Here is a 60,948-nt window from a genome sequence, read left to right as displayed (position 1 = left end):
CAGGGCAGGATAGGTCAGTGTAGAGAAAAGATCGCCGGTGCAACACAGATGTCCTTTTAGTTTTCTTTATTTAATAAGGTGCATAACAGTGACTAACGTTTCGATGTATTTTAGGGTGAGTTTGCGAATGACCAATCTTTTAAGATATAACACATATTTCCAACATTCATTTACTGTAGTAAATATGAAAAGGCATATGAGTCTGAAGAAAAGACAGAAAGAAAAGACACACGATTCAATGGTACAACTGGCAAGAAAAGAATAAGAGCACTTTTATTTTTCTTCATCACAAATTGCACACAACATTTGCATAGCAAAACCATCCATTACAAAAGACTCACTTCTACTCTATCTTACTGAGGTATTGTCCATTAGCTTACTTGTCTGCATTCCCCTCACTCTGTTTCCTTCTCACTACTTTCTCAAGTTCGAGAAGCTTTGAATAAAGGATCTCAGACATCTGTTCATCGATGTCCATCTGAAACGAGAACAAAAACACGCAGAAAATCTGAATTCATTACATGTAAATAAGGCAGACTGCATTAATCACATCTTCCAGTTTAAAACTTTTCAAGGTTTCCTGCTTGATATTCTATAAAAAGCATCTCAACTCACCCAGTCTCTCATTAATATTTGAATTACTATAATACTAAGATTCAGGTTACCTGAGGTTCACATAGAGCAGACTTGAGCAGTATAATGTCTGTGGAAGTAGTGGTCTCTGGTTACTCACCTGTCGAGGCTGAGTGTAGTTTTTTCCAAGTCCTGATGTTAAACTGTGATACTTTGCTCTTGGATCCAGAGACTCAGGGTTTTGAACAAATAACCAGTGCTGTGAAAAGCCAGAGCAGGACTTTGTGTTCACAGTGCATTCATTGTAGAGAGAGATTTTTATATAGACAGCAAAAGGACATGTCGACAACATACCAGCGCCTCTGCTCCGTTGTATGGTGTGAGTGTAAATGTGTTGGTAAAGATCCTAATCTGTTCACCACAGAAAAAAAATATATCATAATAACTCCAATCATGTTTAATAGAGATGAGTAGAATAAAAAGATCACTCACCAGCCACATGATGGGCATGATGAGGGTCCAGAAGAAGGAGGGGAGGATGCCATAGGTCAGATTAGTCATCACCAGTCCTGGACATATTACAGAGGAAAACAGCCCCTGTCACAAAGAGAAGAAGATGTTTATTTCACATAACAGATGATTGTTTAGGTTTCTTCTGATGTACAGTATCTGTTACTTTCTGAAGTTGAGAATGCTGTGGGAGTGGATTGTTCAGGCCTGCAAAAAACATTGTTAACTTATCTTATCTTTTAGATGTTGCCTTTCTTTAAATAACAATGTTCATTTGTTATACTGAAGTTGCATTGATGACACTGTATGGCATTCTATAACTGCCCTTTAATGTTTAATTTCTTATACTGCACTGTCAATTTTATTCTTGTCTTTTATGTTTTAATCTGCTTTTTTTTTTGTTTTTTTTAATCGTTTTCTAACTGCTCTTAAATGTTTTATGTAAAGCACTTTGAGTTGCCCTGTTGCTGAAATGTGCTATACAAATAAAGCTGCCTTGCCTTGCCTTATTTCAAGAAAACAGGGAGCTAAAGGGATTGTCAGAGATGTCTGTGTTCATTAAAAGTAAGTAAGTAAGTAAGTAAGTAAGTCTTGTTTACTTTCCCCTCATTACAGTCTTTCGGGCCTGGAAACCAGATGAATCTAATGCTCATGTTCCATTGCTCTGGCAGATATGTCTGGCCCTCCTCCCATTCAAACAGATTTACAGCCGTCTAGAACCTAAACGGGCCAATCAAGACCGTTTAACTCACATGGGGCGGGTGTAAGACAATGACTGACAACGTAATGTAGTAACGTAGTTACTTGACATAACTGGCACTGACAAACATCCAGACTAATATACATTTGTGAATTAGTCTAGCTATGCCAGGCTACAGTCTTCCATGACCAATGACTACTTTAAAAACATCAACTGCATACTGACTAAATACATGAAGCCACAGTTGTGGAGGACTCTCAACATTAAGAGGATTAAAGAAACCATGGGCATGCTCTGTAAAATCAAAAACGAAAAACTTGACCATAATCAAGTTTTTCGTATTTTTTTTGGTGCTTTTTCCAACGTTTTAAATTGTTAAATTTTTCTTCTACACATTTTCAGCGCTTGTTTCTACGTCCCATATTTTCTGATATAAAACAAAAATTGAAAATGGCTCAATGTGACCCGAAGTCAACACAACACTGGTGACTGCTCTTCCACCTAAACTTCCATGACCTTGTGAGATTTTGCAAAGGACTTGAATTTTGGAAAGTGGGTGGATGCTAATAGTCACTACTGTACCAGTAATCTGCGGACTGTGTGATAGACAAACCTGGCTGTTCTTGTGTCTGTTGAGTGCCAGGCTGAGCATGTCTGATGCGTACTTGGAGGAGCTGTAGGGTTCCGTCCCATTTCTGTGCTGAATGTCCTCGATGCTGAAGGCAGAGCGGCGGGCGTTACTCGAGGATGTCCACACTATCCTGGATGTTTGACCTCCCGGACACAGCAGGGGCTCCAGCTCCCTGATCTGGACCACAGAGACTAGGGCATCATTACTCTTGCATTATTTTCATTTGTCAGGTAATCAATTCACTGCCATAGCCAAAAACAGACATCTAGGTTTGCTTATTTCATCAAAGTTTCAAACAGGCCTATAGTACTATACCAAAACATGTATTTCTTTCACAATACATTACACAATACAACAGTTTTATTTTTTAACAAATGTATCTACATGCAGAAGCATATGCACAAACTAAATCCATCTGCAATACCATACTATATGCATAATACTACTTCACTATGTTGCAGCATATAATAAATAGCAACATATAATACTGAGGACTACTGTATATACACTATGTCAAATTAAGGTAATGGTTATCATATTTTAGATTTCATGTATGTGTACAGTCTGTGGTGTACCAGGAGAAAATGACCGAAGAGGTTGGTGGCAAAAACTTCCTGCAGGCCGTCTGAGTTGAGGCGGTCCTGTTGAGTCAAGAGACCCTCTGCTGTCGCAAACATGTTGATGACATTCCTGTAGTGAGAGGGTACACTATTACATGGATAATGGACAGGTTGCACTAGTATGCAGTTATGAAGCTTTAAACCATAATGAAATAAAAAAAATAGAAAGACCCAAATCAAAGCAAGGCTTTAGGATTTTACCTGGAGAACAGACCCTTGAACAAAGCTTTGACATCCACTTGTGGGTTGGGCATAATTCCTGCATTTAAATACAGAAAGTCAATTCTGTTGTACCTGTGGGAAAGCACAAATATGCATCAAAGATCAATCTCAATTCCATATTCATTGTTGAGGACGGGTATATCAACAGCATCATGACGTCAATGTATCTTAGAAACAGTACCTGGCCTTGAGCTCCTGAGCAGCAGTGAGCACTGACTGCACAGAGCCCACATCAAGGTGCAGTAAGTCAATATGTGCGTTGATGTGAGAGGTGAGGAGGGCAGAGCGGGCATCCTCGGCCCGCTTCATGTTTCTGCAGGCTAGACACAGAAGAAGCTGGCTATCCTCAGTCAGCAGCCTTTCACACAGGGCCAGGCCAATGCCGCTGAATAAAGTGACAGATGGCAGACAAACACAATGTAGACAAACTTCCCTTAAGGAACTGTGTGATCACAGATTTATATATAATAAATCAAATAGTAAACAAAGAAGACTTGGACTAATTGGAGAAGAAATAATAAAGGCAGACTATAAACATCTCTTCCTCCCACCATCATTCCCCCCACTATTGAGATCTTCAAGAGTCATCTTACAAGACACCTCATTAGCTTTTACCTGCCTAACTTAACCATTGTTACTATGGTTTATGTGAAACCTGTGCCTTTACTACTATTAGTATTATAATCGTTACTATTTATTTAAAGCATTACGGTCAGTTTATCATGGAGTTTGAAGCAATGAATCTCTCAACAGGAGGGATTCTTTCCCTCAGTGGCGATACAATGTTTCTGTCGCCTAGTTAACATATAGCCTACTCATTTACATTTCAGTGTTTATTAGCTCGTGAGAGATGTCACTTTCTAACATGACAAACAGTGTCTAACCATGGTTATAACGCAGTTTCAATTGACCCACCTGTTCGCGCCGGTTACAAGGACAACTTTCTCCATGTCTGACCAGAGCTAGCAGCGTCTGTAGGTAAAAACGGGATCGGGACAGTTATGAAGACTCTCTACCGGGGCAGCCCATCGCCCGATTCGGCAGAAAAAAAATTAGCCTATGTGCACGAGCAGCTACGTGGTGTGATTGGATGTCAACATACAACTGGCCAATCAGTTCCCACTACGGGGGCCGAAGAGGCCCACACGGTGAAAGAGCGCAACGGTTGAAAGTGTCGCATAGGAAAGTAACAGGAAAGATAAGTTGGCTTAGCTCAGCAATAAGAGCTGGCGTTTTCAGAGGCTCCTAATGTTATTACCAAAGTGAGACGTCTTTTGAGCGTATTTAACAAATATGTTATAGGGTCATTCTATTGTGTCTTGTATTTACTAAAAAGAAAGAATTAAAAAAATAAATCGACTCGTTTGCGAACATCACTATACATGTCAACTGTATAAGTGTCTAATAACCAGTGCTGGAAGAAGTACTCTAACCTTTTACTTAAGTAAAAATAGAATACTGCAGTGTAAAAAATACTGTGTTGCAAGTAAAAGCCCTGTATTTAAAATCTTACTTAAGTACAAAAGTATAATTTATTATCAAAAGTAAAAGGCTACTTATTATGCATTATTGGATAAACATGCATTCATGTTGACATCATTTTAATGTTGCAGCTGGTACAGGGGAGCTAATTTGAAGTACTTTATGTGCTGGGCATCTTAACCTGTGGTAATATAAAAAATGTGACAAACCTGACAAACAGTAGTAAATATTAATTGTCTTTATTTCCAGGGATCTTTGGTTTGACTTGGTTTGTTCTTTACTAGGCTACTATTCAACAATATACACATAGCCTACATATTTCTGCAAAAGGACGTAAATAAGTTTATAAAACATGTCAGTGAACTGCTGCAGCATAAAAACACCTGTCTCATCTAGACAACGGTCAGTATCATGCCATTTGTTCCCCCTTAAAAAGCAAAAATATAAACATTCATAAAAAGTCACACATTTGTATAGACATCCTCTAATAAATGTGCAATAAAATTAGATGTTTAGAAAATAAATTGAAAGAAAAATCACAATTGTGTTTTTAAATCTAGGATTACTATAGAGTACTCTATAAATAGACATAGCATAGGAAATAAAAAGAAATTAATAAATACACAAAGGAGTGAATTCACTGGGTGAACAGTGCTAATTTGTATATCTAAAACACAAGGCACTTTTCAAGTGTATACCTTCTCCTCATATCTTATTATATTATTTACAGCACCATTGTGGCACGCCAGCTAAAAACAAATGGTTACATTTGATGGGTTGTTTCTGATTTCAAATTAATCCCAAATAAATCCAGACTGAAGGGAGCAAATGTGACATGTACAGTGACAGTGCATGGCAAAGAGAAATGATCTGTTCCATTTGCTACGCCAGGCTCTCCATCAGCTGAGTGTGTATCTCTTGAAAGCTCGGCCTCTGCTTGGCGTTCCTCCTCCAGCAGCTCAGCATGAGATCATTGTAGACTCTGTCAGGACAACAGGGAGGCTTTGGCAGGTACACCTGGGAGCATGAGACAAGATATGAATGTAGGATTAATGGTTAAAAGGGCTGTGAGTAATATTTTTGCTAGATATTTCCAGCAAATTTGGCAGTGTGAGATACAGATGCATAGACAATATTGGTTACTTATGATTGCCACAAACAAAACAATGAGACCATAAACAGATTGTACTCCGGTAGATGGGTAGCCTAAACCTGCGTGATGCTCACCTGCTTGCCCTGGTCCCTGAAGTACTCGCCTGTGTTTTCAATGACCTGCTCGTCAGAGAGCTGGGAGTAGGGCTGCTTCTTACACAGAGTCAGAATCTCCCACAGAGTCACACCAAATGCCCACACGTCACTGGCCATGGTGAATTTACCCTGAGAGATCAAGACAACTTAAATCCAAATACAATCTAGCATAGACTTAATGTGGATGCTGGTTTGTACACTTGTAATAATTATTTGAATTATTATTAAATAGTACACTTGTTCCTTGTGTTTTCTTCCACATGTCCCCAGCTCTCCACAACACTCACCAGTAGGATGCTCTCCCAGGACATCCAGCGAATGGGCAGGACGGCCCGGCCCTGGATCCTGTAGTAGTCCCCTCTATACAGGTTCCGACTCATGCCGAAATCAGCTATCTTTATGGTGTAGTTCTTACCCACCAGGCAGTTGCGTGTCGCCAGATCACGGTGGACAAAGTTGAGAGAGGACAAGTACTTCATTCCAGATGCAATCTGCACAGCCATGCCAATGAGTTTACTATAACTAAAGAGCAGAGAAGACCACAGTGAAAGATAATACAAGTCATAAGTACAGTGTACTTATAGATGTAATGTCTAGTTGGCTCTATACATTCATCCAAGATAATCATTACAATTTAATGTCAAGATATGAACCTACCTGACCATACTCTCCCCCTCTTTTTCCTCTTGTTCTGTCTTGTCTTCATCAGCAGCCTCTTTCAGTCTGAGATTGCAGAGGAACTGGTTCAGGTCTCCATTTTCCATGTACTCAGTGATCATACACAGTGGGTCTGTGTCCACACACACCGCCAGCAGACGAACAATGTTGGGGTCCCTCAGCCGAGACATGATTCGGATCTCCTTCAGGAAGTCATTCCTGCAGCACAGCAGGGACAAACAACTGTAATTTATCGCTTGATTGACGACTGACTGAATAATAGCAAACAGCTTGGGACTAATACACCGTTGTCTTTTTTTTTAATTAACCCTCTGAGGTCTAAGGGCATTTTCACATATCTTCTTAAATTTTCCTTTTTAATGTATTTGCATATAATTGATCCCCATGTGTTTCATATCAAAATGTTCAGAACAAACTCAGCTTTCTGTATAGTAATGCCCAAATTTTTTCTAGAGCAATGTGTAAGGAGATAATTTGGCGCTAAAGCTGCAAGGTTGATGTTGGCTTTTTTAAAGTCCTCAAATCTTTTTTGAAAACAAACCTTAACTTATGATGTGTTGTACAAATTGTTTCAGTGCTTGAAATTAGTTTACCAAAGTCTTATAGTCTATATATGATTAAAACAGTAAATAAATGTCTGAAATAAAATTTTGTAATATCACTTTTTGAGTAGGAGTTTTGTCAAACATTGTTTGAAACACGCCGGTGCGTCTTTCGTCCTCAGAGGGTTAAACAAAAAAAGTTACCACCTGCTTTTACCTTGCATTCTTGTTGGCATCTTCCCGCAGTGTTTTCACAGCAACCAGCAGGGGTGACTCAATGTTTCCCTCTATAGACAAATCCTCATCCAAAAAGTCCTGCATGCCCTCTGCCTCACACAAGTGCACCTGTTTTACAAAAGTGCCTTGTTAGTCCATCATCCACTTGGCACCACTTGAAACCATCTGTTTAACTCTGTTTAATACCACTAAGTGTTGCCTATTTGTCAGCGTGTACTGTATAGTCATTGCATTTCACACTCATGCTTTTACCACATAGCAATAACTCTCATTCAGTCTTTAAATGAGAGCTATAAAGATACATCAACATCATTTTCGTAAAGAGGGAGAGGGCAGCCAGATGAATATAATACCAAATTAATGCCAACAAAGATTAGAGCTACAAAAGTGAATATATACTTCTCCAAACTGGCCCTCTCCCAGTTTCTCCTTGAACGTGAGCTTGTGTCTGGGGAACTCTCTCATGGATGAATCTGTGCCAGCAAAAAGATTCATGTCGACAGCTGTGATGGAGTAGGTGCTACTGTCTGAAGACTCCTGGAGGCTGATGATGTCTGCCTCCGCATAGTGGGGGGCACCGTCTGCACCACTGGCTGCGAGGGCTCTACAGGAGGTGCTCGGTCCTGATGTGGTGCACACACAAATACACACACTACAGCAGCTATAGCTATAGCCGACCTCTGCAGCATTTATTGCATTGTGCTTTTACCAACTTACCGAGGTGTTCAGCGGACTGAGCAAACTCGGGTAGTTTCCGGATAAGGCGGGAAGGCTCCTGGTAGTCGGAGCAGAGGGGGAAGATTCTCTCATAGGTGGAGTTGGAGGTGGAGCCACTCTCGCTGGACAGAGAGGAGTGGTGGGAGGAGAAGGCCTGGGTCTGGACCGCAAGACGAGCTGTGAGCTCATCATCCAGCAGGCGGCGGGATGCCTGTGGAAGAAAGTGTGTGAGAGTTGAAGTCAGTTATTTGTTGTTTATGTCAAATATTCTGTGAGAGAATTTTCCTCTTACATGGTTGCTAGAGGACATCAGTGTTGGCTGTCAGATTTTCCAAATAGAAAGGGGACATACTTGGATATAAGCAGTATTTGTGACTGAGGAAAAGGAGAAGTTGTCCGCACACTAAAATGTGCAAACTCCCCAAAATGTTTTATTCATGGGACTTTTGGACCTACAAGGTTATGAGTCATAGGAGTGCCATCCTTAATTTCCTTCGGGATTAAATAAAGTATCTCTATCTATCTCTATCTCTAAAAAGAATAAATCTGTAAAACAATAAGACAATAAATATATAAAGAGATATAAAAGAAATATAAAGACAGAAAGCAAAAGCAAAAGGGAAATAAATAAATGACATATTAAAATAATAATGAAAAATGAAAAATATACAGAAGAAATAGAGTAATTTACATGCAAAAATGTATAACAACTATAAATATATATTTTAAAAAAAATGCATGAACATGAAACTGAAATAAAAACAAGCACATTAGAAATTAGATTAAAATGCTTTATATTTTGTCATTTGTCTTTATATTTCCACCTTTTTTATTTACTATTTAATCTTTCAGTTAATTTCTCTTTATATTTCCACATTTATTTTCTTATTCTTTTACAGATGTATTCTTTTTTATGGCACTCCTATGACTCCATACATACAAGGTCTTCATCAGGCAAACTCCCAGGTGAACATAAAGCAGGCTATATACACAGACAAAAAAATAACAGCTGCACCTATCACACAAAACAAAATAATAACAACAATTCACTGTGCACATAAAAAAGCACATATGCTTATGTCCTACAGAATGATATGTCCAATCCCTCATTTAAACCCTGGAGTGACACAGTGTTTAATGCATGAACCAAAAATGTTTCATGTTTTTTCTCCAGATCATAACCTATTTTTTTTTTTGCAGTTCATTTCAGCTCATGAAGCTGTTTTATAAAAACTATAATAAACAACTGATTTGTTTTGTCTCATACAAATTAATTGAAAAAAATACTCTCTTCTCACCTTCTCAAGCATCTTTTGCCAGACCTGCCTCCACAGGGTGATGACTATGATAGCCAATAGGATGGCGATGATAGCCACCAAGCAGCCAATCAGGATCCTGGTATTGCTGTCATCCAATTTATGAGTAGGATCATCTCCTAGCCAGATGAGAGTTGTGAGTTAAGGTGGATTTGATTTAATCCCATATTTATATTCTCACTGCATAATCCCCTTCATATCCCATTACAACTACAGTAACAAGTGACATTTATTTCAGTGATTAGTCATTTATGATGCTATCAGCAGGGGGCACTGTTTAAGCAGGAAACATTTTAGTTAAACCATCTTTGAAACAGAGCAATTACATACACCTTTAGACTGTAATAAATCCATGACACCAATACAAGCTTTATTAGGAAAATTCAAAAATGAATGATCTCCTAAATAAAAATAGTTCTTGACTATATTTGTGGTTGGCTGAAGATCAGAATCAGAATCAGAAAAAATTCTGATTATGCTAAGATTATAAGATTATGCTCAGCCTGTTTTTTGTTTAGCACCACTTCCCAGCAGCCATATATCAAACCAGCCTGCACTCCCTCCTGCCAGCATTTTTCTCCACTGCCCGACGGTCACTTCACTAAAATAACAACCACTACTTAAAGAAAAAAAGAACCATAAAGGGTTTATCTGACCTGGCAGTGTGTTTGTGGGGTGTCCGTGTTTGCGAGCAGTCAGAGATGTGTTGTACACGGCTGAGCCTTTGAGAGAAAGAAAAAGACAAAGCTGAAGGATATAAGGTCAAACAGGACGCAGCTTTGGTGCAGTAAACACGCCGGCAGTTAAAGAGTCAATATACTGCATTTCGGTTTCAAGACATTTTTTTCTTGTTTTGTTTTTTTTGGGTTGTTTCCTTGTTATTCTGTTTTATACGTAGATATGTTTATGTTTATTTTATTTTCCTGTATGTGTCATGAAATGTTTTAATATTGTCTGATTAAATGTTGTTTTGGAACCCAGGAAGACTAGCTGGTCTAGACGTCAGCTGATGAACTAAACTAAACATTTACATTGTAGTCGACAAAAGCCCCTTTAAATGGGACACCTATTCAACACTGACACTGACTTACCTGACTGGAAGGCCACCTCACTAAACAGCATCCAAACGTCACTGAAGTGAAAACGGCATTTGATGGCGCTGGCTGTGCGGTCCCCGAGGGACACAGTGACAAAACGGGCGCTTTGGCTCATGCGGTCGACAGTGGGCCTGAATGTCACCGGGTCAGCCTCCCAGTCTGATCCTGACCGGAAGTAACAGGTGGCCTGTCTGAACATCCTCACCCCTCGGCTAAACATGTTATTACAGTGAACCTGTGGAGGTGGGATATGTAACTAAAAGCAAGCATAATCAAAGTATTAAAAACTGTATCTCGCAAATAGTCAATTATCCTGTTAATATCCACAAAAAATATGCATATTTTTCTCTACCTATGACCATGATGACTAAATGGGTGCAGATGCTCCAAACAGTAATAATCAAAGGGGAAGACGATGCAGGAGCAAGTGAACTGATGACTAATCTGTCTTGCTGTGCTGTAGCTGAAGAACATTATCTCTGATCTCTGGCCACTGCATGTACCCATGACAAAAGGGGCTAATTATACAGAGAATGTCATTTTCACACTACAAAGCTATTTTGCATCCTTTTGTATATTTTATGTCTCAATAAAATTTGCAGCTTTTACAGAAGATGGGTGCTTGCCCGGCAGTATAGTGTTGGCTCAGCAACATAAAAAATATATTCCACTTTTCCACGATTAAGCTGTTCAGTGAAGTTCTCCCCTGCATCCTGACTCCTTACCTTCATGGATGTGAAGTTTCGGACATGGTCAAACTCAAAAATCATCTCCACGTAACCTTTAGGGAGGCTCTTGTTGTTCCAGCCCACGTAGTCGTACCCTGGCCACATGGCGTATATGTGGCTGTGGAGAAAATCATCCAGACCCCAGGTTCCATCCGTCAGCTGGCCGAGGCCCTTTGTCAGTCTAGTGGAGGGATGGATGGATGGAAGAAATGAAGAAAGAAAACAGCATTTAAATTTCTATTCACTGAGGAGTGCAGAGATTTTTTAAATTCATAACAGCTAACAAATCACATCTTAAATCAGTTTTATTAACTGCACTCACACGGGGTGAGCAAAATAATAATAATGATCAAAATAAGCCGTAATTGTGGCAGTAAAATCCAGACCTATCAGCTGATGCTCCATCATACACAGAGTCATTAAAGTAGACATCCAGGCCTCTGTAGATCATTTGGTGCCCATCTGGAATGCTATAAGACGTCAGGCCATCTACAGGAGGCAGGTCAAAGGTCAGAGATTTACTCACCACATGCTTATAAGATATTATGACAATACTGAAACTGGTAAATTATGGATATGGATAAGGAAATATGGACTTTTGGTTATTAAAAAAAAGATAAACTAAGTGTTGCTAATGCAACCAGGTAACGATGTTGCACTCTGTATAATGGAAAGCAATGACTAACCCAGCCATTCACAGCCGTAGAGCTCCACTCTCATACAAACGATCATGGAGTGGTCTGTCACAGGCATAAAGCGGACAAAACGAGCAATGATAGGAGGCTCCAGATCCTTCAGCACCACATCATATGCATTCCTGTTCCCCTCAATGACCTGGCAGAGGAGACGCGGATGACATGAATAAGACTGACTGAGTGAAACCTGTCAGCACATATGTGTGATTGTCAAAACAAATGTAAAACCTAGACAAATCTGTAAATAAATTGGTTCCCTTTATCTCATGCCAGCGCTGTTGCTAGTTCAGCTGTTTCTTAATTTCCCATAAACTCTGCTTCTGTCTGCTGCAAAGAAGATGTTATCTTCTTGTCATCTCTTGCCAGTGGTGGAGGACGTTTTCAGATCAGATCCTTTACATTAGTAAAAGTAGCAATACAGTGATATAAAGATTACAGGTAAAATTCCTGCACTGAAAAAGTTACTAGAAAAAGTAGCTAATTTTAACTATTTCATATATTGTTGTCATCTATTACATTGCAACACATTTGATAAGCTCAGCATATGTCTTATATGTCAAACTAGTAAGAAACACTGTTAAATAAATCTAGAGGTGTAAAAAGTATAATATTTCCCTCTGAAATGTAATAAAAATAAACTACAGTAGTAAAAAGTCCTTATTAAAGTACAAGTACCTAAAAAATATTATATTATTATTGATAGTATTAAGTCAAATACAGTACTTGAGCAAATATACTTAGTTACATTTGACCACCTTGTTACAATTATTATGAATTAGTGTCATAATGTTAGGTTAAACCGCTATAACTTATTAACACTACTGTCTGTGTTTTTGTCCCCTCATCTAATTTAATTCACATATATAAATAAGCTACCTGTTTGAAAACTGTAAATACTGTGATGTGCAAAGTCAACCCAGTCTCTAGAGGCCCTCCTGTCATGGCAATTTTTGCTCCAGCCTTCAACTGCACCTGATGCAACATGTCCACATGTTATGACATGTGATAACATGTCCACCTACATTGAATAATACATGCACGTCTGGAATTTGAAACAATGACAGACAGTAATATCTAGACATGCTCACCTGCCTTCCCTTCCTATCATGCCAGCCCACCCAGTTGCTGCCATCGCGGCTGTACTTGATCCTGTATCGTTGGGCAAACTCATTACCCATGCCGTCGGCGTGGCGACCTTGGGTGCCCACCAGTGTGATGAAGTGCAGTGAACGCAGGTCCACCTGGAGATACTCTTTGAGGCCATCCGGCTCTGACATGATGTCAGGACACCAGGCCCCGTCACCGTCTCCGTTGTCTAAGTCAAGTCTGAAAAGGAGGAAGAAATAAGAGAGGAGACGGGAGGAGAAGGGAAGGGAAAAGAGTTCAGGTAGGTACGAGAGGAGCATGATAATTAAAAGATAGAGATAGATAAAAGGGGAAAGATGTTGAATCATGAGGAAGAAGTTATACATAATTCACATTTGCATGAGAACATCTTTCACTACTCTGTATTGCTGTTGGACAACAGCTGGTAAAGCAGCACTATAATTATTCAACATGGAGCCAGCTCATGAAACTTTCACATATGCTGAGCTTCAAATTTAATTCCTGACCTTGGAAAAAGCAGTTGACCAAACAATCTCACCTTAAGGTCCATTTAGTAGCTGTTCTGGCAATATGATCTCATGGGAAGGCGTATAAATACCAAGCCCCTTATAGGGTCTATGCATTTTAAGCTTTTTGTGTGTCATTTAACACCCCGTTTTCAATTTAATTCAAACAAAACTTCTTGGTAAAGTTTAGGAAAAGATCTTGGTTTGGGTTAAAAGAAGTAAATGTAAATGTTTGTTAAATATATGTACAGTATGTAAGTTAAATAGTCAACATAAATAAATCAAATTTGACTTTTGGTATCACACCTCTGTTTGTTTGACCCATCCCTACACGGAGTTTCTCGCTCTTTATACTACGTCACAATAAAGTATATGTCAGCAGAGACTAAATGTTGTGAAATGACATGCGAAAAGCAACGAATGCGTAGTGATAACACACAAAATGACTTTAAATGAACTTGCTTATATTCATATGCCATTTGGTGATACCAAGCTGGAGCACAATCCATCTGCTGATGAAAATCACACGATTTGATCAAAAGCTCCAGAACAACAACTCAATGGACCTTGAGATAACATTGTTTCATCAACTTTCACATAATGCTGTTTGCAACACTAATTCAAAAGGCAGTCTTTTGAAACCAAAGAAGTGGTACATTTGGGTTGAATAGAAGAAGAATTTTCACTTAAAAAGAAACAAAACTTTACAGATGATCACTAAAGAAGACTAGAAAAGACTATAAAATATTGCTTACATTGGAATTACATTTGAGTAAACACCCTGCAGGCTCTCTAACTTACTAATGACAGGTTTAAAATATGCAAATGAAACTGAATAAAGATATGAGAAAAGAAATGTATCATCAAACATGCCTGCCAAATCTTGCAGCAGTTGACTCAGACCACTGACTAGAGGCAGAGATGTCCTCGTCCTGAATCTGCCCACCGGTCATTCCGAGAGGATATCGACAGATTTCTATAAACACATGAAGCATAACAGATACACATGCTGCTCACATTAAGAATTGTGTGAGACTTGTATTCTTTCACATGCCATGAGTTTTTATCCTTTTTGTGTTTTTTTTTGTTGCAGGATGTGAGAAATGAGGGTAAACTAAGTGGTCAGGTCTCATCCCTCCCTCCCAGTCCCCTTCCTGCAGCCCTGCAAGGCCTCTGAAGCCAAACAGAGGCATCACTGTGTAGGTGCTAGTCTGAGCAAAATGAGATGGGAGTGACCTCTGAGCTGCCTGCTCTCCATTTTTCACAATATTTCATAATCTATACCAGAGCCACGTGAGAGACATTTTTTACTTTTAAAGCCCTGGCTTCTGCTGGGCATTAACTCTTATGTAATAAAATGAATTTGGCAGCAACAGATGCTCCATTATAGTGTTAATATGATTCAGTGACCACACTGTACATCTGCTCACTGCATCTACCAGAGTGTCACTGTTTATTCTTACCATCTCTACCTGGCAATTAAGGGACGTCTGTGTTTTATTCACCTTCCCACACCGAAAGCCTGACATGTACTTTCTGAGAGCAGCATAACAAATAAGCCTTTTACTATGAAAATATTCTAAGTGGGAAAGTCAAATGAGAGCATTTGTGTGTGTGTGTGTGTTACCTACAACTACGCCTACAAATTTTCAATTTTTTTTTCCAAGAATGCCCCCTGCTTGTGAAAGGTCTGCCTGTTCTGGGGATATTTGCTGTCTGACCATTAGGTAAACCACATACACACATGGACGCACGCACGCACGCATGCACGCATGCACCCACACCCACACACAAACACACACACACACACACACACACACACACACACACACACACACACACACACACACACACACACACAACATTACATTCTTGCATTAAGCCCACCCACCTAAAACTGCTTTCCTTCTCCATCTTGTCAACATGCGTATCCCTCAGGAATATGAGGAGGTTATTTTGAGCTTATATATGACATATCCATTCCTTTAAGAACTCATCCTTTTCTTTTTTGATGGAATAGGATTGATTTGTGTGTGTTTTCATCTGATTTTTTCATCTTTAACAGTATGTTGATTGTTTGAGACCAATTAAAAAAAACAAAATAACAAAAAACACATTGACTGGCTCATACTTCAATCACACATTAAAAACTTAACCTACGTCAAATAACAGTAAACTTATATTATTGATTCTCTGACTGGCACATGCATTTCCATTTACAGTAAAACGTTGAGGTGTGATCCCTGCAACAACCAACACGTCTTACCAGTGTTCTTGAGAGAGATATTGAACCCCTATCTGTTTTGAGAAAGAACGACATGGATGTAAAATACCAATGTCTACTGTACCTGGGTTTACTTGAGATTGTACAGAAGCAGCCAGCAGGATAACGACAACATGGTGTGAGATCTGTTGAACCTTCATGACCTTCTCTTTTCAAGGAGCCGCACACCTAAAAGGTTGTAGATCAGGGCTTGAGATTAGGAGTACAACTTACTGTAACTATTATTTAGGTTTTCATATATCATGTCAGCAAAGTCTTCACAGCAAATCCTGTTCTTTATATTTAAATTTCAGATGATTTAAAGGAATCAAAGGTTTTATTTGCCACATACACAAACAATATGTGTGCAGGAATGCAGGGTGGCATACTCTTAAAGCTGCGCTAAAAGACTAGTGTGCGGTAAATAATAAGAATTACATTATAAGAGTTAAGAAATAATTAAATATAGAAATATAAAAGATAAAGCATTTCAATAATATAAGTGTTACATTTCAAGTGCTACATTTTTCAGATGTTACAAATAGTTATATAGAGCTGGACAGCCCTAAAACCTACAGTGGTAAATGTACACACAGTCCTCCTTGTAGACCAGAGTCTTGCTCTCTCCCACCACAGTACCTGCATTTTATTTACCTTGTAAAAGCCCTGTGGAGGTCTCAGTGACTTATGGCTCTAACACACTATGGTATACTCTACTACAAGTTAGACCACTGTTCACAAACTGCACTTACAGTCTTTCACGTGGTGAGTTCACCAAAGATTTGGTGGGGACAATGTCGTCTGTGTCAGTGTGATTTGTATAGAATGTAGTTTTACTGTAGTATATTGCATTATGAGGGAAAACCCATGTCTGTAATGCATTTTTCAGCAGAGTTTCCATTTCTGGAGAGCTGACATGATGATCGCTGACTAACGTTCTAGTGGAATAATTTTTTTCAGTCTATTTTTGAGGTACCATTTAAAACAATACAAATAAAATCCAAATAAAGCACAAATACTGCACCTTACTTCACCTTCATATTTTTCTTAAACCTGTAAAATGAATTTTCCTGTATGATGTCACTCTCTATACTGAGCTGAACTGACGTAAACTTCCTTCAAAGTCAATGTGGACACTGGGGTTACAGTAATAGCAACATATGAGAAAAAATATGGATTTGACTTACTTTTGCAAGTTCTTCTCTCGTTATTATGAAACCATCTGTCTGTGGGGATATTCCACATCGACTGTGACTTGATGCATTCAGCACTGAGTCGCTGACCCCTTCTTCCTCTGAAGGACTGGGAATGGAAAAGAGAGAGAGAGAGAGAGAGAGAGAGAGAGAGAGAGAGAGAGAGAGAGAGAGGGAGAGAGGAAACGAAGGCTGATGTAACAGTCTTTCTGGCCGGAGGAAAGACACAGAGAAAATAACAAGCTTTGGGATTTTGAGGTGAGGCCAAAATCCCAGAATTCCACCTGATCCACAAATGGTTTCAATTATGGCCCGCAGATGCAGCTGAGAGCAGCAGTATCTGGCAGATTCTACATAGAGCTACTGACAAAAACAAACTGAAGTTCATTTTTCTGCAGAGGAGAACCTGCTAATTAGAGAGGGAGACATGTTTCAGAAAAAAAATATCACTGCATATAAACAAGATGAATCACAGCTGGGATTAAAAGTAAAACTGACACAGCCGCTAAAGCGGAAAGGAGGCAGATGCTTGTTTTTAATCAGAATCAGAATGGTGTGGTAGCATAGAAAAGCACACAGTAGCTATGTAAATTATGTGCAGATGTCTCCTAACTTTTTCTATGTCATATAACATTTACAATTCAAAACTTACAATAGGAACAGTTCATAATTAATTCATTTTCCATTATTTAAGTACCCTAAACTGGCGTAAATTTAACAGAATTAAACACTGAAAAAGTTTTATTTTCTACTCACAGTCATTTAAAACTGCTGCTGCAGCAACAAGTGACAATATTTCTTCAGGATGTTATGTGTGAAAACCTATGGCAAAACAAAGAGCGATGTAAATTTAATGGCAACAGAAAAAAGAGACTTTCATTACTATTCTAGGCTATAGTCAAAGTCACATTCTTTTTGTTTTAACACACTTACTTATCTTGAAACAATAACACTTTAAAGGGTTTTCAGTAGGCCACATCTGATGATCCCTGACTGCTAACTGCTAATCAATAAATATCTTTAATGATTATACAGATGTAATTACATGGCATCTTGTAAAATAGCTCATACCCATGTTTCTAGTCGTTGTGCTAAGCTGAGCTAACCTGCTACAGCAGGCAGCTTCATATTTAATGTACAAGAGTGGTATTACAGTAGTATGCAGATTGTGTTACCTTCAGACAGAGCTAGTCCTGCGGTTTTACTGTTTTCAGTCGTTATGCTAAGCTAAGCTAACTGGCTAATTACTACTTTAATTATAATAATAATTACAGACTTAAGACATTAAGTCATGAGAGTGGTACTGATATTCTCATCTGACTCTGCAACAAAGCAAATTAAGTGTTATTTACAAAAATGTTAGGAAAGATGGGGATCACCATTCATTAGGATTCATCATCTGGGAACCATGAATGTCCTTACAACTTGTATGCCAATTTATTTTATATATTTTGATATTTTACTATATTAGTGAACATTTTATGACAATCCATCCTACAGTAGTTAAGAAATTTCAGTCTGGACTGGAGTGGTGGACCGACTGACTGATGGTGCCATCCCTAGAACCACAGTGCTAGCCTAGCTAAAATAGTCTCACATTGCCAGACCTTCCTCCACAGCGCTGCGGAGGAGGGTCTGGCTAGTCCACACAGCGTTCCGGGATGGGAGAAAGACGTGCTCTGGTTTATTGGCATTTCTTTAAACCAATCACAATCTTCTTGGGCGGCTCTAAGCTCCGCACAGAACAACGGCACCTTTGCAAAATAGCCTCGAGAAGGAACTTGATGGGTGGAACGTGTACGTTTAAAGATTGTTTTAGTCGTGCAACAGAAAACTCAGATTGGACAGCTAGTCTAGCTAGCTGTCTGGATTTACCCTGCAGAGATCTGAGGAGCAGTTAACCATGGTCCTCATAAATCGACCGGGGCTTAAAATGCCAACATAAAGAAAGCGGATTGTTCCGGCAGCACCTGAACAATCCTGGAAGTGGAACGTTGTGGATATAGACTAGGCTAAAAAGACCAAACCTAGGGATACATTTTACACTGCATGTACTGTGAAACAATGTTTTATTGAATTCATTTTACCTGCAGAATGCAAGAGGGGGCGAGCAGAATGACACTACAGACCATTTTTCATTATAATCAAGCAAACCAAACTAGAGGCCGCGTCCTGGAAGCCGCCCACTTTCTGTGTGAGCTGCAGCTGCACTAGTAGAGTTTGCAGGGTGTTGTGGCTGGATGTGGGCAGGTAATGGCTGATATTTTTCATATTTTCCAGCTTATCTGCAGTGGTACATCAAGCTGTGGCTGTCCGTACACACAGTGAGCCTAATGGGAGATGACCCTGTTTAATGACCACAGCTGGTGTATCTCTAATAATAAGAGAGAGACATCTTCCTCACAAAAGACCTCCCGCATCCCATTTTCTCAACCAGTTATAAATACTAATGAGGAAAACATTTTGAAAAGGTCAGCCCAGGAACTGGTGCTGCTTATCATTACGTCAGAGACACATTTCTGGTTATTTCACCCATTGATGTATTTCAGCAATTAGTAACTTACACTGAACATTTACCATGACACCAGATGGCATTTGAGAAAGGGCATGTAATTCCACAAGTGCATTTTGTTTAGTATATAATGTTTAGTACACTTCACTACACCAAGGAGAGAAATGACAGAGATCTACAGAGAAATAATGGATACAGCAGATAGATTGTGAGTGCTGGATAGTGGGGAAGAGGTGACAAGCTTCAAGGAAAAGAGGGGAGGAAGGTGGGTGAGGGAGAGAGACAGGGCCAGGAAGAGATTAATCGATTTTGGAAAGAGCTCACACTTCCTCAATTCAGTGATTCAGAGATCTGGCTCACAGTCAGCGAGGTGGAGTCAGTGTGACAGTTAGCCAGAAGAATAGGAACGTGTCCAGGAGTCTTATATGCCTCCATCCATATCTGAATTGGTAGTACAGGACTTTGGTCTTTGGTTTTCAGGTTTTTGTAATTGCATGCACACGCTGAGGAAGGGTGCTGCCCGAAATGTCCGTTGTGTGGCAATAAAAATATTAAATTGGAGTGCTGTGCTAGTAACTTTATTTATGATAGTTCCAGACTTTCCAAGGAATTCATCTGAATGGTGGAACAACAGTGACGCAGCAGTTTATGGTTACTGCAGTACGGCATTAACAAATAATACTCACAGTACTTTGTGGTTGCATTTTTAAGCAGCAGAGACAAGGTTGTAGCAGTGCAATGTTTTCCTCTGAGACACAGCATCACCTAATCAGAAAGTGTTCTTCAATAATATAAAACAGGATGAAGATTAGTATGAATAGAAAACTGTGAAATAAATCAGACCATGAGAGATACATGCTCATTTTTTAAACCCATGTGTAATTACAGATTCGTGTCATAGCAAGCACAGTAAGGTTTTAATTTTCACACTCCAAAAAAATGTGTTAGCATATTCAGACAGACTTGGCAAAGGGGTCTTTTCTCCACAGATCTTCACTGGGAAACAGCAAAGAAAATGACCACATCCACGCCGGATGTGTCACAACTCCATAAACACAGACACAACCACAGTGTAACAAGTCCAGAGAGTCAGGGAACCAAAAGGATGTAAGGTACAGCAACCATCAAACTGACACGCACACAGACAGCAGAGATGGAGCCTGAAACACAACAGTGTTTATACTATATGACAGTCCAAGGTTTGAATAAGTCTGCACTACGCCAAATTCCAAACTATAAACACACCTGTTGTACCTTGTTTTGGAGCTGCAATGGAGTTGAATTAAACATTGAGAACAAATCCATCAATTGATTATACTTTCTGCATCTCTGTTTCTATTAATAAATCTTGCACCACTCATACAATTGGGACATTTTCTCAGTGCACAGGAAGTAGCAAACCAAAACAGAACAGTGGAGCGTGAACGCTCTGTCGACAATGCAGTTTACTGATGTATTATATTGTTATGAAGTCCTTCAGATTCTGAATTTCAGCTGTTTCTCATTGGGGTGGTGTATACGTGCAATGTTGCCTTGAGCAGCTTTAAGAGCACAACTACACAGCCATCTCATCCCCTAAGCAGTCCGACAGACTCTCTGCATTCAGCACGTTAAAGAGTTGAGCGGCACCGTCAGCCCCCACTCCCTCCCCCTGCCCCCAGCTGTCCCGGTCATCGCTCTCATCTGTGTTTGATTCATACTCCGACCCGATCCCCGACTCCCTAAATCGCAGCAGCTCCAGGGCTCCAAGGACCTGCTCCCCCAGCAGCGAGCTTTCATCCGGGGCTCCGTCACTGGGAGTCTCCCCTGTGTCCTGGCCCTGCTCCTGGCTGTCCGGCCCACGGGAGGTGAAGCGAAAGCACTCGAGACGAACTCCACTGCCGCTGAGCCCAAGATGGCTGGTGTCGGTGCCTGGAGAGCAGGGCCCGGGGACGGCGGAGACCCAGGCACCGTCACTAATCTGGACCTGGGATTGAGCTGCAAAAGGACCCATAGATGAAGAAGAGCTGGGGGGCTTGGCGCGGAAAGTGATTTCTAGAAGACTGTCCTGGGATCCCACTAAGGAATGAAAAAAAATATCAAAAGAATGATGTGTAAAATGAAACAAAGCATGGAGAAAATTGGTGGTTATTACATGTAAACAGAGATAGAAGACATGAGAAGAGAGGTTTGAGCAAAACCAATGAGATTATATGGAGAGGGATGATGTCTGTGCTGACAGGATTTGATCATTCATTACTATACGGTAGCATATTGCCACTGGCTAAAGGCAGGGAGGGGAGTGCGGAGAGCAGTACTGAATCCTCTGAGAGGGCTGCCATGGCATAATTAATTGCATGCCAGAAGTGTATGAGAAAAGGAGCCATAACGACAGGAAAGCGACACTCAAAGAAAGTGATGAAGGGAAAAGAGAGGAAGGTAGAAAAGGATGACTTTATGACATAAATTCGTAGAGAAGAAAACATTGGAATGGAAGAATAGGAAGATTTGAGGCAACCAAACAAAATAAAATATATAATGTAAATGAGAGGAAAAAAAGCTAAAACTGCAGACTTCCACTTACTAGATGTTAAGTGGCCAGCAGATTTGAGCTCCAGTTCCTGGATCTGTTTGACCAGCAGGGAAATGTGTTGCAGCAGGTCAGTGTTCTGCTGCAGCAGCCTCTGCACTCTGTCCTGGGTTTCAGTCCGCGCACACACCTCCACCGACAGCTGCTCCTGAAGTACATGGACCTGGACAGGCCGACACACACACACACACACACACACACACACACACACACACACACACACACACACACACACACACACACACACACACACACACACACACACACACACACAATTTTGGTATTGATAGGCAATTCCACAGTGGCTCCTAAGTTTAGAGTGTGCTGGGTCAAAAGTTTCACTTTTAGACATTAATAACTTTAAGGAAATATTTTTGTTACTCCAGAGACCACATTAGAAGAGACAGGCTGAAACCAGCACACATCAGCACTATGAATTAACTTTATGAATCAAATCCCTGTTAATGAGATCGGCTAATGCCAGCTGCAAACTCTAAAGCTTCAAGTCTTTAAAGGCCTTAAAACCCACGGCTCATGCATATTTAATTTGATGTGAAACTTTTCAAAAGTGTATGTAGTGGTTTAAAGGAATTAAAGAGGTGAGAATTTAATAACCCAAAATGCCTCGCCACGTCGTATTTAACACACCACTGATTGAAAATGGAAATAGTGCATCGCTCCATTATGTGCTTGAACATTTTGTGTCAAGCATCACAACGTTTTCCAATAATATTAATGAGGGTATTTTGATGTGCATTTTACGGTAATACCTCAAACCAACATGCTCTAAAAATTCAGTCAATTTCAAATTTAGTCTTGTCTACAAGTATTATGTTTTTAGTCAGGGCAATAAACAACATTGCCAGGCGGCAGCTGCTGAAAGCTCGTCTGAAAGCCCCTTTAGTCTTGTTGATCTAGCTTATGTGTACATAAGATCGATTTTTTGGGCATTTTTAGGCCTTTATCAACAGGACAGCTGAAGAAATGAAAGGGGAGACAGAGGGGGAACAACATGCAGCAAAGGGCCGCAGGTTGGGGTCAAACCCAAGTAAACCCCTACATATGGGCGTCTGCTCTACCAACTGAGCCATCCAGGCACCCATGTGTACATTACGTTCTATACAGATATATTTAGAACTTATGTTGTAGTCTTCATTTTTTTTATTTTGATAAAAGGCGTTGCACTTGAATAAATTCATTAAACTGTAAACAATATATGGACCAAAGCTGCCATTAGGAGTTTCATCAGGAACAAAAAAAAAGAAAGAAATATATGTCATAGATGTGGTTCCACAGGAAACAAGAATTACCATCAGTACCTGCTCTGAAGCTGCCAGTGCTTGCTGTTCCTGCTGCTGCAGTTGTTTCTGGAGGAGCTGGACCTGGTGCTCTGTAGAGCAGGGAGCCTCTTTTGCCGACTGACCCGACACAGAGGCTCCAAGGATTGGGGAGGCCAGCAGGAGAGATGGGTCATCAGACACCTACAACAGAGATGACAGTAAATTGGGCTCTACTACTTCTAACTGCATTAATAAGTTAATGAAAAGTACCTGTGATGTTTTCATTCCTTGGAATGTCTTTTTTGCTGGAGTGATCACAGCCACCATAAACACATAGAAACATAAGCACCACCCGCAGAAATTCAACTCATTGTGAGAAATACAAGGAAAAAGACATCACAGTCCCAGACTTGATTGCTACGTCATCCTTGAACCGTGCAATGGAAAACCTCATGCATATTACCACTTTAAATAAAGTTAACAAAATATAATACATCACAGCGAGAGCTGTGGATGGGCTGTAAAGGAGATGGGGGGAAAAGTTAAGTATAGGGTAGGAAAAACAATAATCCTAAATAATGGAGTAACAGTGGAAAGTAAAACATCATATGAAAGTGTGTGAGTAGTAACACATCTAAAGACGTGGTTTAAAAACTGACAGTCTCTCTCTGCCAGTATGAGCTCCTTGGGGAGAGACAGAAAAGATACGCTGCACCGGCAGCAGCACGACTGTTGCCTTTCATTCAGATAGAAAAAATCCACAGATGGACCACCACTATATATCATCATTGCTGCTTGATGTTCAAGGCCTCCCGAGGACATTTTGTGATGCCTAGTTCCACCATTTAATGCAACTTCAGTTCCTGATTTGATTTTAAACATCTTCCAAAAATAACCTACAACAGCACAACAAATGGTTTTCTTTGTGCTGTATGTATGGCATAAATAAATAAAAAATGAATAAAGAGGGAGTTGTATTTCACACCAAAGGAAGATCAATTAAGACACTGTGGTTTCTCTATTAAGGCTGCTGTTGATGCAATGAGTATTTTGTATTGCTGCCTGGTTCTGTGATAGATTTCCACTTGAATAACAGGTGGACTGTGAGGTGCGTGTATAAAGAAGAGCTTGGTCTTTGATTTTGAGGGGCTGACACCCAGGGGTGGAAGGAACGGATTGCATTTACTCTCATTACTTTAACAAAACTGTTTGGTTTTTGGGTAGGCTGCTTGTACTTTTAAATACTTTATTACTAGTAACTAGTAGACTTGCGTTCAGACAGGTGAGTACAACAAACGCGGTGTATGAGTTCTAACTCTAATAGTTTCAATGTTGCTAGGGAATGGAGTGTGTGTGTGTGTTTATGCATTTGTGTTGTTGTCTTAGTGATGTTTTATTCTACTGTAGATTCTATGAGAAGTGTCAGGCTATTCAATTTAAAAAAGCCTAGTATTGGTTTTTGCACCGACTCTTTAAAGGAATGTTACTTTTACTTAAGTAAAGTATTCTAGTACACTTTTCATCCCTGTTGACAACAAAGCATGACATTTACTGATATTTCAGACCTTTGAATCCTTTTTCTGCTGGAAGTATCAGTTAAAAATGTAAACCCACTACACGACGGCAGTGGGGGCAGTGGAAACAAGCTGTAAACACAAATGAGGTTTTCGAATTAAGCTTTTAATGTCTGTCCTCATATTTTATGACGTCATCACCCTAAAAAAGTCAACGTTATGAATAAAGCTTCAAATCTTAAAACTATTTGGTACAGCCATGCTAATATTTACCCACTGTACTTTTTATTACTCCTTTTAGCTCTGTTTTTGTCTCTACTCCCAATAAAAACATATGGCTCTTTAGCTGCATAATTCTTCACTATGTTCACCAGCTAGTCAAGATGCTAAACCGCTTCGTAGCGCTAAGGGGAACTGCAGAGGGTCTATGGGTGTGTCATAATGAGTGACTCCTTTCACATATAGGTCGTCATTTGAGCCATTGCTAACACAAAGATATTGATTATAGCTTTAAATTGAGTTCATGACAAATCAGTTATACTGTAGATTTTACTTTAATCATGTCAAAGACATTTCTGGTCTAAAATAGCATTTAATCTAGTTGTGGAGATAGTGTTTTAATGGGGATTGAATCAGCGGAATCTATAAATAAACCTATAGATTGAACGGATGGGCAGCTGTCCATACAGAAATTATGACTCACACCATTATGTTAGAGTGCTGCTGTGAGAAGAGCAACCGTGAAGAAAATGACTTATCTGTGTTATATATGAGATGGGAAATCAATATGGTAGACTGTCCTGTCAATAATGCTCGACTGTGAAGGACACTTGACCTGGGTCAGGATGATTACACACTGGTGAGAGAGGGAAATTGGTATGTAAGATCTGGACACATACAAAGCATTTGTTGCTTGATTGTGGCAAAGTTGTATCAAATAATGAAATAATAAAGCTAATTTTCTTGTTTTCAGGTAACCATGTTATTAGATGTAATATCCATTTAATTCAAACCAATTAGCTCCTCGCCAACACAACACTATTAAGCTGACAGTGCCACAGAGACTTGGTTGGAAAATGAGCTGTAGCAGTATATGCTTGTTTTCTGATCTTCATACAGCTCGTTATGAGGCCAAACTTTCCCCATGACCCTCTCTGTGAGCTGTGCGCCTCCCAGAAGGATTTATGTAAATGCAACAGGGAAAAAGAGATTGATCTAATAAGTTGTTTGTGTCATGTCTGTGTGGAAGGGGGAAAGCAGTTCAGGAGCAGGACTAACAGGCATTAAAAGTTACTTAAGGAATTTAATTTTAGCAGAGCTGAAACAGTTAGTCAATGAATCGATGAGACGATTGACAGAAATGTAATCGATAAGTCATTTAAGGGAGACTCCAGGGATTCAGCAGATATCCTGACTTTTAGTGCCTAGTATGGGTCAAACTCTGAAAAAGAATTCTGGATCCTACATTTCCCATGATGCAACTTGAAAGCATTTGAACGCGTTTGTCTGACTAGTACTCCTCATGATGAGTACATTAAACTTGATTTGTAAAATTGGTAGAATGCTATTTAAGTCATTTTAAACACAAATATGAATATTTGCTGTTTTATTAGTCTTATATGGAAGTAAATAGAAGATGTTTGGCTTTTGGGACTGTTGGTCGCACAAACAAGTGATTTGAAAAAGTTACGTTGAGTTTTGGGAAATTGCGAGGAGCATTTTTCACTATCTTCCTCCACTTTCTAGACTAAATAATCAACAGATTAATTAAGAAAATGAATGGCAGATTGATAATGATAATTGGTAATGAAAATGTGTTAGTTGCAGCACTATATGTTAGCTGAGTGGAAACATTGCAGGGTTGTCTTCATCTCTGCAATGTACAAAAATCCCTGTGTGAGAAAATAGCAGGGCTTTGTGTAATCAACACCGAAATGATCAAGGACTTCTGTACTCTACCTTGTCATTGTTACTGAGGGCCTCGTCCTTTTTACTCTTCTCCAGGTCTGATGAGGAGACACACTCAATGCTCTCCTCTGTAGTGGCTTCAAGCTCGGTCTCCTCTGACAATGCAAACCTCTTCTTTGCTGCAGAGGGAGCAGATACATATAAAGGGGTGGGGGGACTTGCATGCAGTTTTTACTTTGAGCTTTATAGTTTGCAACATATCTAGAGGCAGTGACAGCAGCAGCCGCAGGCGAAGAGCTGGCAGAAGCCCACACACAAGCAAGGTCTTTGACCAATGGCTTGCCCGACTTACCAAAACTCATCTGCAGCTGCAGCAGGGCAAGTGGCTGAAAAGAAATTGGCAGTGGTGGATAATGACATCTTTTCTCAGAGAGATGTTTCTTGTTTCTGCAGGCGCTCAGGTGTTTTGTTTGTGAGAGAGAAAAAGCAAGAGGGAGAGAAGAGAAGGCCTGGGAGTTTATGTGTTGTTGTGTGAGGAAAAGAAAGAACATTGAGTTTGTGTGTGAGACAGAAGGAGAATGGGATGGAGAGAGACAAAGACAGGACGGAGAAGAAGAAGGGATTTGTGGATGAACTTTTGTGTGTGTTTGTGTGTAGGTGTGAGTCACCTGGCACTGCCTCTGATTCCTCTGCCTTCCCCTCCTCATCCTCCTGATCATCGCTTTTCTGCTGCAGGGTCAGCTGGTGACACACATCGAATGCCTGACCCACTGTCCGCACGATCCTCATGGCCTGAGACTGCAAAGGAGGACACAGAAAAAAAGTGTGTGTTGGGGTGTTGAGATCAGGGGCACAGTACGGGAGGGTGCAAAAATGAAGGGGCACAGTAGGGGCGAAAATGAAATGCCAGAAGAGTTGCACAGGAAGAAAAGTGAATGGATGAGCGTGTGTGTGTGCACATGCAAAGAGAAAGAAAATGAAAAATAGGCGCAGGAAGAAAATGGGGAATAGGGAGACAGAATGGGAGGTTAAAAATGAAGACTGTGGGAAACAGGAGGAGAGAAAGAAGAATTAAAGTCGAAGATATTATGAGCACAAAGCATCAGCTACTTGTCCTTGTTTATCTGCTCTGCATACATTCTGCTGTCATAGTGATGGATTGTTCTATTTCAGAGTCACATAACTTTTAATGCAGAGCGAGTGAAGATGAAGTTTGTTGTCATTGCAGGAGGCTCAGGTGTGTCATCATCATCAGGTCAACAATCAGAGACAGTACCCTTACTTTAAATTACACAGAAGCCACCAAAATGAGAGAAAGCAGCAAAAAAAAGAAAGCAGTTCAATCAAGTGAAATTGCAAAATAACACAGGGATAAAGTGATGAAAATGATTTATGAAATTACATTTTGCTCCATCAATTCAAAATTGAATTTTGTTTTGAAATTGTCCTCTGGGCCTCTTTGTTTTGAAAAAGGCTCTGTTGGTACTCTGAGCTGACATCTAAGCCCTGCTGGGCAACAACATGCCGTGATGAAAATAACTCAAATCTCCTTTTATCAGCTGGTCCATCTCCTCCTACTCAACACACATGCTTAGTCTGCAGCACCCAGATAAGGCTCTGCGGCCCTGGGGAGGTAGTCAGGCACCACTTTTTGCCTATCCCTAACATCATGGTGGGTGTTCAGTCGGCAGTGGTGAAAATGTCTTTAAACAGCTAAGTAAAAAAGCCTGTCTTCTTTTCTTTCTCCCCACCAGGATGATTAGTATTCAGCTTCACTAAGTCACTGTCAGTTTGGTATCCATGGTGAAGGGATGGGAATCAACCTGACTGATGCTCTGTCTTTGTCATGGAGGGAAATAATGTATCTGCTTGATATGCTGATATGTGGAGATTCATAAGCATTTTAGCACAATTCTCAGAATAACTGGCCATATGTGAGGTCCAACAGGACAATACATCACGAGACAACGGGCATAATATCATCATTAGAAGCTATGTGCAGAGCATGCAGGGGAAAACAAAATGCAATTATTGACTTGCTGTGGTTCCTGAAAGGATAAATCTGGAGATTTTTTGTAATTTTCAACAAATCCATGATAATACCAAAACCAACAATGTGTTTGTCCGTCTCTCAATACTAAGTTTGCAACCTCTCCCCACCTGTTCTGTTGCTCTCAGTGCCAAGCACATTCATTCTTACTGAAGATGTACATTGTTACAGGAATAGTTTGACATTTTGGGAAACATGCTTATGATTTCTTGGCGTGAGTTAGATGTTGAGATTGATACCACTCTCGTGTCTGTTTGGTTAAAATAAAGCTACCGCCAGCAGCCAGTTAGCTTAGCTTAGCACAAAGAATGGAAAAAGTGGTAAACAGTTAGCCTGTCCAAAAGGTGCACATCTAAAGCTCACTTACTATATTTTAAAGGTTACCATTTTGTAAAAAGTGAGATTTCCATGTCTTTTTTTATTATAAAGCAGGTCGACATGCTATATAAAATGTTCAATCCACAGAGAAATGCACACAGCCTGTATTCAGAAACTGTGCCTTCAACTGAGCCATCAGGATTTCTGTACAGTTGTGATGTCACAACTTTACTATATATAGGTATAAAGTGCTGCTACAGTGTCGTTACAGTCATTCCCCGGCTGCAATGATGGTGCAGAGAGAGCAGATGCAGAAGACCTAAAAAAAGGCTGACCAATCAGAGCAGACATGGCTTTTTCGAGGTTCATACTCAAAAGTATGATCCTGAGAATTAGCATAATATGGGACCTTTAAGTATAATTTCATAAAATAGCTGTGCACAGAGGAAAAAGATACATCAGGCTAATATATACTTATAAGTAGCATCAATTCCATGTTGGTTTTGGTATTTTCATTGGATTTGTTGACGATAAGAAAAATATGTAATATCACCAGACTTGTCTGTTAAGCATTTTCAGTTTAGCGGGAATCAAACCTACTTTCCTCTTCGACTTGAACACATTGCAGCGGAAAATGTTGCTCTGGCCATCTCTCGCTATATAACTGAAGATCTTCAAGTCTTGGGCATCATGTGAGACATAGAAAATCCTGTTAAAAGGAAGACAAACGTCAATATTGTTGGTTACAAGCTGACTGGTTATTTGGCTTTGATTTAATACCATCAGGAGGGCCTACCTGTAGATGGGATCCTGCGTCACCAAGATCGTATTCTCATCCCATGACCACCCTTTTCTCTGTTACGACACAAAAACACATGGGTTGACAAGTGACAGAGCTGAAAAGACAAAAAGATATAATTCAAATAAAGTCACATTTTACAGGACTGACCTTCCTCCTTTTGAGCAAAATCACTTTGACAAAATCAGTGGATATGACAATGTTGACCTTCTTTTTCTTTATATTCTTCAGTTTGAATTCATACTGTGAAGGAAAATGATATTTAAATTAACATTCAAGTTTGGCAAAAAAGAAGTAATCCAAAAGTGAACTCAAACCAAATAGATTATTATAAGGTGTGACTAGAATTCAATATCACATGGACCTGCTGAGATGGAGCTCTTTACACAAGATAAATGATATATTGGAATAGAGGTAAGGAATCATGCAGACAGGAGGATATTTCTGAATGTTTTACAATCTTCTTCTTAGGGGAAATGTGAGGTTGAGTAAACACTGTCAGTTTCTATTCCTAGGAGCTGTTTAAGCTTTCAAAGGCAGACTTCCCAGAGGGAGGCCGACATTTGTGGGACACTTTCATCCCTCTCCGTGATTACTGCTTGATGCTGTACCCTCTGCCTCCACTGCAGGCTCCGTATAACAGGGCCCAGAGATCTAAGAACAACCAGTATTTATCTGAAATAACGCGCCTTGCTCTGAAACAACAACAATGTCCGACATCAGATGATTAATTGATCAAATGAAGATTATTTTCATCAGGATTGGAACTGTCTTCTCATTCTTATACTGACTTTTCAGATCAAAAAAGAAATCTCACAGGAAGTAAAGAAAAGGGATAATTATTACAATTATTACATAGCAAGTCATATGGTGATTTGAGCCCTGTTGAATCTGGAGCACTATAAGCCTGTCTGAGCTGTGTCATACCCAGGAGAAAAGTGCATTATTAGAAGATTCAATGGGCGCTTATTCCTGGTCATACACTCTTCTCTAGTTCATCCGTCTTATTGTTGTGTGGGAGGTTTCCTCCATTGCAGATGCTCAAGTGAAGGACACAACTCCCACAATGTGTACATGCAGCCCCATGTAAACTGGGACAAAAGGACCATCCATCTCCAAACACACTGCTGTCGGAGGGCGATGAAGTGCAACACAGGAGGTGTTCGTGCTAAATTTTCATGCACATCACTCAGCTACCACTCCCAAGCACAACCAATGCTCTACAGGTTGTGTACACCCACCTCTCATCTTATCTCTAAGCCACTGCGAGTGTTTTAAGGACAAGTCAGCTTTTGAATATTCAGAGTCCGTGCCCCGCAGGAGCAGAGACTCTTAATTACTGAGCCATTACAGCGCTCACAAAGAGTACAGACTCTTTTACCGACTTACTTTTATGCTATCAACCTTAATCTCGCCCACGTTTAATATCATGCTGTTGTATTGTATTCATATTCACATACTATTTGTCTCTTAATGCATTTTCTTTTCTTCTATTTTTTCATCTCCTTCCATTTATTATATTTGCATTGAAGGCTTGCAAAAAAGCATTTTGCAAACTCTGCTTTTAGATAAGAGCTACATAACACAACATTTTAATAAAATTGGTTTGTTTAAGGACAGATAAAAAAAGGTACATTACAGAGATTTGGCCAACAAGGTTTTTAGCAGCCATAGGATTACCTTGTACATTGGGTGTGTATATTGTTTTCATCTGATCTGCTGTATCAAAGGCTCTTTTATAATGCATTATGAGAAAAACTGTAAAAATCCCAAATCATTGAGATCCGTGAATGATATGTTAAGGGAGGAAACTCAAACATACAGCATCACTAAATTTCTGCCAGTACAATCAAATGGCCATTATATTGCACTGTACATGAGGGATCAGGATTAAGTGCGTCCGGATGTCACTGAGGATGTGGCTGACCTCTGGTTGACTCAATAACTTGGTTGTTAGATTAGATCCAACAGCTGACAAGCAGCTAAAGCCTCTCCTCCCTGTCTTCTCTGTAACACTGCAGTGCTGTGTGTAATGACAAGGCATCGTCTGTGTTTCCGGTGGCCTTTTTTTGTTCTAAAGGGTGGCTTGAGAGATGTTGGTTTCATTTATAAACCTGCACCTTGTATCTCTCCTCAGCCATAAAATCGGTGCTGTCCTATGAATCCTGCCGTGATTTAAACTGCTTCTGACAGACCACTGAATCTGCCGAGCGTGTAGTTTTACCAGACTAGTGATTTATGTATAAGCAGGATGATGAGGAGAGTAAAGATCCTCTGAGCACCGTGCACAAGGTGAGACATAAAACACAGGAGAGAGAGAGAGTTAATGTGCATGCACCAGCATCAATTCCAGGGTCATTGTTAATATGTTTAGACTGCTGTCACAAGGGTCAAGTTCAGCAGTCTGGTTCAGTGAAGTCACACATTTAAGTTTCTTACTCGGATTCTTCTCATAGCTGCGACTATCTCCATCCGGCTGCCGGGGCGACCCACCTCCAAACTGCCAATGTACTGCAAAATGTCAGAAAAAGGTTTAAAGATTGACAGTTTGAGGGAATGAATACCACTGACCACCTGGGGAAAAGCCTGGGCTGGCAGATTGTTGATTACCATTATAGTTTTGACAGCTTTTCATACATTTTTGGAAGTATTCCTCCTCTATGAATACATCATTACATGCTAGAGCTGCAATGATTAGTGGATCAGTAGATCCACAAAAAAATGTATTAACTTTTTTGATCATTTGCCAGTTTTCCATCAAAAGGATCAAATATTTGATGGTTCCAGCCTCTCAAAATTAAGAAATTGTCTGCTTTCCCTTGTCTTGCATAATGGTAAATTGAATATATTGGGTTTTGGACTGTTGAAAACAAGACATTTGATGCGATCACTTTGGTCTAGAGGAAATAGTGATGGAATTTATCAGTTTTCTGATGTTTTATAGACCAAACAATTACTTGATTAATCAATAATGAAATTACCATGAGTTAGTTGCAGCCCTATAACACTACACTACACACTGATTTTGTTGGGTGCCAGAAACCAAAGACAGCAATGTAAAAACACTCTTATTGTTCTGCACTCATCAAAGGTTTGTCAAAAATTATATAACCGAAATGATGTCAGCATTCATCAAGTCATCATTTAAAGCAACACTTCTCCATGCATGTAAGGTAAAAAATGATAAAATCACAAACATTTCAAAGTGATGCAAAGTGGACAAAAATCTAAAATGTTATATTGCCAATAAACACCATCAACATCACATAAAGCCATGGATGAAAATATATGCTTGTTGTTACAGTAGCAGTGACATCAATAGCCCTCATTTCATTGTTTGACACATACAGTGATGATGACCACATGCTCTCATTCCTGCCACCCAGAAAGTATCTGTTGCAGAGGGTCCTTACCTTTGCTTCAAAGCAGACCCCATGCTTAAACACCTCGTCGTTGTGCATGGGGATCCTCAAATCGTGCGCGTCATCCACTAAATTGTACTTGGTTACGCCTGGCATCGCTTTAATGATTGCTGACTTGCTCCCGACTCCCGTTTTACGACAGCGCTAGTGTACCTGCAGATATGCGCATCTCCTCCGGCGCTGCTCCCTCCGCACTCTCTCCGTCACTCCGGAGGTCATCCGGGTTGAGGCGCACCGGTCGCGACGGATTGGTCGGTTGATGGATTCAATTAACGCGCTGATCGGTGATCGGTGTGTGCACTTACTGACCCCCTCACTCTGGTCTGAGACACGACGTAACAGAAACAGTACACATCGCGGCCACCGCCGGGGTCCCCAATGACGCACAAATCTCACCACATGACTGTTATTTCCTCGAAGCTCCGCGGCATCAATCTGCACTAATTCATCACAATGAGCGATCAATATTCAGAAGCAGTGGGCGCTTACTAGCCATGACACTGGCTGTGAGCTCTAACAGATGAAGACAGACTCCGCTTGTAAAGACAGATACAGCAGATACAGCTGGTGCTTGGTTGTGTGACATCTAGTGGCATCACAGGGAACAAACAATCTCCCAAATCACTGACTCCCAGTGGTTTCCAGGAGCCCCCAGAGGACCTTGAAGGGCTCCTGGTTCCCTCTTACAATACGAGGATTATTATAGCCATTTATTTAGTTTAGTTTATTAGTTTATAATGTCGTGGACAGTCCCTTTTAATGAACTATACACAGTAAAAAGGAGCAGCTTTAGCCTCAACCGCTAATTTCCAGCTGTAGTCCCCGGCCAGCTGACAATAGGCATCCTAAAATACAATGATTAACATATTAAAATCAGTTACATTACATCTATAATAACAGCAGGCCTAAACAAAAAGGGTTAAAACATACAAAAAACTGGCACACAAACAGACAAGCACAGATAGTGGCAATGGCATTAAAGCAGTCCATGCAGTTAATACAGTACAAAGGAGACAAGAGCAAGGAGAAGAGTCTCAAGAAGCCACATTGAAAGCACATACAAGACATAACAGAGGCAGGCAGCAGAGATGGAGCAACAGCAACAATGATGTCACAGCAAACACACGTCACATCAGACAGATTAATGTGCACAGTAATAGTTATCAGACTGCCATGTTTTAAGGTATTTTGTGAAGGTGGAATATGTATGTATATCTTTGATTGTAGTGGGCAATGAATTCCAGTTTTGTAATGCCGTAATAGGTAGACATAAAAAGTTTCTCAGACAAAACAATGAATGAAACGGGCATAATTGCTCCTGTAATTAGCTGACACATGCTTTATAACCTGGTGAAGCACATGAAGGCACACTCTGAGGTGTTAGTGGATTATTATTTCCTGGTTGCCACATGCAGTCTTCTTCTATAGATCCATTTGTGTGGAATTATCAAGAAGCAGAGCGGAAACCTCTTCCAGGTCATATTATATTAAAAGCTGCCCAAAGGTAACTTTGCAATTTAGATAAAGATACAATATAGTTGCTGAAGGGGCATATTTGGGGGACAGATGAATTTTAATCCCTGCTTTTTAAAAATATCTTTTATACCTGCATTTTCACTTGCTCTGCACTTTTAAGAGCAGAGACAGATTTGTTGAAGCATACTGTATTTTACTGTAATGTTTACTTGGCTTTTGTCACAAGAAAATGCAGCTCTTTTTCTTTTGGATTTCTTTGTCCCTGTCATTTTAACGGCTTAACTGACATCAGATTTTGATTAGCCTATATATATTATATATATAATAAGGTTTTGGTGACATGGGGGCAGCATTAACGGTAATTAAACACAACATTGACATATGATCACATTTTAAAGCAGATATAGGCCTTATTGATATGTTTCTAATAAATGTATCAAAAGGCAATATAAACAATGTGACAATGTGAACGGAGTCACTCGTAGGGATGAACCTACAGAGAAATATCACCATAATCTGCAGCTCCCTTCGGCTTTGTACAACCGCAGTAGGCAGCTGTTTTCAGTGACACAGTGGGTTTTAGGTCTTTTTTTTTAGGTCAGTGGGCCACTGTACACTATCTGCTCTTCACTAAACAGCCGACAGACCCAGTTACCGACTAGCTGGTGAATATAGTGGAGCATTTACCAGCCAAAGAGCCACATAGTTCCCTCAGGAGTTTCTGCTTACCCCCAGTGGCCAAAAAAAGGAAAGAAAAAAAATTGGTTATTGCAGGTTTAATGTTATGATGAACTTGTACGCAAACAGTTGCCTATTCACACATCCAGCAGAGATGAAGCAACATTGGCATATGTTTGAAGTCGTGTTTGTTTCCACCTGATGAATGTAAGTCCAATACTCAGTATCCTTGCAGCTCTGTTTAGCTCTCTGTCAAATCCTAGGGGAATATCTGGCTCTTTAGCTGCAAAATGCTAACCTGACTCCGCCAGATGGATTGCTTCGCATTTGCTCGGCATATCCATCTGGGAACTTTCCGTTGGAGAACTTTTGGGAAGGGGCGAAAATACTGGTTAGCTGATTGGATAAACCATCTGTCTATCACCACATGTTGGTGACAGACGGGCCAAATCAACCAATCAGATCAACGATAGGCCTATATCAAACTCTTGCCGAAACCAGTCGGGAGAAGAGCAAAAACATCTTTTCCTCCGAGAAAAGCCTCCAGTGCCGTTTTTTGCTCTTTCAATGAAGGAATACTTTCTAATTCGGATAAAACTTGCGCGATAGCTACGCTCATCTCATCCGTGGAAGCCGCCAGTCGCTTCTCGTTGCGTCACACCTAAACCCGCCTCAAAACCACGCTGATTGGTCGGTCGTTTGGCGAACAGCTCCAAATTTTAGGCTCATTCGAGATGAACTGCGCCTCGCCTGTAAAGTGGACAAGAGCAGGCGGCAGCAGCCGGGGGCGGTGACAAAAATCCGCTGTCAAGTCGGACAGTTTCCAGCTGATACCAGCAGCCTTCAGGCTGAACAGGAAGTGACAGAAACAATATAGTCCGATTCCGATTTAATAAAATGTTATCGGACCCATATATCAGCACAGTCTACACAGTCTCCAGTTGTTTTAATTATGACAGAGTAGCTGTTAAAATGCTCTACATGCGATCTGTTGCTAATTTTAATTAACAACACACTGTAGATTATCCGTAATCTTAACAGATTGAGTTTCTCTGACTTCTAAACGTCACTATCAGCCACACAACATGTGTTCTGTACAGAATAAACCTTTAAATCAAACAAATAGCAGTTAAAATCCCTCCAAATCCAAATCAATAAAAAGTTTACATAAAACGTTATCATGTTGAGTCGATTGTGAACCAATCAGCTGTTAGATCAGCTGAGAGGCCGGCGTTTCCCAGCATGCTCTGAGTTGCCTGGGTCTTGCAGCATGGATGTATTGTCTTGCAGTCGGTGGAGAGCAACTGCAGCGACTGGCTCTAAAAACTGCGGCCGCCTTGATCTCGTGAGGTTATCGTTGCCCACGTGTGCATGATGTCAGAGCAAGTCGGGATCAAGTCGGACACAAATCTAACCGGCATGCATTGGGCGCCGATCGCCGGTGATCGATTCTGCGCAGATCTGGCTCATCTCGAACGAGCCTATTCTCTGTCTCAAGATGCCAGACTGATCCTAATACATCCATGGACTGATCTGCGAGTGGAAAACTGGAGCTCGCGAGATCAGGACGGTCTCATGAGGCTAGCAAAATGCTCAAATATGTTCACTTTTACCAGCTAGTTGCTAACTTTGTTTGTCTGCGGTTTGGTGCTGAGCAGGTAGTGTAGGCCACAGTGAGGTGTTTTTGTTGGTGAAAACAGCTGACTGCTGTGGCTAGAAAAGAAGCCGATGAGAGCAGTGAGACTGGACCAAACGGTGAACTGAAAGATGCTAAGACGCACTGTACTGAGGGGAACTGCAGAGTTGGGTACTTATTACCTGTGGGTTTATCATGATGAGCGACACTTTTTTTCTTCAATAATCACATACCCTTGGCATTTTACTTTAGTCCCCCTGTTGAGGTACAGGGCAATATGATTATTTCAGCCACAGACAGAAGGTAAGTTTTCCCCCTTCAAATCTGAAGTGAAACCTACATCTTTGTTTTCTCTCACCTGTCAATATAACACGTTGTTCTGTTTTTTGATCAAACTTCATTCATGCCATCTGTCCAGCAGGTGGCAACAGAGTTATTTGTATTTTACAGGAGGTAACGCTCATAACAGCAAAAGACCAAGCAGAAGAGACAAAGTCAAACATCCACTTTTATATATGCAGTGTGCTATTTTTTATTCTCCATGTCCTTTATCGTTTTGTACAGCTTGTCTTTCATTGACCTGTGTCAGGAACCACTCAGTCTGATTGTTGCACGCTCCGCCTCAGTGTAAAGCACAGAGAGACTCCATTAAGGTCTAAACGAACAAAGTGCTCTGTCACTTCACAAAATCACCCCCATCACTTTTTATATTCACTGTTTTCTTGGGACAAAATGTACTCTGAGTTCATACTTGGAACTGAACAGAAATACAGTGTTCAATGCTTTAGAACTTTTTCTGTAAATGGTCCATACGCGGAATTTACGAGGGCCATCAAAACTGGCCAGTGCAACCCCCTTAAATATCGTATTATAATTTCCTTTACATAAATAAAGACATTTACACCATAAATTTACACGAAACGGCACAAATAGTTGCAAAAAAATTCACCAGAATGCAGGATATGTGTTTCAAAATTTAAATTTTGCAAAGTAGAGATCTCCACCCCCCGACGTTAAACCCAAAGTTACTCCCTTGAAATAGTCTAATTTCAAGCAGTTGTCTTCTTGCTCGGTGCATCCAGTTCCTGCAGCCTGAATCACTGTTTTTTTGCACGTGGCATCTTGGTTATGTCATGGCTGGTGACATGGTGGTCACGTGTTGACACTTTACTGGTTTCATTGGGTTTTATTACAAGATCAGTAAGAATGGATGCCCGTGATTCAGATGCTGCAGTTACTTTAGCACTTACGCATCAGGTAAATAACTCATCTGATGTTTAGTTAGTTGTGAGTGAGCATGCAATGAGAGCTTCAGGGCAACTTCTTATCTCTCTCACCGCTTTCCACTTGCCACGTGAGGAAGGAACTGTGTTTTTTTTATCATCTTTGATGCTGTGTGTTTGTTCGGTAGTTACAGTAGACACAAACAATGGGTTTGCATTCATGCTGTGAACACCATTTTCTGTCCTTTACTGCACTGCCAGACTGGCTCCATTCAACTAAATAAGAGGGCTGTGTTTTTTCACGCAGGGCTACTGTCGGTCTGAACGCTGCTAGTCTCGCATTGCCAGACCTTCCTCAACAGGAGATTAAAATTACACCACAAAGAAGGGAAGTGGAAGGATGTGGATATAGACTATAACACTGCCAACTGAGGCACAGTGGCGCTTTGAGTTAAATGATAATGTCACATTAAAGCAAGCAGGAGTCATGTGTTGTTTTGACATCTACAAACGAAACGTGACTGAGTGCAGACTGACACAAGATCAGCTGCTTTTAGGCATTCATTGCTCTTCTTAAGTCAATAAACACACAGCCTGCTGTGTTTGTACAAAACTGACCTTCCCACAATTTCAATCTCAATCTCAATTATCTTGTGAAAGCCACACAGTTATCGCGTCACACACGTGTTATGTGGACATGGGCGTAAATCTGATCTAACAGTAGGGGGGGACAATAAACATAACATTTTTGAAGGGGACAAATAATACAGCCACAGTTATACTCGTAGAGGACATGTGTACACAGAGGAAAACCTTAATACTATCATTAGTGTAGCATGGAGACTGTACCATTATCCTTCTTTTCAGTGTTTCTCTTGATTCAATGAAAAAGCTGACTAAATTGACCAAAATATTCTTCTATAAAACCATGTATTTATTTTTAAGTTGTTTATAATCAAGCCACAAATATACCTTAACACATAATGACTTATTTTGTGTCCCCATATAAAAGAAATACAATACTTTTGTACACTTGTTAAATTAGCTGATCATAATGATGATCATAGCCACTGGTAAAGCTCATCTGCTAACCCTGACAGCCACACACCTCCAAAAATATGAACTAAGCTCAACACACTTACCTGAGACTCTACACCTGACTGTCCCTGGTCTCCCTGTTCCTCAGTTCTTTCTGTCTCCTTTGCCTGTGACATAGTGACGTTAGTATTTCCATAAGCACCCATTCTTATAAAGATGTTACCAAATTGTCTTGATATGAGGACTTATTGTACTTACTTGGCATTTTGTTGTAGGCCTACTGAAAAAGGATCTTATGTCTGTTTTTCTTTTCTCTTGTCATTTTATCTGGGCAACAACAACACAAATCTTTAACGTCAGATGTTTAAATATGAGTTAGATTCAAAGGTTCACCACGCAGTCATATTATGATTCTATGATGATGATGATGAATGATCTTGCATCCTCCACATAAATATCAGGTTTTGTCTGGGACAGAGGATAAACTGATCAGCCACTTAACTTCATATTGAGCAAAACACAACTGTAGATCTTCAATATTAACCCTAAGATCAGTTCACACACATAACGTCAGGCTTATCGCCGGTAACGTTAGTTGTAGTGGGTGCATTTCTATCCAACAAGCTATTAAACAAGCTAGGTAACGTTACATTATATTACACTAACATAGCAAACTTTTTTGTCCTGATTAATTCATTAATTACTCAGCATCATTTCTATTTGAGAAAAGAAAAACTTCATCCGATGTTTAATGTGAATAAAACAGCCTGGAACCGCCTACTTACTACATTCCTGTCACTACCCGATGTGACTGTGAGTCGAGTGCAGATCCTAACGTACAGCATGCAGTGGACCAAACCACTCTGAGGCAAGGGAGGGGGAACTCAAAATGTTTCTAAACTTAAAAAGCATTTTTGGGGGTTTGTATTGTTTTACTACTTACACAGATTTTTTTTAAGTATACATCATTGTTATTAACAATACACGATATTGTTTTAATGATATTTCTAGGGGGGGGGGAAGACAACCCGTAGATGGGGTGGTCCTGACCCCTCCGACCCCCCTGGGATTTACGCCCTTGCATGTGGATGTGTTTGACCGACCTGTGGTCTTCTTTGTGCTTCACATAGAAAATAGACTAAAAGGATTGTTACAGTATATGCATCACTTAACCTCATAACTGCCAGTTGAGTTTATGAAAAGCTGCTGCTTACTCATCTTTATGAACGTCTCATTTGGCTCATCACTTCTCTTCCCAGAATTTGACCATAAAAACATCCTTAAATGTGTCTGCTGGATTGGGACAGAATTAATCTTTTGTAAAAAACAAAAAAACAAGTGATCAGTGTCTAGGAAGTTTGGTGACGGGAAGTGGGTGGGAGGCAACAAGGGAGATATTTTCCATTATAAACTGAAAACTTTCACTTTCGCCTGCTGGTCATGACATTTCTAATGCTGTGTTCACACTACGAGTGACAACCAACGGGCTACATGTAATTTTCAATAGAAGCCACACATTAAGTTACAAATTGATGCCTTTTTTCTGCGCTCAAAGGACGCAGTGAAGCGTCAACCAACGTTTTTAAACACATAGATCTGGAACTGTGTTAGCTGGGACGGTATTCCAGCTTTCTAAGTATTGTGGTGCACACAGGGATGCAATAGGGCAGTGAAATATGAAGTGATACGAGGGTTTAAGCAACACTTCAACGGTGACTCTGCGACAATGTAGCTGACCACGCTTGGTCGTTTTGTAGCTTTTGACGCTCGTAGTGTGAGCATAGAATCAGGCTTCCCTCCACAAGCTGACAGACATAGCTTTAGTACTTTCTTGGCTGTGTGCAGTCACTTCCTGGAGTCTTTGTGCTGGCTTTTGTACAGATCAAACAAATCAGATAAAATTAAAAAAAGTTAATTAATGAGCTTTTAGAGGCGCTGGTAGGTGGATTTTGTTAGCTTTGGATGGGGCCAGGCTAGCTGTTTCCCGCTGTTTCCGGTCTTCATGCTAAGCTAAGTGTTTCCTGGCTGTAGCCTCAGGTTTAGTGTACACACATGAGAATGATATTTTTCTTGTTCTCTAACTCTTGCAACAAACGCCAAAAAATCTAACTTCCCCTTTAATGAACTTGTTGGCCTCAGTTTGCACATATTTACTTTGTGGCCGTTCTGAACTCTTTAGACCTTTAAGTTCCCACTTAAATAATCTGTTTAGGATCCTAAGGTTATTAGCTGTTTCACTCAATTAGTGTTTGATGAATGGGGCTGTCCAACATAATAAAATAAAAAAATAGTAAACAAAACAGACAGATACATGATGAGAAGTGCTTTTGTGCATTAAACCGTCATATTTGTGTAAGATTTACTCACTTTACAGCATGCATTTTAATGTGGGATAGGGGTCAGTCCAAAGGTTTGTGGTTTTGTGTCTTGAAACGAGTTGTTAGCAGAGAAGCAGACAATTGGCTAATTCTTGAAAAGGTGAAGCTTAGACATAGTCATGAGGAGGTTTCCTGAAAACTCCAGCAGCAGAATGTTCTCAAATAAATTAGAAAGAAGCAGCATCTGACAGGATCACAGTAAACACAGAGGGAGTTTCTATGGGACACACACTCACAAAGACACAGCTTAACTCATACTTAGTATACTTTCTGTGTGTTTTGTTTTATTTATTTATATCAGCGAGGGAAACACCCTGCAAAGGCCTTAACATACAGACAACCAAACTAAATACTCCTACATTCATACCATAGGGTTTCCGTTGCATCTGATTTGCATGTCTTTGAACTGCAGGAGGAAACCAGAGGGCACCAACACAGGAAGTCAACTGAGAAAAGTCAAACTACATCTATTCAGGCTCTACATTATTTTTCCTGGAAAAAAATCTAAACTAATAGCAAACATATGGGATGTTGCCTCACTGAGGTGAGTCATCATTATTTGCTGTACATGGCTCGACGCCATGCTGTTTTCATATGGCATCATGTAATGAAATAATGCACACCAGATGTTCTAGTCTCATATCTCAGGCCAGTGTTTTAATATATATCACTAAGAATCAGGTCAAGTGTTTAAGAGGCTATTTTTAAGTGGAAACAGAGGAGTTTATTTATGGTAGCAGCCTATTTTTCTATTTTGTATTCAACATTAAACGAAAATGAATTTACGTTCTTGTATTATAATTGAGTATTTTAGAGCGCACATTTGGATGGGACCACTCAGCTGTGGTGGATTTGTTCCCTTGGTAACCCGGTAACCATGACTGCAGCTCTTTGTTTTTACACCACTCTCCCAAGTTCAAGCACCGTTGGCGATGCTATTAATCACCACTCAAACCGCAAATATGTATTTAAAAGAGGACGCTGACTCATTTCTACCAGTGGAGTAGGTCCCTAGATCCACCATTTAACAACTCCACCTCTTTTGTGCCACATTATGTTTCCACCTTCCTGACATTTAAAGCTGTCCACTTAAACTGATCCGTTCTTTAGACACCCTCATGTATACAACATGAGTTTCAGCCTCTCCCATGCCAGCTCATCTAGGTGTGGGACGTGTCGATTTTTACAGTATGGACTGTTAAACTTAATGATCCTGAATGGTCAAAGGTGTATTTCAATAAAACTTAATCTTCTTGATGTAAACACATTGTTGTTATAACTGGCTAGCCAGCATGGAATAACAATTTTAAACCTGAAAATGGAGATTATACCTCTGTTTTCAACCAAATAAAAAAATTAGTGACAGTAAAAGTCAGTGTGTCAGTCATTTTCCCATTGTAGGTGATGAGATCTTATTTGAGAGTCTTGCTTTGCTTCTTCGATTTATTCAGATATTCTTTATATTTTCAATATTTGTATAATGAGTTGGATGCAGGCTTCGTTTAAAGGTGAGAAGCAACACTACAGCATTGTATCTGTATTCTCTTTTAGTATTTTTGGGGGGGAAGTTTGACCTTTATTTTGATAATGGATAATGAAGAGATGACAGGAAATGAAAGAGCAATGATATGCATCAAAGGTCCCTTGCTGGACTCGAGCCAGGGATTTACATTTATGGAAGGGGTAGGAAAGATATATTTACTCAATTTTGAGTTTTGTGAAGATAAAACTGCAAAGAAGAAAATAATGCAGCCTTACAGCATCATAGAATTGTATTTCGTGAGAATTTAGAATAAAACATTCAAATAGACCCACATGTTTGTTATGTTATGTTACTGATACATTTTAATCATCATCAGCTTCCATTATAATACTAAGTTCTTTGTGTTAGGAGTTGTCAAAAGGCTCCAGTGGCTCCTCCGTTTTATAGTTTGGCTTGGCAGATGGTTTCGTGTTCTTTTTCCAGAAGAAACTTGAAGAGATTTACTGTAAGTTGACAGCGGAAAGCACTGAAGACAACCAGTGTCGTCAAAGTTTGTGTGACTAATGTTGTAATAACTATATTGCTATAACTATATTGCTAATGCTATAATAACTAATGTGTGACTCTATTATCCACACATTCATTTAATCAGTTTAGCATAATACATGTAGGACATAATTACCTTTATGGGACTGTTTTTGTCAATAATGAACAACATATAAATATCAAGTAAAGAGGAGTCATCTTTCAGGACACTTTCAATCACACATTTACTGAAATGTAACTAACATTTTGAAGGCAAATTATGTATTTTTTACCCCACTAAATTTATTTGACAGCTATATAAATCATTTGTTATTATAGATTAAGTTATACCCAGCAGCAGTATATAAATAATTTGAAATTAGCCACACCTTTACCAACTGAAAGATTTGTGAATATTTATTTTATCAATGCATCACTAATTATAAACCATGAATATAATATATTTTATAGGCCATTGTGCATAATGAGTATTTTCACTTTTGGTACTATACGTATATTCTATGTTAGTACACTGTAAATCATTTTACTGTAAAAAACAGTAAAGAACTGGCAGCAGGGTTGCCATTATGTTCCTGTAAAATTAACATTCTCTTACTGTCACAAAAATGTACGTTTTTTTTTACTGTTAATGCAAAATACAGTGTGAACTGTTTTTTTTTTATTTTTTTTATTACTTTCACAGTATTCTACAGTTAACAAAAGTTAAAACAACATTATCTTTAGGCTATAAAAGACTTTACTGGTTGTTACTCTTTCCAAATTCTCTGTCCAAAGCTGGCTACAAGCACATAACGTAAACCATAACAAAATGTTGTGAGTGAAGAACAGAACTATTACTGATTTTTCAATCATATAATTACAATTTGAGATAAAAAAGAGTGCTTTTTCTTGACTTGACTTTCTTGACTTTTTATTTTGATATAAAGTTGGAAACTTCACATGTAGAACAAATGCATGTTAAACAATTGCTAACAAAAACCTGAGACAGAGCCTTCTCTCACAAAATGCCAAAAAGTAGAGAAGTCCAAGTATTGGAAGATGTCAAGGGAGTGAGTTAGTGGATGACTGATGGCCCACTGGAAGACACCATGTTGTCTCAATCCAGCCTCAGCAGCCCTGTGCATGTGAGACAGCAGTCCGAGATATGAGTTCCAAAATACATTGCAACTTCTCAAATACAAAATCAGCATATGTTTCCCTTATTTCCTCTTATCACAATGAATGTGAAACAGAACACAAATAACACACACTTCCACAGACTGTAAAGGGTTTACACTGGCAAGACTATCATCACTGGCAAAATGTATCCACACATTAACTTAGATATTTAAAAATTAAATTGACCTCCTCGTGTTGTCTGATTAGGCAATAATCTCCGAAATTCTAGCAAGCTGCCGAATCCTTCTGTTATGACATGCACAAATGTATTCAGTATGCAAACAAACTGGAAACATCACTGATAGACTTTGCATCAATTTATGAATTAAATAAAATTGCTACTCACCAAATAATTAGTAAGATAGGGATGGACTACATTATAGTTCTGTTAAAAAAAACTGTCCATAGAACGTTATTTAACAGATACGATACGATACATACGATACGATACAACTTTATTGTCAGCCAGGGCTGAAATTCTTTTTGCATCCCTGGGTAGCTCGTATATAAAAAAGAGGACAGACATACATAAGATGAATAACACCAAAAGACATACATGAAACATTACCACAAATGACATAAACACCCAAGTAGGGAAAGAAAGCATACATGTATAACAACAGAAATTGACATGAACATACACATAGACAAGGTCTTGGAGACTTGTAACCCTGAATAAATATTGCACTGGATTTAATATAGCTGGATTAACAATAGGATAGATTGATGTATGAAAGAGTTTTTAAGTCTGATGCAATTGAAAGAATGAACTCTAAAGCGTCTGCAGAAGCTGATATTCTGTGCAAAACATGTGAAGAGTCATTTGAAATATTCCTGGCCAGTCTGAGCATACTAGTATTGTGAGCTTCCTGAAAGGAGTGTGCTACAGGTAGTCCTATAATCTTTGAACACATTTTAATTTGATCAAATAGCTTTGTTTTATTTTGAACTGAAAGGCTACTCAGGCAAGCAGTGCTACAATAGAGCATGATACTCAATATTCTCTTTTGTATCAACAGTAAAGCGCTGTATTTAACAATAACAGGTTAAAACTGTTGAAATCCTGCTGTAAATTAACAGCAATTATTTACAGTGTACTTTTGTTCTTGTACTCCTAACAGAGTACTTTTACACTGTAAAAGATCTGAATACCTCTTCCACCACTGACTGCGTGTGTAGTGGGATTTCTTCAAGGTAAAGAAACAAAAATTCTTTGAGTAATGAAGATCACTGACATCTAATATTTAGCAGATAAAAAAGATCTCGTAAAGATTCTCACCATGTAATTATAGCTGAAAAAGGCAATGACAAACAGCAATGGAGCACAGGAAGTGAGCTAAGTCCAGTCACGCTCTGACTGGCATTCAATTTAGTATGATTCACCTCTAATTTATTTATTTCAAAGCTTTTGTCCACCCATCTGTGTGAAGTTACACACATCTCACAGAGATGCACAGCTGGCATCACAAGAAGTTTTACTTTAATCCTTCAAATGGTGTGTATTTATTACGTTGATCCAAGGTGTTGCAGTGAACCTATTTTCTTCCAGGCATAAAAAATCTCAATCTTTTTTCTGTATGGGAGGGGCGGGGTTGTTTGAACTGTTCTGTGCTGAAGCGGTGCAAAGGCTAATGGGAAAAACGAGATATGTTCTGAACAGTTTCTGTCCTAGTTAAAGTGTGTTTAAATAATGTTCTGGGAATCATACTGACATAAAGGAAAAAACAATATTCATACATACTATTTATTTCTCTAGTATTGATAAGTAGCCTAATGTTTTATATTTGTAATATTTCTTTGCATGTTTAACTTAACGTGCTCATTTTAGACAACATCTAAAATGAAAATAATAATTTATGTTTACTAATGATTTTTAGTAATGACTGATGTAAACTTGATTTGTCTACAGCATCAACTTACTTCTCTGTGTTAAGACAACTTAACCTATTAAGTTTCACCTTTAAGGCAACGGGTTTCCACGCAAATTTCTAGTAAAGTCAACTAATTTGGGATACCAGTGCAGATGGTACAGGAGTAAATGACAATAAAAAGTCAAGTCAATCTGTTCTCTGAGGTAGAGATGTTTCAGTTTGCTAAGCAAAAAAACAAATCAGTCTTTCTTCAATGAATCTCAATGACTGTCTGTTCAGTAGAGGCCTCATTATACATCACTACTGGGTGAACACCACAGAAAGAAAGAAGGATAAAGTGGAAAGATAGCCGCAGTCATTTGTGTGAGAGTGGTGTTAATGACTTCGCCCTCTCCTCCTGAGGGGCTGAGTGTTTGAACAGGAGTCGGCTATAGCGATAGGAGAGTGTAGGAGGAGGAGAGCGGCGAGAAGGTGGTGATGATGGACGGCAGGAGAATGGAGGGAAGGGGTTGCTTTACAAAAGGAGGGGAGGATGCTGTGACTGCAGGCTGTGAGCGGCGGCTAAAGTAGTAAACAAACCTGCCTGTGACAGTAGGTGGCTGCTGTCTCCATGGCAACCGGCCATCACACTCAGATGCTTCCTGGCAAAATGATCTCGTTTTTGGACACACACACACACACACACACACACACACACACACACACACACACACACACACACATAAACTGTATTTTTTGCTTTCCATTCCTGCCCTAACTTAAAGGAATAGTTTGACATTTTGGGAAATACCCTTATTTGCTTACTTGCCGAGAGTTAGATGAGAAGATATTTACCACTTTCATGTTTGTGGGTAAATATGTAACAATTAGCGGCAGTAATCAGTTGGTTAGCATAGCTTAGCACAAATACTGAAAACAGCTAGCCTATGTATTGGTAGATGGATTTAGGCAGGCTAGCTGCTTGCTAGCTTGCTAGCACTTGCTAATGCTGTGCTAAGCATTTAACGTAAAGATATGAAAGTGGTATCAATCTTCTCATCTTACTCCCGGCAAGAAAGCAAATACGTGTATTTCCCTATTCTAAACTATTCTTGTAGTTGAGTTTGTATGTTAGTTTTGTAGTTGTTGTCTTTTAGATAGATTAGATTTTAGTTGTCTATTGTGACCTGTCTGACATGTGCCTTGTGTTTGTTACTGTGCATGCACCAAACTAGTTTCCCCTCTGCTGATTAATAAAGTAATTTATTTATTAAAGAAGCTGTCTGTCTATCTAAATTCAGTACCTCCTATAATCCTGTGAATACCAGCCAAAATGACCTACCCTTTACCTTTCTCCAAGGGTCATACCAGATCCTTATATTGATAAAATAACTGACACACATTCACACACTCACTTCATGTCTTCCATTCACTGTGACTCCAGAGAAAAGGAGTCATCCAGTCACCCACGTGTGAAGTGGAACCACTGAGGCCACAGATTAGTTAGCAGCTATAATAGCGCACATGAGCAAGTCTTCTTCTTCCTTCCTCCAACATTTTTTCTGACCTCAATAATCAGAAGTGAACTTTCCATGCTACAAAACAGTACTCTTTTGTCTCTGGAAATGGTCACATTTTATTCAATGCATTTATTTTCACATACAGTACTTCAGATAAAAAAACAACACATGGAATAGATCAGTTTTCACCACATAATACAAATACTTTAAATAAATAAGAAATAAATAAATAAACACTATGCTAACAAATTTCTAATTTTTATAATTTATGCCACTGTGGCTGCTGTTCATGCAGCCCTGTACGTACAGTACAGGTGTTTCTTTCAGAGGCAGACATCGCCTGTAGCTCAGTCTGTGTCAGTCTCTTCTCATAGCTTCATGTGTTCAGCTCGGATGCCAATATGTATGCATCCCCCAAAATAACTCCACAACTTGGCGTGGAACTCCTTGGACTGAGGTATTTGTTCTGTGTGAACCTTTCCAGTCTCCACTGTGCGTCAGTAAGCTTATGTCCCTTTATGTCTGCTGCTTGAAGGATAGTTTTTTTCAAAATAAAGTTGGTTAGCCAGTCTTAGCCTTTTTGCTGAGCTCCAGGTATGTGCAGGACTTGAGGAAGCGAGGGTAGCAGTCTTTTTCCATCAGGGTGTAGATTTTGGCTTGGGCCAGACTGAAACAGGATTGGCTGGGATGGTTCATGTTCTCCTTTGTGATGGCTTTGGTTGCATGGTCAAGATTAACCTGCAGGGGAGCAAAGGATGGCAAAGAGGTGATTATCAGCACTTCACAGCAATATAAGTGAAGCCAGCAGAGTGACAGAGTATCCTAAATTGTCTATTTAGCATATTTGATATTTACCTCTTGTGGTGCATCAGAGCCGATGAACTGGTCATAAATTGTCTTGGCTTTGGCGGCCAGTTTTGAAGATTTTGTTGCCCGGTAGTCCTCACAAGCCAAATAGAAGGCAATGTTTTCCTCACTGAACTCTGAGACCAGGAACGCTCTGAATAGGCACAGTCCATCTGTAAACAGGAGAGAGAGGAGAGAGTGGTGGGTTAACATGGTATTGATCTCAAAACATCTGGCAGGTTTGAAACATTTGTGATGTGAAGGAATGCACTTACTTTGACTGGACAACAGTTTCTCAAACGACTCCTTCCATTTCAAAGGCTCGTCGACGTTTAATCTGCAGCAACAGAAAAAAATCCTAAGAAAAGTTCTGAAGAATTACAGAGGTCCACTTTGATTTCACTGACATGCTTAGAGAGAAAATGTGAATGTGCTGTATGTCTTACCTCAGTTTGTCATCTTTCTTTGACTGGCCAATGATGCTGTGATCTGACTTTTGTATTAAACTTCCAAACAAAGCTTTCAGCTCCTTTGCCCTGGGAAGATAAAGAAAGAGAAAATGTTACAAAGAGACTAAGTATGAGTATTTAAATTCACGTCATATCCTAGAAGTACAGGACTAATTCATTCTCCTCCAAAAAAAAATAAAAATGGATCTCACCTCTCCAGGCAGGTGAAAGGCAGTGATTCAAGTCCTCTGCACATTATGAAGTGTTTTCCTGCTCACTGGTGGATATTTCCAAAGGTTTTGACAGTTGCTTGAAAAGTATGGATGGTACAGAGCCGTCTTCCTTGCTGTAAGTGAGTGAGTTCTCAGCTGGTCTGCTGTCTGTGTGGGAGAGTGACTTTTTATAGGGCAGTCCACTCTGTGACATCACGCCTCTCAGCCAATGAAACAACAGACGTGTGGGAGGATGAGGAGACTCTTCGACACTGATTTTCCTCCAGCCTACTTCCTCACTTACTGAACAACGTGTGTGATAGTTACAGTGATTGAACTCTTAAATATCTTTGTGCTTAGTCAAGGTGTGTGAATATGTGTGTGTGGTTTTGGGGAGTGTTTGTTGTGTGATCTTGTATTTCAATAGTTGTGAGGAGAACCAGAGTTCTCACAAGTACAGAAAAATCCCCTAAAGTGAGGACTTTTCGGTCATCCTTACCTTTAATAGAAAATAAGTCTCTCGATTCGGGTCAACAAGCCCTCAAATCTAAATGACGACACAGACTGATTGTCTGTGAATTCCAAAAAGACCCAGATGATTTGGCAGATCTGGACTGTAACCAGGTCAACACATTGTAAGCTGTTTTTTTCTATTATTGAGCTTAAGAAGTAGGATCATTTTGTCAACCTATAAAATAAGACTTAATACTTAATAATACTTAATACCTTTTTAATGCAAAATGCAAAAGCACCAAATTTAAATATAGATGGTTTTCATTCAACAGTGACGCTATGTTGAGTACATTAGTATAATCAGCAAAATAGCAGTATCAAAAACAAAAATGTAAAATATACTTTTGTTTGGTAGTTTAGTCTATATCATTACCTCACATCTTATAAACTGATCATATACTAATTGGCACTTAATGGTAACCTTAACCTGTTCAACTGCTTGTTAACGCAAATATCTAATCAGCCAATCACGTGGTAGCAACTCAATGCATTTAGGCATGTAGACATGGTCAAGATGGTCGGCTGAAGTTCAAACCAAGAATCAGAATAGGGAAGAAAGGTGATTTAAGTTGTTAAATCAAAATTGTTGTTTAAGTGGCATGGTTGTTGGTGCCAGAAGGGCTGCTTTGAGTAGTTCAGAAACTGCTGATTTACTGGGATTTCCACATGCAACCATCATACATTAACCATAGGGTTTACAGAGAATACTCAGAAAAAGAGAAAATATCCAGTGAGTGGTAGTTCTCTGGGCGAAAATGCCTTGTTGACGGCAGACGTCAAAGGATAATGGACAGACAGGCAACTCTAAGTAGATGGGCTACAGCAGCAGAAGACAACCGGGCGACACTCCTGTCATCTAAGATCAGAAAACTGAGGCTAAAATTGGCACGGGCTCTCCAAAATTGGACAATAGAAGATTGGAAAAAGTCTTGATTTTTGCTGCAACATTCAGATGGTAGGGAATTTGACATAAACAAAATGAAAGCATGGCTCCCACCTTGTGTCAAGGGTTCAGGCTGCTAGTGGTGGTGTAATGGTGTGGGGGATACTTTCATGGCACACTTTGGGCCCCTTAGTACAGATTGAACATCGTTTAAATGCCACAGCCTACCTGAGCATTGTTGCTGACCATATCCATCCCGTTATTTCAACAGTGTACCCATCTTCTGATGGCTACTTCCAGCAGGATCAAGCACCATGTCACAAAGCTCAAATCATCTCAAACTGGTTTCTTGAAAATGATAATGAGTTCACTGAACTGAAATGGCCTCCACAGTCACCAGATGTCAATCCAATAGACAACCTTTGGGATGTGGTGGATGGAATTTGCATTATGGATGTGCAGCCAACAAATCTGCAGCCGTCATGTCAATATGGACCAAAATCTCTGAATGAATAAATAAGGCAGTTCTGAAGGCAAAAGGGGGTCAAACCGGATACTATAGAGAGTAGAAACACCATATTTTCCAATATGATATAGTGAAATGGAAGTACAAAGTAGCAGAAAATGGAAATACTCAAGTATTGTATAGCAGTTACTGTTGTTCTCAAATTGTATGAGGTCACCAAACTAAACAAACCAATATGAATGACATAGGTGGACCCTCCCACCCAAACAGGTCCAACAACACTAACATAAAGATCAGAGTGATGACAGTCAAGCACAGTTTGTACTGAGAATAAGTCTTATTTGGCAAGGTAAGTGACAACACCTGTGTGGGTGTGCCATGGGTGTGTAAGGACAGCACTACCTTCTAGCACTGCACACCAGCAGCATTTCTTAACTTTAGGCAACCACTTGGTTAGGTTGGGGAAATATTTTTTTCATGGTTAAAAGAAACCAACTCTGGGTGGCGGCAGGAGAAAGAAAACAATCACACATCAGATTCAGGTTTATTGCAACGCAGGTTTTCACATAAAAGGGATTTGCCCTAAAGCTGTGGTGCCAAAATATACAAAGGAAGAGAAAAAACAGGTACCGCAAAAGTTAAGTTTAAAAAAGGTGTACAGTGTTTAAAATGATGGAGTGATGATGGAAAAATGTGATCCAATCCTGATGGGGCAGATTAGCCGAGTTTTTGACATCTTAACATCTTAATACATAATAACTAAAGATGTATTTTTTTCTGAACTGTAACTTTATTTGTTGCTTATTTAGTCATGACTCCTTAGTGTTATAGAAATAGTTAAGATTTTAAAAAGGGTCTTTCCTTGAGTTTATGTTTGCATCACAGGACAAAACAGTAGGAAAACAAATAGAAAATTGAAAATAATAAAATACACAGTAGGAAATGATTACAATAATACAAAGTACAAAAACATAAACTACTGAGTAGATTTCTACAAACAGCTTACACATTGTAATAATAATAATTGTATTGCCAATTAATATATTATATTATTCTGTGGGCCCAAAAGTCCCGTATTTGCATCTTTATTTACTTCATTATCTTCAATATTTTCCCTCAATGGAGAGAATGGAGGAATGAAGTTCCTCACAGGTACAGTAACAAAAAAGTGTTTTTATTATTTTGTCATACGGATAGACGTTGCATTCTTGCCTGTCTTTTTCTTTCAAGGATAATTGTGCCTATATTTAGCTTCGGGGTCGAGAAAACTATTGTCTATTGAATAAGAAAACCTATATTTAGACAGAGAAGAGCTAGCTAACAGTAAACTCTGCTCATGGATTATTTCTTAGTGAGTTCACAGAAAAGGGAAACAGCTCAGGAAAGGGAAAATCAAGTAGCCTGATGAAAAGGTGGAGAGCTCATTGGAAGTGTCTGAGCCACCTTCCTCTGCCGGCTGCCCCGAACAATACTTCTGTCCTACTGGCTGCTTTGTCCGACACACAGCTCTGGGTGTCAACACCTGGTCACATCAGCCTGAAATAATGAGCAGCTCCCCTGCTTCTTCAATTGAGACACAGTCTTATAGGCCTTACAGGAAGACAAGGAAAAAGGAAAATTGGGCATCCAGCAGGTTATTTGAGGAAGAAGAGTCAGTAATCCATTTTTAGAGCTCTCTTCACACTATAAGGTGTTAATTTAAGACATTATATGGAGAAAATACAACCTAACACTGCCATTATAGAGGACTATATTTCCAGTACAACAAGAATACAACACTTTAACAACACTTACAAAAGTTAGAGTTGGAGTATTTTACAATTGTTTTGCCTCAATTTTCACAACCAAGTTTCAATTTACAAAACTGAAAACACCAACAAAAAAAAACATATCACCAGCACACAAAATGTACACATAACAATTACGTAAAGTTGGTACTGTAATACATCACACAGTGAGTTCATTAACATTGCATATGTTCCTCTCTTAATTGTAATCCTTGTTGCATTCCAAAATAAAATTTAGCAATTTATGCAGAAGTCAGTATTTGAAATTATGTGGAGTAAGTTTGACTCATTTTATTTATTGAATATGTTGTATTACTGTAAATATAAATCATTTAGTCTACATTCTTCATACTTCACCACACCAGTTCACCTTTCTGTTCTGTATCAACACCAAACATGATTGTATTATATTAGATATTTAAAATCCTTGCAGGTTTAATTATCCACAGTAAGTTAAATGCTGGATGGTGCGTCATATGAAACAGGGACATACATATTACAGTGTATGTGTGTATGGTATGTACCGGATGTGTGCAATTTTATAGGTTGGTTCACATATCAACATCATGTTGTGTTTGTAGTAAAAAGTATTTTATGTGAAAAAAGAAAAAGGGAACCAACTAAGCATACAACATCATTTTCCTTTTCACATACCTGAATACGTTTTATAAAAGCTGAAGGTCATGTAGAAAATAGCAGAAAATTAAACTGAAAGACAACCTTCAGCCACTTTGGGCTTTGTCAGATGCACAATATCAAGAGTCTCAGCACCATGAGTAGGGGGAAGTTCAGAGACTGAAAAGCAAATAGCCTATTTTCACTCTTGGGTCACTGTTTTTCTGGACACCGTGGCTCAAACATGTTCCACTCCTCAGCCAGTGGAGCCTTCCTCTTTAAAGACACTAGACATAGCCTATTGTAAACATGTTTTCATTGGCAGTTGCTCATCATGAGTTTCATACAGTAACCAAAACATGTTATTCTCATTCACATCACAGTTATGTTCTTTCCATTAATGGATGCAGTATTTGATCATATTGTGAGACTAAACACTTCAAAATATAGCTTACATGATCGAATTTTTGCATTTAATTTACAATACTGCTGAATCCAAAAATAATTGTCTTAGTAAGTAAGTAAGTAAAGTTTATTTGTATAGCACCTTTCACAGATAAAAATCACAAAGTGCTTCACAATAAAATGCAATACAACACAAGTAGTCATATACAAGCAAATTGAAATACAAATAGAAAACATAACAAACAGCCATAAAAGCCCCTCGACTAAGTAAAAGCCTATCTCCTATCCTATCTAAGTCTTGTTGTATCTCCTATACTGCAAATGTTTGCTGCTGACACACCTACTATAGTCTATATCCACGACGTTCCTCTTCCGGGATTGCTCTGGTGCCGCAAGAAAATTTCGCCGGATGCATGTCTTTTCGCCGATGTCCATTTCCTTCCCCTTTCTTTGTGTTGGAATTTTAAACTTCGGTCGATTTATGAGGACTATGGTTAACTGCTCCTCAGATCTCTGCAGAGTAAATCCAGACAGCTAGCTAGACTATCTGTCCAATCTGAGTTTTTTGTTGCACGACTAAAACAACTTTTGAACGTACACATGTTCCACCAAAACAAGTTCTTTCCCGAGGCTACTCACACACACACACACACACACACACACACACACACACACACACACACACACACACACACACACACACACACACACACACACACACACGCACATTCAGACATACAGTACATAAAAAACATGAAAATATTCTTAGGCTCATAGAACATGGCACAAAGAAGATTAACACATTAACATTAACAGTTTGTAACCATTTAAGTCACAAACTATTGTCCAAAAACTGGGTCATTTGAACAACATGAAGCTGACATTTAATTTCCTGGCCCCGTCTTGCTCCTCACTATTCATCTCTTACAACTTTGGCCCAGAAATGTCTATTTTTTTAATGAAGAAAAGTGTATAATGGAATATAATTTGGTACATTTTTAAGGCTTTTCTGTCTTTGCCAAACAGGATATTTTGCGGATGTCGGGATGAGGAAAACTATATCAGCATGACATACTATAGTTTGGAGGCAGACTAAAATAACAGGCTGCAATGGTTGTTTAAGCTTTTCACATTGCATTCTAAATTGAACATATTTTCCATTTCATTCTCAGCTGAATACATTTTAAACAAGCTAAATGTATCTTAACTCTGGAGCCCATATATTTGGTAGTGGAGAGAAGATGTTACACAAGTGTTAAAGCAGCTATAATCATTATTTTAGTATTACAGTAACCATGGCTTTTTATATTAACAATGGATAACAGAACTACAAAGTTAGCAACTGGCTGGTGAACATAGTGGAGCAAATTAGCGGCTAAAAAGCCAGATATTTACTTCAGGAGTTGGTGGAGACCAAAAACAGATCTAAAAGGAGTGAATATTGTAGACTCATCAGGTGGACACAAACACAACTCCAAATAAATGCTAATGTTTCTCCGTATATGCTGGATGTGTAAATAAGTAAGTGTTTGCTAACCTGTTAGCTATATCAATTGTATGAGGTGATAATATGTCAGTATTGTGTTTACAGCTTGTTTCTGCTGGCCCTAAGTTGTTAATAAAGTGCAGCTTTAAACATCACGGACAATGTTTTCCACCCTGTCTGTGACCTACTGGTCAAACAGTGAAACACTTTGAGCTCAGAGGCTGTCAGGTCATTCCTGCCAGTTACCATCACTTTGTACAGGGGATTCCTGTAACAGTGAAACTCATGGTTCCTTATATAACATTATTTCTAACTTTTAGTCATCACATCAGTTAGATTACATAGTTATCTGTTGTTCATCTGTAGTTCAATACTGTCTGCTGGTCTCTGCACTTTTCAGACCCTCAAGACTCTATTATCAGTGCTGCAGGGGTTAGCGGGCTCCCCTTCCTTATTAATATATCCATTGTCACACCTGTACAAATATAAAATTACTATATTCCATCAAATAAGACAATACTGGAATCATGTTTTATTTGCAGAATTAAAGCTTTAGTGCGTAACTTTTTTTAGATTAATATAATTTTATATTACATTCAAGCCATTGCCAAATGAGTTGTTACAAAGCTAATTAAGACTTTTAGCTCCACAAAACTCTCTCTGTATTTCTCAGTATGGCTATGTTTAGAAAATGGTGTCATCCGGCGACTTTTGCGGGCAGAAAATCGAGTGAAGATAATTACTTCTTCTGAAGAGTCCATCATGTTTTTTTAATTCTCTGTGTCCTCCTGGTTTACAAGCAACTGTGTGGAGGACGGGTGGGGGTGTTGCACGATCACGGAAGGCTTGTATCATCTGGATGCGCCGACAGTTTTGTTGTCATTACTTAGAATTCCTCATGGGGAAGACAGATACTACGCATTATAGCTTTAAGGTGCATTCATTCCTAACGAGTGCCACCCCAGTTTGTTGCAACACAGAAGTATTCAACTTCAGACACCTAAAGTGGAGTAAAGCTAAATGTATAATTTTTTCGTTCATAGTGAAAGTAAAACTTAACTGGAGGTAATTTCTTAACCACAAAGTAATTTTGTAATTGTTGCTGAACCTTTCACTTTTGTCCCATACATGCTGCACAGAAACAGAATGAAGCAAGCTATTTTGCAGACATGCAGTTTGATTTTGAACTTTGTGCAGGAAAACATCAGCTGGGAGTTTTCCGAGGGCAAATCGGACTCCATTATTAACAAGAGTCTCATACACATCTACTTGACCCAGCCTAAATACATCAAATCTATTCTGATCAGTCCGTTTAAGAACTATAAAACTTTATCAAATCAAGATGTTCGCTATGGACTGTGTTGATTATGATACTTGAAGAACCTAAACTTAACTCACTCTTAGTTGATTAATGTTGCATGATTGTTGGTAATCTAAAAATCAAAACTGTGTTGTAATAGTCATTATCTTGACTCAATGGGGACTGACACCGCTTCCTGTCCTGCAGCGGCTATGATGATTTTCAACCAATGTCAGAGCTCGCTTTCTGGAAGGGTCTTTCGAGTGCGGGAAGTACACAGCTGCATGGAATTCCCAGATAGTCTGTCCATTTCCCAGCTGACTTGACCTTAGCCTCTATCTGGAAGACTTCCAAAAACAACACGGTTTCCTTCTTTTTTCACCACTCCTCCTTCTCCCTCTCCACTGAAGCATGACATGTTTAGATATTATTTTTTGATTTTATAGGCAGTGTGATTCAAAGCTGTATAAGAGGATGTAAACACTGGGCATTTATTGGATCATGTCCAGCTTTGGACAGCATCTTTTTTGTTTTTGCAACGTACAGTATTCAGGCTGCAGATTCGAGTGGCACCATCTGCCAGTGGACAGAGAAGCCATGATTTGCATATTCACTCAGCTACCTATCTGACAGAGCAGGTGGAGGCTTACCTAATGCATCCCAACTAAGAAGCCCTGCCAGTGGCTACCAGTGGTGCACATGATCATATGTATGTATTATCAAATGTCAACTGTCCATAGAACATCTGGAGATGCAGCAGCAAGGCTGATAAATCTAGAGTTAACTAGAGAAGAAGATCCAGTACTTCTGTTTAAACCCATCTGTCTCATTAGCTTTCTGTAACTGCCAGCTACTGAATGTATTTTTAATTCTGACACACTGGCTTTTATAAATACATGAATGAGTTGTTTTTCACCCATCTGCTATAAAGCTGCACAGGTTTGCTCTTCTAATCCGGAGAAGAAGAAAAAAATTCATACTTAAATCATGTACTTTTTAGCTAAATTATATCTGCATCACAGAGGTTATTATAATAAGAGGCGGCACTTACGTTCTTTTCGCGCAATAGCCACTTACAACGCGGCCGCCATCTTGGACTGAATGCTGCCCTGATTAATATTAAAATGTACCATTATAAGCATAATGCATCAGTAACCTGTACAGTATGTTAGTCATGATGAACCACAAGCAGTGTTCTTCTGCTCAAATTATCCAGGTTGAGATCCAAAGCTATAGCTTTTAGGTTTCCCAGGGCTCCCGACAGGTAATTATAAACGAAAGGTGAACTTGAAGATAGACTGAATTGAACAACTCAACAACAACAACAACAACTCAGACTGGCCTGCTAGCTAATGCTATACACACGTTTTGTCCTTTACAAACTATGAGTTTTAGGGTAGACCTCTATTCCAGTTAGTCTTATTGCCTCAAAGAGATCCTTTCCATGGCAAATCATTATTCAGATTATTATTCAGTTCAAACTACACTTAATTTAATGCAATCCCTGCAGCCACCCATGAATGAATTAATCTAGCTACAGGTGTCCATGATTATTTTAATGTAAATAGGCTATTCATGATTATAGCGATTATTGCTGTCTATAGCTTCTTTTGACCATTTTTCTTTCTCTCTATCTGTATATTTGAATGAATCAGAAGGTTTATTACCAAGTACATTTTCACATGTAAGGAATTTTCCTCAGTGTCTGGTGCATGTTAAACATTTTAAGAGGAAATAAAAATAAAAGCAAAGTTGCGTTTGTGTTTCTGAAACCTTATCCATATGTTTTTCAATGATCTTTCACGATGGCGGCGACAGTTGTTGCGCGCAGATGATGGTGATGACACCGGGTATCTTTTATCACACTGTGAACATGTTTGATAAGACATGTAGAGCTTCTCTTTCTTCTTAGAATAAATACAGAATACAAAAAAGTGGTTTAATTTTTCCAAAGAATACTCTGCAGGAGGCTAATAAGTTTGCACTCGCTAGCACCGAAACAAATATGCCCGCAGCAAGGCTACTGATGCACCAGCAGGACATTGGTAGACACACGGCTAATTGGGTACATTGCCAGAAATCCAGCAGCAGGCAAGAAAAAAGCTGTTTGATGGGAAACTATCATGGACACTATACACCACTCTGTGTCTTGTCTTATTCTATAATACGGCTGCCTTGTGAGACAATAGGGTGAGTTGGAACAGGGGGTTAATGTGGTTCCAGTAAACAAGACAGAAATGTCACGGTCGGTGTGATGAGGGCACTGGTGTCTTCTCCGTATTCATTATATAATTTATTAAATTCAGCCAACAGATCTGTCAAGGATCAAAGCACAGTAACAAATAATGCAATGAGATGCTTTACTTCAAACTTAAAGGGGCATCATCATGTCAGTTTCAACCAACAGCATGCAGTTTTTTTTTCTCTTTCCATTACAACAATGTAAGTAAATGTTTGTCTGCTTTTAAGCTTTGGGACTTTTTGGGGGGACAGGTGAGGAATATTCTGGGACAGGCCTGTTGAAAGTATCTGGGAAAGCACATCTGTTGAAAGCCCTGCCTGCTTGGCAACACTCGAGTGGGGAAATCTTGGCTGAGCTTCTCAGAAATGAGAAGAACACGACTGAGTCTACAGCCACTCTAACAGCTTTGTATCTAGGCACAGCTGAATGCTAAAATCTGCATGCTCGCAATGACTATGCTAACATGCTCATGTTTAGCAGTTGTAATGATTACCATGTTCACCAACTTAGTTTAGTGTGTTAGCATGCTAAAATCTGCTAACTAGCACTGGACACAAAGTACAGCTGAGGCTGATGGGTATGTTATAGGTTTTTAAGTTTTGGGCAAATTAAAATGTTTAGCCTGATGATGGTGCTAAACAAAAGTCAATGGATTGCTAAAGTTCCTGTGGGGAACATGAATGTTTATATCAAATGTATTGGTAATCTGTCCAATCATTTATGAGACATATAACTCAAAACCACAAATGGTGGCAGTAGCTGAAAATCAAGTCATTAGGATTCAACCAATGATCACAGGCCGAATTGCCATCCCTAGCGTCTTGCTGCTAGTGTGGCTAAAAATCTGATTTGGGAACCAAAGGCCTTTCAGGTGGGAGGAAGACTTGTAATATTGGTTTAGTCCATCTTATGTCGATAGTGTTTTCTTTATATCACATTCCATTTGGTTATAAAAGAAAGAAAGGTTAGATTCATTACTAATCAAAAGGGCTGTACTTGATATTCAGAAAAAAAGTGGTTTAGAATTGCCTTCACACAGCTCTCACGGGTGGTTCCCCAACTCATCAACTATCGACGCGAAGGCACTCACATGCACTAACATGCATGTGTGGCCTGAACAGCTATCAAAACAAAGAACACAGAAGATCTGATTAGAACACACACAGAGGGAGTTCACACATTTACTTTATTCGATGGTCAGGACGCCATTACTCCACCATATCTCTACATAGCAAATAGTTGTCTTCTGCTACATTAATGTTCTGAATATCGAGCACAGCCCCTTTAAATAATAAAATGCACATGTTTGGTATGCATTAAT

General features: G+C 39.4%; 4 protein-coding genes across 6 annotated transcripts; all 4 read right to left on the bottom strand.

Annotated features, from left to right (window-relative positions):
• Positions 1–242: 242 nt before the first annotated feature.
• Positions 243–4,318, bottom strand: LOC144526827 (3-keto-steroid reductase/17-beta-hydroxysteroid dehydrogenase 7-like). Its single transcript, XM_078264499.1, has 9 exons — positions 4,172–4,318; positions 3,438–3,641; positions 3,236–3,328; positions 2,990–3,104; positions 2,397–2,591; positions 1,066–1,170; positions 928–984; positions 734–832; positions 243–478 (listed from the first exon to the last, which is right to left on the bottom strand). The coding sequence occupies exons 1-9, from the start codon at positions 4,204–4,206 to the stop codon at positions 377–379; spliced, it is 1,005 nt and encodes a 334-aa protein (XP_078120625.1). The 5' UTR covers positions 4,207–4,318; the 3' UTR covers positions 243–376.
• A 643-nt stretch (positions 4,319–4,961) lies between these two features.
• Positions 4,962–17,150, bottom strand: ddr2b (discoidin domain receptor tyrosine kinase 2b). 2 transcript variants are annotated; one of them, XM_078264751.1, is made up of 17 exons: positions 17,060–17,150; positions 15,958–16,061; positions 14,483–14,585; positions 13,085–13,322; positions 11,988–12,135; positions 11,688–11,790; positions 11,299–11,482; positions 10,568–10,829; positions 10,133–10,198; positions 9,459–9,595; positions 8,161–8,371; positions 7,843–8,066; positions 7,424–7,551; positions 6,644–6,862; positions 6,274–6,508; positions 5,966–6,115; positions 4,962–5,755 (listed from the first exon to the last, which is right to left on the bottom strand). In XM_078264751.1, the coding sequence occupies exons 2-17, from the start codon at positions 16,031–16,033 to the stop codon at positions 5,621–5,623; spliced, it is 2,619 nt and encodes an 872-aa protein (XP_078120877.1). In that variant the 5' UTR covers positions 16,034–16,061; positions 17,060–17,150; the 3' UTR covers positions 4,962–5,620. The 2 variants fall into 2 exon arrangements, with proteins under 2 accessions (XP_078120877.1, XP_078120878.1); XM_078264752.1 differs by having other exon boundaries at positions 10,568–10,808.
• A 3,287-nt stretch (positions 17,151–20,437) lies between these two features.
• On the bottom strand, positions 20,438–33,732 carry LOC144526461 (carboxyl-terminal PDZ ligand of neuronal nitric oxide synthase protein-like). Its single transcript, XM_078263956.1, has 10 exons — positions 33,429–33,732; positions 32,455–32,526; positions 30,166–30,258; positions 30,013–30,071; positions 29,817–29,925; positions 27,517–27,646; positions 26,900–27,027; positions 23,466–23,627; positions 22,141–22,309; positions 20,438–21,635 (listed from the first exon to the last, which is right to left on the bottom strand). The coding sequence occupies exons 1-10, from the start codon at positions 33,531–33,533 to the stop codon at positions 21,133–21,135; spliced, it is 1,530 nt and encodes a 509-aa protein (XP_078120082.1). The 5' UTR covers positions 33,534–33,732; the 3' UTR covers positions 20,438–21,132.
• A 14,795-nt stretch (positions 33,733–48,527) lies between these two features.
• Positions 48,528–50,079, bottom strand: rgs5b (regulator of G protein signaling 5b). 2 transcript variants are annotated; one of them, XM_078263770.1, is made up of 5 exons: positions 49,931–50,079; positions 49,716–49,805; positions 49,545–49,627; positions 49,279–49,442; positions 48,528–49,161 (listed from the first exon to the last, which is right to left on the bottom strand). In XM_078263770.1, the coding sequence occupies exons 1-5, from the start codon at positions 49,972–49,974 to the stop codon at positions 48,985–48,987; spliced, it is 558 nt and encodes a 185-aa protein (XP_078119896.1). In that variant the 5' UTR covers positions 49,975–50,079; the 3' UTR covers positions 48,528–48,984. The 2 variants fall into 2 exon arrangements, with proteins under 2 accessions (XP_078119896.1, XP_078119898.1); XM_078263772.1 differs by having other exon boundaries at positions 49,545–49,606.
• Between the last annotated feature and the right edge of the window lie 10,869 nt (positions 50,080–60,948).

This window comes from Sander vitreus, chromosome 12 (genome assembly GCF_031162955.1).
Source record: "Sander vitreus isolate 19-12246 chromosome 12, sanVit1, whole genome shotgun sequence".
Classification (NCBI taxonomy): Eukaryota; Metazoa; Chordata; class Actinopteri; order Perciformes; family Percidae; genus Sander; species Sander vitreus.
The sequence above is the reverse complement of the archived record's forward strand: the minus strand, read 5'-3'. Positions and strand labels throughout refer to the sequence as shown.

Excerpts from the sequence above, each read along its gene's own strand:
- LOC144526461 (XM_078263956.1), bottom strand. The coding sequence starts at position 33,533 with ATGCCAGGCGTAACCAAGTACAATTTAGTGGATGACGCGCACGATTTG. Across the intron at positions 32,527-33,428 it reads GGGTCTGCTTTGAAGCAAAG|TACATTGGCAGTTTGGAGGT; the intron begins GTAAGGACCCTC and ends GACATTTTGCAG. Across the intron at positions 30,259-32,454 it reads CAGCTATGAGAAGAATCCGA|TATGAATTCAAACTGAAGAA; the intron begins GTAAGAAACTTA and ends TTTCCTTCACAG.
- ddr2b (XM_078264751.1), bottom strand. The coding sequence starts at position 16,033 with ATGAAGGTTCAACAGATCTCACACCATGTTGTCGTTATCCTGCTGGCT. Across the intron at positions 11,791-11,987 it reads CTACGGCTGTGAATGGCTGG|ATGGCCTGACGTCTTATAGC; the intron begins GTTAGTCATTGC and ends TGCCTCCTGTAG. Across the intron at positions 6,509-6,643 it reads GAGGGGGAGAGTATGGTCAG|TTATAGTAAACTCATTGGCA; the intron begins GTAGGTTCATAT and ends TCTGCTCTTTAG.
- rgs5b (XM_078263770.1), bottom strand. The coding sequence starts at position 49,974 with ATGTGCAGAGGACTTGAATCACTGCCTTTCACCTGCCTGGAGAG. Across the intron at positions 49,806-49,930 it reads CCTTTCACCTGCCTGGAGAG|GGCAAAGGAGCTGAAAGCTT; the intron begins GTGAGATCCATT and ends TTATCTTCCCAG. Across the intron at positions 49,162-49,278 it reads GCTCTGATGCACCACAAGAG|GTTAATCTTGACCATGCAAC; the intron begins GTAAATATCAAA and ends GCTCCCCTGCAG.
- LOC144526827 (XM_078264499.1), bottom strand. The coding sequence starts at position 4,206 with ATGGAGAAAGTTGTCCTTGTAACCGGCGCGAACAG. Across the intron at positions 2,592-2,989 it reads TCTTCGGTCATTTTCTCCTG|ATCAGGGAGCTGGAGCCCCT; the intron begins GTACACCACAGA and ends TCTGTGGTCCAG. Across the intron at positions 985-1,065 it reads TCATGCCCATCATGTGGCTG|ATTAGGATCTTTACCAACAC; the intron begins GTGAGTGATCTT and ends TGTGGTGAACAG.